General features: G+C 46.7%; 1 protein-coding gene across 1 annotated transcript; it reads right to left on the bottom strand.

Annotated features, from left to right (window-relative positions):
• Positions 1-38,360: 38,360 nt before the first annotated feature.
• Positions 38,361-61,701, bottom strand: INCENP (inner centromere protein). Its single transcript, XM_032879220.1, is given in 20 exon segments — positions 38,361-38,885; positions 40,386-40,488; positions 40,490-40,537; positions 41,323-41,454; positions 41,599-41,683; positions 41,895-42,070; positions 43,094-43,216; positions 43,458-43,578; positions 43,659-43,768; positions 47,493-47,504; positions 48,020-48,154; positions 48,244-48,382; positions 48,825-48,876; positions 49,776-49,878; positions 49,962-50,016; positions 50,563-50,614; positions 55,947-56,746; positions 57,648-57,761; positions 58,149-58,299; positions 61,433-61,701. Coding segments are annotated over 19 exon segments (2,715 nt in total). The 5' UTR covers positions 58,289-58,299; positions 61,433-61,701; the 3' UTR covers positions 38,361-38,670.
• Between the last annotated feature and the right edge of the window lie 10,388 nt (positions 61,702-72,089).

The following is a 72,089-nucleotide window of genomic DNA, read 5'->3' as shown; positions in this document are numbered from 1 at the left end:
ATGACCCAAGCCGAAGGCAGAGGCTTTAACCCACTAAGCCACTCAGGTGCCCCCAGTTTTTAATCCTTTATAAAGCTCATCCCCTTTTTAACAAGACTTTCCTGGTTTGCTAAAATTATTTTTTTTGTATTTCAAACAATTAAGCTTTGCCTGAACACAGTGACACCATGGTTTTGTCTTGGATATCAGAGAAAGAGAGATTTGAGTAATCAATTTTTAAGTGAATAGCAGAGTGAGATCTTTCCAGAGCGCAGAGAAGTGGGAGGCCAAACTGGAGAAGAGAAGTCGCACTCTATGTGTTGGAAGATGACAGTTTGAGACTAAAGAATAAGGTTGTGTCACTGGAGGCAGATATGGTTAAAAAGCTAAACACACACACACAAACATGATCCCCCAGGTAATCAGTGCAACCATTTGAAGTTACAAACACACAAAGTTACGACTGGCTCTTTTATTCCTGCAGAATCCCCTGGAGAGGGTGAGAGGCAGGGGCTGGGCTGTCTGGACCCACTGGAACTGTGTGGAGACCTGAAGAGACCAGTTTTCCTAGCGCAGATTCTTGAACACTTCAAGTCTTTGTAATCATGCTGTAGTCTTGAGGTACCCTACCAGTCTTCATCTGACCCCTGATCATATGTCAGACTGTGAAAGGGACATGAGAGATTCAAACCAGAGGTAAATGGGGGAAAGATGAGGACATTTAGAAAGTCAGATGAGATAGAACAACTGTAGATAACTAGGGTCAGTAACATGGATAAGAAGACATGCAAAAATATTGTTGAATGAATAACAATTTATCTAGACAAACAAAAATCCTACGCTTATGAATATACTAATTCTATTACAATTACTCATAGCAATTACAATTACTCACAGATAGATACAGCGAGATACACTCACTAGCAGATGGAGTGAGTGCTGCTTATTCCCAGGGCCACCTTGAAGATTTATTATTAAAAGACTCAGACAAGGGGTGCCTGGGTGGCTCAGTGGGTTAAAGCCTCTGCCTTCGGCTCAGGTCATGGTCCCAGGGTCCTGGGATCGAGCCCCGCATCGGGCTCTCTGCTCAGCGGGGTGCCTGCTTCCCTTCCTCTCTCTCTGCCTGCCTCTCTGCCTAATTATGATCTCTGTCTATCAAATAAATAAATAAAATCTTTTTAAGAAAAGACTCAGACAACATTGGATCTTCTGGAAGTTAGAACTCTCCCCCAAACTTTCCAGCTGTAACATTTTTCAGACTGAATCCAAGAACTAAAAGCTGTGAACTCCACTGCCACCTGAAAAACTCTGAGAAGAAGAATATCTGGGAACTGCTAGAAGTTGGCTTGATAGCCAAAGCTGGCCTCTTGGCACAGCTAATCTCACTCCTTGCTACAGGTACTCTTGTGGTATCTGTCAAACCCAAGGATGAGAAAAGACTTGGAGTGATTAAGAATTTTGTTCAAGGTCAAAGCACTGGAGAGTGACAGAGATGATTCACACCTAAATCTTATGTCCTCTCGCTTCTGAAGCACAGATCACAGATAAGGAGAGAGGCTTCAGTGGAAAAACTCTTAAAATTTGCCTGCAATAATTTGTTGTACAACTTCCAGGGTGTTGGGAACTCACAAAATTAGCCCTGGGGTTGGGAGTTGAGGGTGGGAGGCTAGCTCACAAGGAGAGGAAAAAGAAGAAAGCCACTTCAGTTCACCTACTTCAGAGAAGGGCTGGTCCCATCTGATGAGAAATGCTACTCACTCTCATAGGAGTAAAGAGCCAGAGTGACCAGCAGGACACTCAGAGACAGCCTCATGGTTTATTTTGCTTTGAGTTTTCAGCTTTAGTGAAAGGTGAGCTACTAGGAGCTGAACTCAAGATCCTCCCTTTATACCTAGAGATCCTCCCTTTATACCTAGAGAGCCTCCCTTGTACTGCCCAAATAAACATGGGGTCAGGTCACGGGCCTGGCTTCCAGCCCTCCATTCCTCTCTCAGGGCTCATGCCATCCATTGGTGTCATAGTCCCCAATAGCATGGTCAAAGTTCCTGTTCATAGGCATTGCTGGCACTTTTAGCTCTCCTTTGTAGCAAACACTGAGGTTGTAGTTTTACAATTGTACAGTCAATTAATTTATTGAAGCTCCCCAGCCCCGGACATTAGCTCCTGAACTACAGGGGTAACCTCTGGTTTTGCTCTTCTTTACTTATCATAGTGCCTGGAACAAAGGAGAGGAAAAGCATATATTCTTGGAATAAATGAATGAATATGAAGCAACAAACCACTAAACTTGGCTGGAGTGTATCTTCAGTATGAAATGATAACCTGCTATGCCAAGTTTCCCTTTGGGCAGGTGAGGGAGAAATATTAATAGCATGGTGACCCCAGTGAGAGAAATGAGTGGTTTGGGGCATCCCAAGAAAAGAAAATGCCAAGGGGAAGGCTACCTACCCAACCACTAATTTCTTATTCTAAGCTAGTATTGTAAAAAAAACTATCTGAAGATATTTCAAATTGAATCAGGTTCTACATGGAGAAAAGAAACTCCTCACTAGTTTTGCTTGTCCACTGGCAGAGTCACACCTTCATAGTCAGCAAGGTCCAGGCAATAGAGTTCCCCAAAGGGGCTTTTCCTCTACCTCTCCTCAAGTATGACTAGCATGCTCTTGGAAGCAGAGGGGAGGCATGGAAAATTCTTACTAAAGGCATTAGGATGTCAGTCTGGTTATCCAGAGGAGCATATAGGAGAGCCATTGAAGGGTATACAGAATTCTGACAGAAATGGCTAGTGAGCACTGGGTATTATACGCAACTAATGAATCATTGAACACTACATCAAAAACTAATGATGTATTATATGTTGGCTAACTGAACATAATTTAGAAAAAAAGAAAGAGAAAAGAAGCGGCTGAGGAGGGATCCTGAAGAAATAGTGTAGGGGAGAAGAGATGGCATAAACCGTAACTTGGGAGTATCAGGCACGTAGCTTATCCTGAAACATATACTACCTACAACAGTGCCTGGTGGCAGAGGGAAGGCTTTGTGACTGGAGAGACAGGATGGGCCAAATCAAGGAGCACTTCCATTGTACTCCGCGGGATATGGGGACAGAATGATGCATGGAGAAAGACACACCCAGGTTTATTTGCACTAGTGCTGTTGTGCTGGGTTTCAGATCTCGTGTCAAAATCACACAGATTTTTCATACCCATTTTGACAGCTACTGGGAAAAAAAAAAAGAAATAACAAGTGTTGGCAGGGATGTGGAGCAATAGGAACCCTTGTGCATTTGGTGGGAGTCTAAAATGGTGCAGCTTCTGAGGAAAAAAGCCTGGAGGTCGCTCCAAAAATTAAAAAGAAAGTTAATACAATCAATCGAGTTCACCTCTTGGTACCTGTGCAAAAGAATTGACAGCAGAGTCTCAAACAGATATTTGCATTCCCATGTTTACAGCAGCATTATCCACACTAGCCAAGAGCTGGAAAGAGCTGTGCAATCCAGCAGTTGCTTTTCTTGGTCTTTATGCAAAGGAGCTGAAGGCATGTCTACAGGAAATCTGCACATGATGTTCATGGCAATTTCACTCATAGTTGCCCAAATTTGGAAGCAATCAAGATGTCCTTCAGCACGTCTGTGGATAAAGAAACTGTGGTACCTCCAGACAGTGTAATAGAGTTCTATAATTCTATGGAATTGATCCCTTAATGATAAGCTGTAAGGTATGATAAGGCATGGAAGAATCTTACATAAATATTACTAAGTAAGAGAAGCCAAACTGAAGAGTGCTAATGTATGATTACAACCCTAAGACATCCTGGAAAGGCAAAATTATGGATACAGTAAAATAGCCATGCTTTCTGTGAGCTGGGGAAGAAAGGATAAGGAGTATACAGAGTGCAGAGGATTTTCAGGCATGGACACTATACTGTATGAGACTATGATGCTGGATACCTGTCATTATATATCTGTTATAACCCATCAAATGTACAACCTGAGTGAAATCTAATACAAATTATTGACCTTGAGTGATAAGGGTATGTCAGTGTAAGTTCACCAATTGCAACAAATGTACCATCAGGAGTGGCCTCTTGATGGTGGGGGATGCTGTGCCCCTGTGGAGGCGAGGAGCCCACCAGGACTGTATGCTCTGCTCGATTTTTCTGTGAAACTAACACTTCTCTAAAACCATAAATGCTATTTAAAAAAGAGAAACATCTTGTTAAAAATATTGCCTTCCAGCAAGAAAGCAATCAGAAAAATATGAAGCAACGGAATTATTACTGTATATAGATAGTTGATCAACTGTCAGGAAAATTTAAGATAATCTACTAAAAAAAAGTATGAGAGGTGATAAAAGTTCACTATGTAGCAGAATATAAGATCAACACATAAACATCAATTACTTTCCTATAAACCTCCTGTGACCATTCATGACATCATGGAAAAAAAAAAGATGTCATTGGCAATGGAACAATACCAGCAACAAAACTATGTTGGAATATATATAAATGGAGATAGGCAAAACTTTTAGGATGAAATCATGAGTTTTACTTACAGATATAAAAAGGAATCTGAAAAAATAGAGGCACACACTTTGGTCCTGAAGGAAATCTTAGAACAGTAAGAAGGTCCACTCTTCCCAAATTATTTTACAAGTCCAGTCCAACCCACATCAGAGTCCTCATCAGGCAGTATTACACTGTGTGTTGAATTCTGAAGTGCTGGGTCTTTCAAGGTAGAATGTGTTCACTCATTGAGCAGTGTGAGCAGTGTGTAAGGACCCAACTTTAGGGTCCGACTACTGGGTTCAAGCTCAGCTCTTACACTTTCTACTTGAGGGCACATCTATTTATCAATAATGTTTTATATCATAGATTTAAGAAGTATCAAAAATTGAAATATATATGTCTTTATCCAAAGCTGCAAGCATCTTTGATGGCACCCAAGTCACCCCTGTGGCTTATCTTGTGCTCTCCTCAAAGCCATTTTATTATTACCTCTCTTGTCATTGTGCACTGTTGAGCCTCTGAGACTTTTGTCCTGAGGCCCCTCAGGGGAAATGTGAGAGCTGACCAAGCCATCCACTACTCCCACACATTACCTGCCACAACCTTCATACCCCTAAATCATGCTCAAACTTCATTACTATAAGCTGTGAACTACAAAAAGAAGCCCATGACTTGGAAAAGGCCATTGCATATCGGATTGTTTCCTTCACCTATGCACCAACTATTGTCACAACTTAATGGTGCAATGGTGTCTAAATCTCTTCCTGTGTCATACATAGGGAAGAGAATGAAAAAAAAAATTCAGGAGGGCTTGGTTTGCTCCAGAATTTTCCATAACCGTTTCTCATTGTGTGCACTGCCCTACTTGTGCATTTCATAATGCTGGGAACCCTGTCCAGGTACCATTTCAGACACAACCTGGTGTTTGAGGACCCTTCGTCCAACTGCACATTGACTTCATATACCATCATCCATCACTGGGGTCCTCCCACGGCCCGGCTGTATCAGGTACTCTCCCAGGATGATCTGACCTTTCCTTCCCGGGAAGGCAGAAGTTTGTTCAGCCCATTTTGCCTCAGCAATACAAGTTTTAACTTTGTCTTTAAAAATAACTAGACATTTATAGGAATTATGCAACGTTATAGGAATTATGCAATGTTATAGGAATTATGCAAGGTACCCTACGGGAACACAGGTTCACATTTACCCAGATTCACCTATTATGGATGAGTTCCTCCATTTGCCCCATATACAGCCTCTTTGTGGGAATTCTGTTCAAAAATAGAATAAGAAAGAGTCTCAATTTATGATACAAATTTTCCCACAGATTTGCAAAAGCTTAAACATCAAACTATAACCACATATCATATCCTAATCCCAGAGCTCTGGCAAGGTCATTCCCAAATCCAGGCACATTACAGACTAAGTAAATCATAAGTAACAAGCTTACTGAAGAGCCAAGTCTTCTCAATGATGCAGGAAACATACAGTCTGCGTTTAAATGACCTGCAAAGCACTGCATATATGATATTGTCACGGGCCCAGGAGATTTCCAAGTAGGACTCCAGCAATTCTCTTCTGCCATGAGAAGAAGACACTTGAAAGTCAAGGACTCTCTTTTCATTTCAAGCTCCTTTTAAGCTGGAATCAAGGCTACCAGACCAAGGGGAGACTCTGTCACAATACATGTGTTTTGTCTGAGTAACTGATGTTACCAAGAGCAGTTCCAGAGGGGCTGCCTTGTGGAATCCAAGCCAGATGCTAACAGGTCCTCTTGACTGTCCCCACAGTCAGGTAGGTGTGCTGGTCCATCCCTGAGGTACGTGCTCCTCATTGGAGGTTGGCCTCACATGTGAATGAGAACCTCGAAGACAGCAAGTCACAACCTCATCAGAGGTACCTCCCAAACAGGGGGAAGTTAGAATCCTCTCCAAACACTTAAGTAAATGACACTCAGATGACACTTAGATTTTCTCCATCTTTAGCCTAGGGAGGAAAGCAGTTAACCCATGGCCATCAACAACAGGTTGAGTAAAGTTGTTTCTAAATTTTGGAAGCACTGCATGAAGAAGGAAGCCAAATAACCTCGGGACTCATGAGGTCTTGGGAAACTGATGAAGCAATACCCACTGTAGGATTCTTAAGAGTATTTGCTTTGCTGACTTTTATACATTGTTTACTACAAAGACCTTTCTTCTTGAATTGTCTTTTGTAGTGAAATGGACAATAAAAGTAATTTGTGCCTTATGGGCATTGATCCTCTTTAATCTCCATTATGCTCTAATATATGTACATGTAGCTTTAAATCTTCTCCCAAATCTCTGATTGTACATCTGCTACTCTGGGTGTGAAACAGAAGACCCTAAGTGACCTTTCTTATCTCAGTGTTACCTAGTACACAGGTATTGACCAATAAAGCTAAGGGGTGGGTTAGTTATTTATTATGCAAATAAGTCACATTTATTATGTTGTAGGCAACAAATTTACCAGCCATTAACTTTTCTATGAGTCAGACAATCTGTCTCCATCAGGCTGAAAAATAAAACCCAGTCTCTGTAGATTAAATCGCTGTGTGCCAGACAGGCTCTATGCTTTCTTAGTTCTAGAGCTGCTTTGTCCTACTTATGTCTCTATCATTAGAAAGGAAGGCCCATGAGTTACATGTCCCAGACACTCTTGCCAGTGCTGCCATGTGTGGTTCTCCAGTGGAAGGCACTGTTGGGAGTTTAAAGGTGGGAAGAAGGCAGAAGTCATGTTTTTTCAGCTTTTGACATCACTTCTTGTAGTGGTCATAGAAGTATGGTCTCCATGACCCGCAGAAACCCCAGCAAGGACAGTGGTTTATGAACTATGGGAGCATGGAAAATGACCCCCTAACCAGAAGACATTCAGGGAGGCTTCTTGGGGTGGAGGGGTATGACATGAAGATAAAGAAAGTACCCATGCTAGAGAAACAGTCAACTTTCACAACTTTGCACAGGGTGAGAACAGAGGAAGACCTGGTCTCATTGCCTGCTGGGAACTGAACAACATAACAACATGGACCTCTAGGGCAAGCGGTAAACTGAGACCATTCACAGGGCCTCCGGACCAGTTCCTTCCACTGCAATGCCTGGGTTCCTTCAACCCATGAACAGGAATCCTCTCTGCAAGTGACTTCAAATTGTCTTTGGGGATTTTTTTATTCTATTCCTCTTTTGTCTCATTCCCTGGGTAGGCGATGCAGAGATCAGAGTTTATTAAATGTCTAGGAACAATGAGTAGTCAGTGAGAGATGAAACCATCCCCAGTTAGAGAATGCAACTTCCCAATTTCTACCAGCAAAACTGATCCTGCAGACTGATTCTATCAATTTATCATGATTGAGTGCATGATCTGTGCTTACTTGGGGGCAGTTAAAATGGCGATGGAGATATCAAGCACCCTCCACTCAAGATGTGCGGAGCGGGGTGATTTAAAGAGACAGAGAGGAGCTTGTAAAAATTACATCCATTCTAGTAACATAAATGAGATTTAAAACAAGACTAAGTCATTTGTTTGGAAGGGAAGTGTAACAGGGCCTTTAATAAAAGATTTTCACTCTCATCTGGGAAAACATACTTGGAATAGGAGAGAATGTTTATGACTGCTTTGCTGAGGTTCAAATATGGTAAAGATTTAGGTGGTCTGTTGGGTCCATTCAATTTTCCAAGCACAGCCTTGGAGCATCTCCCATGGACCCAGAGGGCTTAGAGTAAAGACTGTGAAAGCAATCACAACTCTCACCATCTAACCTCCTATTGCTTCATTTCTTAAGCGCTTTGATACCAAAATTGTGTCTGCCTCCTTCCTCACCTGTCAAATTCTCTAGTAAACACTACGATTCATCAAGGAGAGGGACTTGGAGGCAAGAGACGGTGACTGTATTGATGTTTGCAGGAAGGTCAGTCCTGGGTTTCTAAACAAGGTATTAGGTGATCAACTGAGACTTGAAGGATCAATACTTGTCCTGGTGATCAAGGTGGGTGCAGTTATCCAGAAGGATCCAGAGCCTAAGCCCTTCCCACTGGAAGAGAGACATCTCGTGGTTCTCCCTGGGAATTACACCTATTCCATGAAAGCTGAGCATCCACATTTGCCCTACCCCTTTCGGTCCATAACCCTAAACCTCAGAAAACACTTGTTTGTCTGTGCTCATTTATATGCCAACTGACGAACAGGATTCATAAGCATCTGTTTCATCTCTTTGGCGTTCTCCACATCTATTGCTTCTCCACCCATGTTGGCTTTTAAATGAAATTTCATAATTCCTTCCTTTATCATAAGCCACAGAGAATCTCCATCCCCAGGGGGACACAAATTTTTTAGAGTGATATTGCCTAGAGCTTCAGGTGCAGTGGGATTGCTAGGTCCCCACATAGAGAAGGCTCACTGCCCCATTGAAGGGAATCATTTACATGCTGTCATTCTCAGTGTTTCTGGTTGCCACCCTGACCCCCACATGTCACCGTAATCTCCAGTACCCAAGAGAGTAAATACATGACGCACTGCAAGTCAAATCATGCTGGAGCTCCTTTTTTTTTTTTTTTTTTTTTTGCGCTGGTTCTTTTTGTACTGTCATCTATAATGATCTTTTCTTCAATTCTATTGCCACTTCCTCATCATCTCTCATCTGGACTTGCCTAGGAACCTGTGTCTCTCTTTGATCATCCCTTGACTGGGTGCTCCCTCTGACCGATTCTTATATGAGGGTCTTTCACTCACAAACCTCTTGTTGAAATTGCATTTTGTAGGGGTCAAGGGCAAGATGCCCCCAAATGTGACACTTTGGCATATTGATTATTTTCTCTTTTTTTTTCTGTAAAGAAAATTCTTTTCAGCTTTATTAAAGTTTAACAAAATTGTCATATACATAAAGTGTACAACATGATGATTTGATAGATTATTATTTTTTAAAGATTTTATTTATATAGTTCATAGAGACACAGCAAGAAAGGGAACACAAGCAGAGGGACTGGGATAGGGAGAAGCAGGCTCCCCAATGAGCAGGGAGCCCAATGCGGGGCTCGATTCCAGGACCCTGGGATCATAACCTGAGACGAAGGCAGACGCTTAACCAATTGAGCCACCAGGTACCCAATAGATTATTTTCAATAAAAGTTACTTGAGAGGCAATCAGTGCATAAGGGCACTCAGACCACATTCTGTTGCCCTGAAAGCAGGAAAAAAATCTTCCCATGTAGGGTAAGATCTCTGTGTCAGGAGAAGACATCCTTATCACCGAAGATAAAAAATGTGGACGTAGAAGGCTATAGAATCCTTGTTACTTTTTACTGCTTTACTACCCCAGTGGAATTCTGTTTAGAATTTTTACATTTTGTAGCTCCCAAAGTTGTCTTCTTTGTCCTGTAAATTCCTCAATGATTTATTGTCTCTTTGTTTAAAATTTATAAAAACTGTCAGCCGTGGTTATTCCTTTAGGTCTCAATTTTATTACTGGGTGTTATTTATTCCACATATATAATAAAAGTTTGTTGTTTTTTCCCCTGGTAATCTGACTTAAGTAAATTCTATTGTCAGCCCAGCTAAAAGACCTTAAAGGGAAACCATATGATAATTGACTCTCTCTGCTTGACTTATTTCACTTAGCATAATCTCTTCCAGATATGTTAAGTGAAATAAGTCAAGCAGAGAGAGTCAATTATCACATGGTTTCCGCTTACTTGTAGAGCATTAAGGAATAACATGGAGGACATGGGGAGATGGAGAGGAGAAGGGAGTTGGGGGAAATCAGAGGAGGAGACGAAGCATGAGAGACTGTGGACTCTGAGAAACAAACTGAGGGTTTTGGAGGGCAGGGGGTCGGGGGGTTGGGTGAGCCTGGTGGTGTGTATTAAGATGGACACATATTGCATGGAGCACTGGGTGTGGTGCATAAACAATGAATTCTGGAACACTGAAAAGAAATTTTAAAAAATAAATAAAAAATAAAAAACATATTCATGGAAAAAAAAAAAAAAGACCTAAAGGGTAGAGGAAAAATTTTCCTTCCCTTCAGTTTCATGTCAGCACTGTTTCTGGTATTGTGGTTACCTCAGTAAAGGAAACAGGAAAAATCTGTGCCCTCATGAAGCTTTTATTTTATTGAGGGGAGAGAAAAAATATACCAAATAAGGAGATAAAATAGATGGTATATTAGAAGGGAGTAAGTGTCGTGGGGAAAAATTTAAGTAGTGGTAGGGGTCGTGATTTTAATTGGGGTGGACAGGAAAGGACTCACTGAGGAGATTACCTTTCATCCCAGATCTGCAGGAAGTGAGAGAGAGAAGGTGAGGTGTCTAGGAGGTGAGGATTCCTAGTTGAATGACTCCACGGGGTCTGGCCAGACAGTTCTCTTAGCTCTTATATAAACACATATTGTCCTTAATTATTCTAGGGAACAATATTCCTAGTTACAACAGAACCATTCTGCTCTGTTGACCAACATATGGAACAACTATTACAAGACCCTGGAGAGTGTTGACTTTTCACCTTCCATTCACTCCTCATCCAGAAGCAATCTGACTTCCATTCTAACTATTTAATTGAAACTTCTAATTTCTTACATTTTAATCTTAAACCAGTTCCATTTTTTTTTACATCATAAGAAGTAGAAGTCATGTTTTCTTTCTCACAGATAGATATTAGCAGTGTCTGCCCCAAAGATCATTTTTTAACTATTTAATACAACTGCTTATGTTATATATTCAGTTCCCTGTACATGTGGGTCTATTTTGTTTGCATATTGATCAAACTATAAATTCAGTGGATTGACATTTTATCTACATTTCTGTTTGTATTTGACAAAATGACACAAAGTTCACCAAAAAAAAAAAAAGAAAAATACCATGACATTTTGCAAAAAGAAGAATGAATGAGGTAGAAGCAGCCTTATCTAATTAAAAAACCATGAATCAAGGTGCTGTCATTGAACAGCTTAAAAATAGAGAACCAACAGGTTATGAGAGAGTGTCCCCAAATTCTCCAGATCAGAGATAACAGTGGTATTCAAATCATAGGGAAGAGAAACCTTATTCACTAAGTGATGTTGGGAAAATGTGGATCCAATTTTGAGCTCTCCATTATGTTCCACTTTATGTTTGTCTATTTCTCTGCCAACAATAACCTGGATCAAGGTGAGTTCTTTTTCAGTAGGTTTCAGTATCCAATACAGCAAATCACCACTCAGTGTTCTTCTTAGTCTTCTTGGCCATTTTCAGACACATATTCTTCCACATGAATGTTAAAATAATTTTATAAAATTCCAGTGGAATCCAGATTTAAATTACATTACTTTTATATATCAGTTTTGGAAAGATTGACATTTTTATAACCTTGTCCAAAGACATGGTATATTTACTTATTAGATTTGTTCTTAGGTATCTTATGATTTTGTTACTTTTGCAAATGGGGTATCTTCTTCCATGTAAAATTCTCACGCATTCTCTCATACAACATATAAGCTGTTGTATTTTTATACATTGAGTAAGTATCCAGCCACTTACAAAGTATCTCATCGTATTATTTTAATAATAATTTAATAAATTAATTATTTTAATAAAATTTATTTAAAATAAAATTTAATAAAATAATAAAAATAAATAATTTTAATAATTATTTTAATACATTTTCCAGTGGTACTTTGTGAGCATGTCTCACGTCTTCTGGTGAAAGAATTGCACTGTCTGCAAATGAGAGTGTTTTATCTCAACTTTGGAAATATTTATGATCATTTTGACTTCTTATTTTAATTTACACTTAGGACTTAGAAATCAATGTTGACTAACAATGAACATATCAGGCATTTCTGTTTTCCTGACTTTGATGGAAGTATCTTTAGATCTCATTATTTTGGAATGATGTTTGCTGCTGACTTTGAAAATGGATTTTTTTGGTTCTAAATAGTTTTCTTCTATTCTTTCTTTACTTAGAAATTTTACTAAGAGCTCACCAGATTTTATCAAATAACTTTATTGATATATCTATGAGGTTTTCTTTATTCATTTGCTGAGTAATAATAATAAGGTTAAGTAACACTTTTGTGTTCTTTCTGGAATCCTCTACATGGGCTTAACATTTGAAGTTAAGAGTCCTCTCTGGCTTTCACTTTTTGATAGGCAGAGGAGAAATTTTACCATATATACGCACACATTTATATATTGCAGTGCTTCCAGGAACTGCTAAGGGGACCCCAGCAGTCTTTCAGGGATCCTGGTAGGAAAACCTATTTTAATAATAATATTAAGATTTCTTTTCCCAGGTTACTCTCACTCTTTCACAAATGTACAGTGGAATTTTTCAAAGGTCCCATGACATGTGATGTTGTAACATTTAAGCCTGAAACAAATATGTAAAACCAGCTGTCTCCTATTGAGCCAGACACAGAGACTTGTAAAAGTCTAAAAACCCTGCTCTTCTCAGTGAGAAAAAGGCATTTGAATAGAGACCAAAGAAGTGAGAAAAACTGAAGGAAGAGAAAAAGACGATTTAAGAATCACGATACACTGCATAGTCCTATGTGTTAAAAATGCAATAAAAGTAATTCTTAAAAACCATTATTCAGTTGTTGGACTGGGTATTTTTGGAATATACATTGCTCGGAATTAGGGCCAAATGGCAATCTATTCCATTTGGTTGCAGAAGTAATTTCTGAGTCTCTGATCTTCCTTTACCTCCAAAATACAAATATACCTCCATTTCCTGTTTTTTTTAATCTCAGTGGATTAAAAAATAATGGGTTATTATTAATATATCTCAGTGCAATGTAGTTGGCCAGGACATGGGTGATGCTCCGTGATGCGCTGGAGGTGGAGGATGGTATGGGGACACGGGTGGGGGAGTGTTCCCATGAGGTATGGGCAATAAATGTGTACAATTTTTGTGGAGAGTTTTAAAATGACAATGAAATTGATAAAAGTCAACTGCTTTGAATGATCACTATGAGCTAGTTTTTCTACATGACATCACGGATAACATGCCCCTCCTTGCTGGGAATCCTAAATAATTGTTACACTGACCCTGAGTAGGGTGTTCCCAGTGGCCAGTCCATGACATATCCTGACCACATCCGGTCATTCAGGAGCCCCGGCTTCTCCCATTGAATGGCTCTGTCATCTCTAAGGGACTTAGAGTTATGCTGGAACTCTGCATTCAGTGGCAGAAATTCTGGAAGAGTCAAAACAATGGGGACATAAAAAGAATTGTCCTTGGGACAACTGGGTGGCTCAGTCACAGAGTCTGCTTGTCCTTCTCTGCCCCTCCCCCTGCTCTCTCTTTCTCTCACATAATAAATAAGTAAAATACTTTTTTTAAAAAGGGCAGCAGTTGTCAGAGGCCTGGGAGAGAAAGGGAATGTATAGGCAGATCTCAGATGATTTTAAGTATAATGAAACTCTTTGGTACTATAAGGGAGGTGTTCATCACATACATTTCACAAAAGGCATAGACTGTTCATAGACTGTTCAACACCATGAATGAACCCTAATATAAACTGTGGAATTTGGGTGATAAGGATGTATCCATAGATGCTCATCCAGTGTAACTAACGTACCATCTGCTGGGGACTGTTGATAGTGGGGGAGGCCGGGCATATGTGTGAGTAGGGGATATGTGGGAATTTTCTGCACTTTCTGCTCATTTTTGCTGTGAATCTAAAATCACTCTAAAAATAAACTCCAGTCCCAGGGTTTTGGGATCGAGCCCCACATCGGGCTCTCTGCTAGGCAGGGAGCCTCCTTCCCCTCCTCTCCCTCTGCCTGCCTCTCTGCTTACTTGTGATCTCTGTCAAATAAATAAACAAAATATTTTTTAAAATTAAATAAAAAAATAAAAATAAAAATAAACTCCATTAAAGACAGAAAATGAGGAAAACATCCATATAAGAAAAGCAAAATAATGAATAGGTCACTATTTATAGATAGTCGATCAACTGTCAGGGAAATCTAAGAGAATCTACAAAATAAAACTGGTAAAACTGGTAAGAATTCATAACATTAACTGAATATATGGTCAACTATAAGAATCTACTCCTTTCCTACAACCTAGCATTTACCATTCTGTGATGTTATGGAAAAAATGATGCCACTGCCAGTAGGAACTACAGTAGCAACATAATATGGACATGTACCTATCAGAAATATGCAAGCTCTTTTAAGGGTAAAATCAGACTTAATGCACAGGTATCTGAAAGGAAATATTTAAAAATGTATATGACCGTGGAATTGCACTACTGGGTATTTACCCCAAAGATACAGATGTAGTGAAAAGAAGGGCCATCTGTACCCCAATGTTCATAGCAGCAATGGCCACAGTTGCCAAACTGTGGAAAGAACCACGATGCCCTTCAACGGACAAGTGGATAAGGAAGATGTGGTCCATATATACAATGGAATATTATGCCTCCATCAGAAAGGATGAATACCCAACTTTGTATCAGCATGGACGGGACTGGAAGAGATTATGCTGAGTGAAATAAGTTAAGCAGAGAAAGACAATTATCATATAGTTTCACTTACTTGTGGAGCATAAGGAATAACATGGAGGACATTAGGAGAAGGAAAGGAAAAGTGAATTGGAGGAAATCAGAGAGGGAAACGAAGCATGAGAGACTGTGGACTCTGAGAAACAAACTGAGGGTTTTGGAAGGGAGGGGTGTTGGGGGGTTGGGTGAGCCTGGTGGTGGGTATTATGGAGGGCACGTATTGCATGGAGCACTGGGTGTGGTGCATAAACGATGAATCTTAGAACACTGAAAAAATAAAATTAAATTTAAAAAAATTTAAAGATGTCAATTATTTTTTAATTATTTTAAAAATTCAATGCTGTCCCAACCAGAATCATAATATGATAGTTTTATGTTCTGTTTTGAATCTAAAGTACTATTTGGATCATTCTAAATTAGAATGTTGTCATTTATTGAGTCATGGGGAAGAGGTCAACTTTCAGCCCAGACTACCTGGGTTCAAGCTCAGCTTTGGCATTTTCTACTTGTGGGGGACCTCAGCAAGGTGGTCTGTGTGAGGATAAACAAATTATTACAGGAAAAATGCTCAGCACAGTGTTTGGCAGTAAATGTCAGCTATTACACTTGTGTAAAGAAAGGGGGAAATAAAAGTAGAATGTCAAACAAAGTAGATCACCTCATTCCCAAAATCAAATATGAAACTGATTCTAACTGCTTCTGCCAACAAGGAATGTTTATTTATTCCAAATGGTAACAGAGTGTGCTTCAGTTTCAGACTCCAGGTCAACCAGACACCTCTCACTTAGGATCATTACTTTTCTTTTTTTTTTTTTTTAATTTGAATTTAATCAGCCAATGTATAGTACATCATTGGTTTTTGGTATAGCCTTCAATGATACATTACTTGCGTATAACACCTGGTGCTCATCCCATCATGTGGCCTCCTTAACGCCCATCACCCTTGTTACCCCATCTCCCTACCCACCTTCCTTTCCACAACCCCGAGTTTGTTTCCTGGAGTTAAGAGTCTCATATGGTTTGTCTCCTCTCTTACTTCTTCCCTTTAGCTTTCCCTCCCTTCCCCTATTGTCCTTTGGGCTCTTCCTCATGTTCCACATGTGAGTGAAACCATATAATAACTGTCTTTCTCTGATGGACTTATTTCACTACTTTTCAGTCACTTAATTCACTGTTTTATGGTTATGTCTAAGTGGCTGTTATTGTGATTTTTAAATCCTAAATGATGACTATTGGAACTAAGGATACAGGAAGGTGGTGGGTGGGATTAGATATTAGTTATCCACAAACCCCACAGAGTCCCTGATCTCCTGTCCTCAGCAGGAAATGCTGGTCACACATGTCCCTTCTGGCCCAGGTTGAAATCCCAGCGATTCTCTAGGACTTCAGTCTTCAACTGTCAAGCACATACCAGCAGGATAAGACTTGTAATGGTCATGTCTAGATCATAACGTCCATATATACTGTAACCATACACATACATGGGATCACCCAGACCCTCTTTCCCACATCCACTTACATGATCCCTCCTGTTTCAATTACCAAAGACAGAAGACATATCTTTATCCAACAAAATCTTCATATAAAACCTGGATTGTGTTTGTGCAAATCTGCAGACCTAAAAAAAACCCAACAATTTAAACTATTTTGTGGACACAAACATTTTTATATATGAAATTGCTTCTAATTCTCTGTTTTTATAAAATCAAACCTAATTTAGCTGGGACTGAAAAAATCATTAAAAATAATTTTAAGTGCTATATTACAGTGGCATAAGAATTCAAAGGCGAGAGTGCCATCATTACCACAAACTCGTTCTTTTCACATCTGCGAGAAGTGGTGAGTATTTTCAGAATTTACATTTATAAAGATAAAAACTGTGAATAAAACTACCTCGTTTTAACAATAAATGATATTCTGCATAGACACATAATATCAAAGTAGGGCTTTTTCTGCTCAATAAGGGAAGAATTTATCAATAATGTTTATATCATATATTTAAGAAAAAAAATTTACCTTGGATCTTTATCCAAAGGTATAAGCATCTCTACTGGCACACATCATACTCTATGTTATAAACTCCTCAAAGCCATTTTGTTACTTCTTCCCTTGCCATTGTGCATGGTGGAGCCTACATGTGCGATTAATCACATTAAATCTGCGATTTTATGTACCACCACTTACTACTTACTGAAGACCACGTACCCATAATGCATACTCAGACTTCCTGCTGCAAGCTGTGACCTGCAAAGGGAGGTCCACGACATGGGAAAGGCCATTGGGCATCAGAGACTGTGGGTTTTTTTCACCTTATGCACCAACACTTGACATGAAGTGGTAGCCCCATGATGTCTCCATGTCTTTTCTGTGTCCTAACCTAGAAGGAAGGTAGGAAAATATCAGAAATACTTGGTTTGCTCCTGAATTTTCCATAACTATTTCTCATTGTGTGCACTCCCCTACTTGCACAGCTCATAATGCTAGGAATCCAGCCCAGGTACTATTTGGGACACAAGAGTTTGGGGAGGCTTTGTCTACCTGTAAACTGACTTCATATATCATCTCCCAACAGTAGGTACTTCCATGGCCCAGCTATGTCATGTACACGCTCTGGATGGCCTAAGGCCTCCATTCCTGAAAAGGCAGAAGCTGTGTTAGACACAACACATTTTGCCTTAGGAGCACAGTTTTCCTTTTGTATTTAGAAATAACTTCAAGGGGCACCTCGGTGGCTCAGTCGTTAAGTGCCTACCTTCAGCTCAGGTCATGATCTCAAGGTCCTGGGATCGAGCACCACATTAGGCTCTCTGCTCAGCAGGAAGCCTGCTTCTCCCTCTCCAACTCCCGCTGCTTGTGTTTCTCTCCCTGTCAAATAAATAAATTTAAAAAGAAATTTAAAAAAAAAGAAAGAACTTCAAACTTACAGAAACATTGCAATGACCTATCCACTGGAAGAAGACCTTTCACCTTTGCCCAGATCCTCTTATTTTTATATGTTGGTCCATTTATTTTAGTATACAGTCTTTTCTGGAGAATTCTACTCAACAATGACTCAGGCTGGCCTCAATTTATGGGACACATTTCCAAATAGATATGCAAAGTCAAACATCAATTTACATCCATATATTCCACCCCAGCTCCAGAGCTCTGACAAGGTCATACACAAACCAATGGCAAACAAAAACTAAGAAAATTGCAGTGACCAGGCCTAATGTGGCCTAAAGCCCTCTCAATGTCATGATGGCATGCAGGCTTCATTGAGGTGACCTCAGAGCTCTGTCCATAGGAAATTGTCATGGGTCCATGAGACTTCCCTCCGGCGATTTTCTTCCATGAGAACACATTTGTACGTCAAGGACTCTCCTTTCATCCCAAGTTCCTTTTAAGATGGAGTCAAGGCTACCAGACCAAGGTGAGACTCATGTCAATGCATCTGTTCTTCCTTGGGAACTGTTTTCACATAAAGCAATTCCAGTGGGGGCTGCCTTGTCTCCCTCAAGCCAGGTGCTAGCAACTCTTCTTGACCATCCCCAGAGTCAGGCAGGTGTGCTGGTCCATCCCTGAGGTACATGCTCTTCACTGGAAGTCAGGGCCACATGTGAACAGGAAATTTGAGGACAGCAAGTCACAAACCCACCAAAGGTACCTCTCAGTCAGGGGGTGTTTGAGTCCTCTGCAAACACTCAGGTACATGGCACTCAGATGCCACTTAGGATGATGTCAGCAGATTTAGTAAGCAGATTTTTTCCATCTCTAGCCTAGGGAGGAAAGTAGTTACCCTGTGGCATCAAGTTGTGTCTAAATTTTGGAAGCCTTGCATGAAGAAGGAGGCCAAGTTAACCTCAGGACTTCAGAGGTGCCAGGAAGCTAATGAGCAAATACTCACTATAATGTCCTCAAGACTCTTTATTTGTCAAGTTGATTAAGTTTGTTTATCATCTATGGGAACAAACTATTAATATTAACTCTTTGAAGGATTGGACAAATGGCTTCCAGCAGGCTGGAGATAATAACTCTGTAGATTAAATCACTGTGTGGCAGATAGTCTCTATGTCTTCTTCTCTTTTTTTTTATACTTTTTAAAATATTTAATTTTTAAAGTAATCTCTACACCCAACATGGGGCTTGAACTTACAACCCCAAGCTCAAGAATCCCATGCTCTACTGATTAAGCCAGCCAGGTACCCCAGAGATCATCTGTATTTTAAATATTTGTAACCGTCTTCCGAGCCTCTCCAAGGCATTATACCACTTCACAATTCTGACAGCAAAATTAGAGAGTGCCTGTTTGCTACTTGATTAAAAATACCAACCCCAACCAATGTGATAGCTCTTTTTTTTTACACATTTATTTTTTTACAATTTTTTATTATGTTCAGTTAGCTATGTTTTCTTCGTTCCACAGTTGCTTTGTACTACTCGTGTCTCTATCGCTAGAACCAAAGGCCTGTGAGTTACATATCCCAGTCTCTCTTGCCAGTGCTGCCTCATGTTGATTCGATCTCCAATGGAAGGCATTGATGGGAATCCGAAGGAGGGAAGAAGGCAGAAGGTAGTGTCTACAATGGTGGCTGTCATGTATGGGCTCCTGAGTTCTCACTAGGTAACAAAAAAAGCAGCCTATACTTCACCTGAAGTCATGAGGTCTGGGCAACACCGTTTTTCTTTTTCTCTTCCAATTCTAGGGGTGGAAACGTCTTCCTGCAATTTTCAATCAATGGATACTCTGTATTCCCTACTTTCTTTTTTTTGTAATTTTTAATTAAGTTTTTAACTTTAATTCCAATTAATTTAAATATAATTAATTTAATTTAATCCATTTAATTTAATTTAATTAAGTTTAATTAATTAAAACTTAATTGAGTAAGTTTTTAAAGTTAATATAGGGTGTTGTATTAGTTTCAGGTGTACGATATAATGATTTAACAACTCTATACAATACTCAGGGTTCATTGTGATAAGTACACACTCTTCATCTCCTTCACCTATTTCTCCCATCCCGCACCCACCTCCCCTCTAGCAACTGGCAGTTTGCTTTCTTTTTTTTTTTTTAAATTTTTTATTTCTTTTCAGCGTAACAGTATTCATTGTTTTTGCACCACACCCAGTGCTCCATGCAATACGTCCCCTCTCTAATACCCACTACCTGGTTCCCCCAACCTCCCACCCCCACCGCCCCTTCAAACCCCTCAGATTGTTTTTCAGAGTCCATAGTCTCTCATGGTTCGTCTCCCCCTCTAATTTCCCCCAACTCACTTTTCCTTTCTTCTCTTAATGTCCTCCATGTTATTCCTTATGCTCCACAAATAAGTGAAACCATATGATAATTGACTCTCTCTGCTTGACTTATTTCACTCAGCATAATCTCTTCCAGTCCCATCTATGTTGCTACAAAAGTTGGGTGTTCATCCTTTCTGATGGAGGCATAATACTCCATAGTGTATATGGACCACATCTTCCTTACCCATCCGTCCCTTGAAGGGCATCTTGGTTCTTTCCACAGTTTGTTTTCTATAGTTGAGTGTTTTTTGGTTTCACTCTCTCTCTCCCTCTCTTTAGTTTTGCTCATTTCTTTTGTTTCTTAAATTATACATAACAATGAAAATTAGCGAAATCACATGGAGTTTGTCTTTCTTTGACTGACTTATTTTGCTTAGCATTACACCCTCTAGTGTCAGTCATGTTGTTGCAAATGGCAAGATTTCATTCTTTTTATGGCTGAATCATATTCCATTGTATACATATATACCACATCTTCTTTACGCATTCATCTATTGATGGGCACTTGAGCTGCTTGTATAATTTGGCTAGGGTAAATAATGCTGCAGTAAGCATAGGGGTGCATGTCTCCCTTGGAATTAGTGTTTTTGTATTTTGCGGGTAATGTATTCTCTGCTTATTAGTCCTTCAAACACCTTTATTACCAATTCCTGGATGAAGTTCTCTTTGTCCAATATGCCTAGAATGCTTTCTATTTCCTTTATTGGATACTGGAAAACACTAGAAAAGTCTATTTATAGCTAAGTGATGTATGTGTGAAAATGTCTAACTTGCAGAATTACGACGGTAAGAGAGAAAGCCCATCAAGAACAGGACTATGGGTCATTTTGAGAAAAAAATTAAAGTGTCAACAAACTCTAAGGTCCCAGTATTCTACATTTTCTTCATGAATGCTCTCAACATCTTCAAAAGCATGTGACCAACACCATTACCATTGGCCAGAAATTCTGCTAATTCACAGGTCATTGGAAATTGATCTACACAATATTTTGTGATGTTGTATCACTTCAGCCTCCTCAGCTGCCCTGGTAATTAATGTACCTAAAGAAAATCTTTACCTAAAGAAAACTGTACAACTTTTACTTCTGTCTTCTCTGGTGAAACACCACATGCTGGACAAAGACAGAGAGAATGGATGTGAGGTAGTTGTCCCATTCTGGTCATGTGTCTCTACTTTCATCCTTTCCTATATTCTGCTTTAATAATTATTCAAATCCTACTGTAAGTCTTGATTCCTCTTTTGTACAAAAAGCACCTCACTCTACAGGGTTTTTCTCCAGCACGCGCTTGGACTTCAGGCTCCTCTGAATTCATTTCTCTGTAGACTTTATCCTATCTGCTTTCTGTTGACCAGGATGTCTTAAAAACTTGTAATCAAACATTGTCACTCCCTTCACCCACACTGTTGAGTTTACTGCTTTGTTATTTTAACATCATTTTTGTTATTTGGGGGGATTGTAAAGGATAGGCAGTGATTAAATTCACCCTCAGTCTGCGTTTTTGATCCAATTTCAGGTGATGTATTTGATTTCCATTATGGGCAGTGCTTTGACTGACAGATGAGCTTGGATGATCATAGGCTTGTGGTGACAGAGTTGCCTTTTTAAAGCCAATATAACTCCTTGACATCTGACATTTGTTTCTGTACTGAGAAATCCTAATTTCTTATGTTTGATGGTAGTGACAAAGATAAAGATAATTCCAGGGAAAGGAGTATAGCAACAACAGGGAAATAGTTCGGTATTATTTAAGAGAGAAAAGTGGTCCATCATTACAATTTTGAATCTGTCTACCTGTGAGACAGCCCGACCTGGGTGTCCTGATGCCTTCCCAACATCAAGAGGCAAGATGCAGTGAGACTTGTGAGTAAATCAAGGATTTGAAGCATGAATCTACTTCTCCCGCTCTAGGGTTTATGGACTATGTTACCTTCGGACAATCATTTAATCTTTTTAAATTTCAGTATGTGGAAAACACTCTTTCTTTAAAAGAAAATTATAGAAATTAAATAATAGTATCCATGTAAAACATGAAGTATGGTGTCTTATTCAGATCACCCCTTTAAAAGGAACCTTAGATCCAGACAGTGTCATTCCCCTCCAAAAAGGGCACTTTGAGTCATCTGCACCTCCTCCCTAGCTTTATTCCCTAAATCTCCCACCCTTTTCCTTCCACACACCACCAAGATGATCACTTATCTATTACTTCTACCTTCAATAGTCAACCCTCAACTTAAGATCTATTCTGGGGCTCATAATTTCATGTCCTGCAATTGGGTGTAAAATCTGAAGAGATGGCCATTAAATACACCTGGCATGATTGTGTAGAGCCTTCTTTTATAAAAAAAAGAGTTGCTTAGTTTTCATGAACTAGCACAAATCCAACTGAATCTCACTTTTAGTCACTTGGATCACTGCATCCGGGAATCACACACAAGGACTCATCCTGGTGGCCAACGGTATTCTGCAAATGTTCCGGGAGATCCCAGATTGGACACAAAATGGCACCACCTGAAGTTTCAAACCTTAGAGTTGTGTTTAGTTTAAGAAAATCTCACTGATCACTTCCTATAATATATGAGAGTCCCACCAGTTGACCTGACTGTACCACTCCTTGCTCTGTGGTCAACTTAAAAAGTTTAACACATGAATATTTATAACCCACAAGGAAATGAGTAAAAATAGTGGCATAATAAATATTTGAGATGATAATCCGTGAGAAATTTCCAACATGATGAAAGACATCAAGTTTCAGAAGAAAAGTCCTATGAACTTTCATTCCTACCTATGATGGTATAGCTTTTAGAGACCAACACTTCCTCCAAAAACAAGTAGGAAATCTAGATAATACAGAAATCAGATGTTTGAAGGGGTTGGTGAGCAACCAAAGCAGTATGACCTGAGGGTCAAGATTCTAGAAAAGAGGGAGCTACAGAGAAATGAGCATAACATTCTACATCATGTTTCCCCTTCAAACCCTTGACAGTTTCCAGAAAGACAAGGTATCAGATGTCGAAAAGTCAAGCAACACGATGCAGAGAAAGCCAGTTTCAAGGCAGAAGTGACATTGGCAATTCCCGCTGAGCACATTTACAGACTCAGACTTGTGTGGTGAATTAAAAATTTTAGGGAGATCTACACTGATGCCTTATTAGTAAAATCGTGTGGGCTTCTGCTTGAAGACTCATTGACTCTACGCCATTTTCGAGTGTGCTTTGACCACCTCTTCAACCAGACCTTTTGTTTCCTCTGCAGCAGGGTATAGTCAAGTTTTTTATTCCATACACTATTTTTCTATTGAAATACAATTTAGTTAATATATAGTGTTTTATTAGTTCCAGCAGTAGAATTTAGTGATTTGTCAGTTGCATATAACACCCAGTGTTCATTACATTAAGTGCCCTCCTTAATGCCCATCACCCAATTACCCACCCCCCAATCCTCCCTCCAGTAACCCTCAGTCTGTTCCCCAGAGTTCAGCATCTTTTATGGCTTGCTTCCCTCTCTATTTTCATCTTATTTTATTTTTCCTTTCCTTCCCCATGTTCATCTGTTTTGTTTCTTAAGTTCCACATATGAGTGAAATCATACGGTATTTATCTTTCTCTGATTGATTGACTTATTTTGCTGAGTGTAATATCTCTAGTTCCATCCATGTCATCGCAAATGGCAAGATTTCATTCTTTTTGATGGGGTCAGCAGCTCCTGGCGTGAAGCTCAGCTTAGGGACAGAGCCAAATCTCTCAGACTGTGTTTACATTGTTGTAACAACTGAATTGGAATTTGTGATAGAGAAATGTGCAGGCCACGGTGATAAAGAAAGAAGATGGTGCTCTGCCCTGGTTCCCAGGCCCAATGAGATGCAGCCCCAGGGAATTTTTCCAACTCTGCATGACTAATACTTAGTGCTTACCACATGTATTAGTTTCCTATTGCTGCTGAAACAGACTGCCACAAATTACGAAGTTTAACAACATGAAATTATTACCCTATGATTCTAAAATCAGTTCTGCTCAGCTAAAATCAAGGTAGCAGTAAGCCAGCATTCCCGCTGAAGTCTCTAGGGAAGAATTCATTTCCTTGCATTTTCCAGTATCTAGAGGCTGCCTGCATTCTTTGCCTCTTGGCCCCTTTCCTCACATTCAAGGTCAGCAACGCCACTGCTTACCTCCTTTCTGATCTCTGTTTCTGACCTTATGGCTCTTTGACTATGATGCTCCTGCTTCCCTCTTGCAAGGATCCTGTGATCTATTGGGTATCTGGATAATCCAGGATAATCCTTATCCCCAAACACTTAACTTAGTCACATTTGCAAAGTCCCTTCAGCCTATAAGGCAACATAATCACAGGTTCCAGGGATTGAGACATGGACATCTTTGGGGGACCATTATCCAACCTGCCATACCACATGACAAACTCCACTTGAATATGAAGATTTCAGTAAATTTCAATTCCTCAACTGGCTAAGTTCAGGTGCCCTGTTATATACCTTTGGTTCACATAGTGGAAAAAAACAAACTAGTGGGTGGGAGCCAAGCTATGGAAAAGAAATAGAGCACAGTGAATGTTTTCCCATCAGCCACTCAATATATCTCTTTTGAGGAACTGGTACAGTCTGGGAGGAGAAATCTGTGACTTTTCTGAGACACACAAGGATTGGGGGAGTTATAAGTTATAAGTGCATGCACACACACACACACACACTCACACACACACACACACACACACACAGAATCTGGTTGGATAGCATTCATTGAGTCCTTACCTGAGTCCAAGCTTGGTGGCTCCACTGGGAACAAGAAACATACTTGACCTGTCCTGAACCAGGGGAGGGACTCTGAGAACCCAGTTTTCCTTTTCCCCAAGCCCACCCTCAAGACTGACCCACACAGATTCACCTGATTCCCCCTCCCTCCTAACCTTCTCCCAATTAAAAAAGCAAGAAAATGGAACTCACCAGTTGGTCCCTAAATGTCTCTTTTGCATCATCTAAGAAGCCCTCAGGCAGATTAAGTCAGTCTTCATGGCCTGTTCAGGCACAGAACAGACGGACTGAAGAACCGCCATATCAGGTTGAATAAATTCAGAGCAAATGAGCCACTAAAGGGCAGTGGGTAGCCATATCTTATCGCTTCTGAAGAAAATCCCTGAGTACACTGGGCATATTAGCTAGAAGATTAGCAGGCGTGTATACACACACACACACACACACACACACACACACATAGTCACCTACATGCATTCAGTTGAGAGATGGAGGAATCAGATTTCTTCAGAACTTAGATTTGGAAAAGGCTCTACAGACATCTCATTTTACATCCTTGGTTAGGAAATAAGTATTCACAGAGAAAAGAAGTGACTTGCCAAGGCCACAATGCCACTTGGAGATAAAATTGGGACCAGGAGGCAGGATGCCTGGTTCCTGGTTCAATGCCCTTTCTACAGCTACCTCCCTTGGTGGGTATTGTTACAGAAGCCCTGGGGCCAGGACACACTCTCTGCCTGTGCCCTCTTCTCTCACCAGCCCCACGGCACACCACACCTCATGGTCCACCACAAACATAGTGCCAGGCCCTCTGCCCTGCAGCAGCACAGACCTGGCCCTGAGTTGGCTCCTGTGGTGGCCCGGGTGAGCCCAGCCCTCCCTTCCAAGGAGGCACGAGCAGCAGCGCTGACCAATAAGAGAGCTACCCGGGCGCCTGGGTGGCTCAGTGGGTTGGGCCGCTGCCTTCGGCTCAGGTCATGATCTCAGGGTCCTGGGATCGAGTCCCGAATCGGGCTCTCTGCTCAGCGGGGAGCCTGCTTCTCTCTCTCTCTGCCTGCCTGCCTCTCTGTCTACTTGTGATCTCTCTCTGTCAAATAAATAAATAAAATATTAAAAAAAAAATAAGAGAGCTACCAGAAGCCAGCCCCAGAGCCATTGTCAGCTTCATCACTGGGTGGGTGGCAGTTTCTTCAGGCATCACAGGGCAGCTGCAAGAGGACACTGAACTGGAAATGTAGACTCAGACTGAGTTAAACTCTTAGAGCTTCCCTGGGGCTCCTCACAGAGGAGCAGGGGAAGGGGCCTTCACTGAGTGAGGCTGGCAGCCAAGTCCTATTCCTGTTTCTATGAAGAACCTGAGTGTGTGTGTGTGTGTGTGTGTGTGTGTGTCTTGGTATGTCTGTGTGTGAACCTGTGTGTTTGTGTCTACATGTGTGTTTGCATGTATCTGCATGTCTGTGTCTGAGTGTGTGTGCGTGTGTGGGAAGGGGACGCTCACAGGTGCTCAGCAAGCAGATGGGGTCCAGGAAGATTGATGTGATGGGGCACACTGTAATTAGATGGTGAGCCTTGGGGGAGATTGGTCAAGGGTGGTAACCACAGCAATCCATGTGCTCATGGGCTGATTCAAGATTTCTGGGTTTTTCTCAGCCTCAGGCCCAAGATCTGAAGCTGAGACCCCCAGCAAATCAGACCCTCCAAGACAAGTCACTGTCCCATGTGGATGAGGAAAAAGGTACAGCTTGTCAGAAACTGAGGCCCCAAGGTACCAGAAAACAAAAAAATGGTGGGAAATAAATGCTAGGAACAACACACCTCCCTGGGTCTGACTGCCAAGAGCCCTGTGATTCTGTGGAAGAGGTCAGTCAGTGTGACCCTGCTGAGGGATCTCTGGGCCAGCGTTGATTTCTATGTGAGTCCAGTGCTCTTGAGCAAGATTTCATCATAGCGCCAAGCTCAAGGGGCCAGCCTGCTCCCCATGGCCCGTACTCAAGAGGGGTTGACACAGATGCTGCTCTCCTGCTTCTCTGAACAGCCCCCTCCTGGTTCCTGTGGTCCAGGATGCATGGCCAGCACAAAGGGACTTCATTGCCTCATGTTGGTTCAGAGTCCAGGGGCAGCAGGGCCCAGTTTTCTCTCCATCTCTCCATGTCTCTGCTCTGTTTTCTTGCCATTGCCTGGTTGTCCCACAGCGTCTCCTGTTCTCCCACAATAACCCCGCAGCTCCTTCACATCTGGCAGTGTTTTGTCCAAGGAGAAAGTCTTTCCCAGGAGCTGAAACAAAATGTTACAAGTGAGTCCCATAGACTTCATCATGCATAGTGCCAACTGACAATATGATGCTCGAATTGGCCAGGTCTGGGCCAGGTGCCTCTGCCCGCCTCCCCCTCCCCTCCTGGAAGCCAGTGCTGGGACTGAGAGTGTGGGTGGGGCAGAGGGTGCAGATCCCCGCAGGAAACAAAAATGGCGGGACCTATCTCAATGCAACAGCATCTCAGGATGTCCTCCTGCCTCGTGTCCTAACCCACTCTGATACTGTGCCTATATTCTTTGATTCACCCTACAGGATTAATAGAGAACTTTCCTTGGGCCGCCCCCAGGAGGGGGTCCTAAGGATACAGAGATGAATGAAGCAGACCTGATCTCTAGTTTGATACAACTTATGCTTCCGGGGATCACCTCTCATCTGGGTACCCCTTCCCTTTTTTCCAGAACCTATAAAAGTATTTGATGCCTTTATTCATCAAACCCGAATACCTCTCCCTGGCCTTCAGACCACCATAAGCCATGGATAATACAAGTGGCCACACTGCCCACTCTCTTCAGTCCCTCAGGTGATCTACTTTCCTCACTTCCTACCACTTGCTATGCCCATGCTTATCCCACACACCCACCCCAAATGCCCTCATCCTTGTTGCTGCCACCAACGCTCCTATTCCAGTAACTTGGCCAATATGGTACACCATGGTGAGTAGGAGCCTGGGTTTCAGAGTAGGCCAGCTGCTGTTCAAATCAGCCCATACACACTGTGTGACCTTGACGTGTTATCCAACTTTTCTGGGCCTCAGTTCCTTCACCTCTAAAATAGAGATGATTATACCAGAATCCCCCTTAGAGGAGCAAATGTGATGATGATAGGGTGTGTTATGGGCTGAATTGTGTCCCCTCAAAAATAGATGGAGTCTTGGGGTGCCTGGATGGCTCAGTCGGGTAAGCGTCCAACTCTTGATCTTGGCTCAGGCCTTGATCTCATGGTCATAAGTTCAAGTCCCACTTAAAAAAAAAAAAAGAGGGGCACCTGGGTGACTCAGTGGGTTAAAGCCTCTGCCTTCAGCTCAGGTCATGATCTCAGGGTCCTGGGATCGAGTCCTGCATCAGGCTCTCTGCTCAGCAGGTAGCTTGCTTCCTCCTCTCTTTCTCTCTGCCTGCCTCTCTGCCTACTTGTAAAATAAATAAAATATTAAAAAAAAAAAAAAGGCGGGACACCTGGGTGGCTCAATGGGTTAGGCCTCTGCCTCTGGCTCAGGTCATGATCTCAGGGTCCTGGGATCGAGTCCCACATCGGGCTCTCTGCTCAGCGAGGAGCCTGCTTCCCTTCTCTCTCTGCCCATCTCTCTGCCTACTTAAGATCTCTCTCTCTCTCTGTCAATTAAATAAATAAATAAAAATCTTTTAATTAAAAAAAAAAAAGGTGATGGAGTCCTAACCTCCTGGTACCTCAGAATGTGACCTTATGTTGGTAATAGGGTCTCTATAGAGGTAATCAATAATGACCTTTGTAGAGGTCATAGGACATTAGGATGGGTCCTAATCCATATAACTCGTGTCTTTCAAAGAAAATGTTGGACAGACACACATACACACACACAAGGCGAACCTCATGGGAACTGAAAGCAGATATTGCAATGAAGCAGCACAAACCTAGGATTCTCAGCAAGCTACCAGAAGTTGGGAAAGAGGCACAAAGCAGATTCCCTCTCACAACCTCCGAAGGAATCAGCTGTACTGACCCCTTGATTTCAGACTTCTGGCCTCTAGAATGAGGAGACAAGACATTTCTGTTGTTTAAGCCACCCAGGTAATAGTACTTTTTTATGGCAACCCTGAATCACCAGCCTCGGCAATGATTTCTTGGATCTGACTCCAAAATCAAAGGAAACAAAAGCAAAAATAAACAGGTGGGACCATACCAAACTAAAAACTTCTCCATAGCACAGGAAATCATTAACAAAATGGAAGGCAACCTACTGAATGGGAGAAAATATTTACAAATCACATATCTGTTAAGAGATTTCCTATCTAAGGGGCGCCTGGGTGGCTCAGTGGGTTAAGCCGCTGCCTTCGGCTCAGGTCATGATCTCAGGGTCCTGGGATCGAGTCCCGCATCGGGCTATCTGCTCAGCAGGGAGCCTGCTTCCCCCTCTCTCTCTGCCTGCCTCTCTGTCTACTTGTAATCTCTCTGTCAAATAAATAAATAAATAAAATCTTAAAAAAAAAAAAAAAAGAGATTTCCTATCTAAGATATACAATAAACTCCTATAGCTCAATGGCAAAAAAAAAATAATAATAATAATAAAGTAATTCCTTTAGAAATGGGCAGAAAACCTGAACAGATATTTTTTTTTTCCTTGAAGAAGACATACAGGTGACCAAAAAGATGAAAAGATACTCAACATCACTGGTCACCGGGGAAATGCTCATCAAAACCACAATAATTTATCACCTCACACCTATTAAGATGGTTATTATCAAAAAGGTAAGAAACAACAAGTGTTGGCGAGAATGTAGAGAGAAGGGGACTCTTGTGCTCTGTTGGTAGGAATGTATATTGGTGCTGTGGAAAACAGTATGGAATTCCTCAGAATGTTACAGGTATAGCCACCATGTGATACAGTGATCCCACTTATGGTTATTTATCCAAAGCAAATGAAAGCACTAACTTGAAAAGATTATCTATATCCTTGTGTTCATTGCAGGATTATTTACAGTTGTCAGGATATAGAACCACCTATGAGTCCATTGATGGATGAATGGATAAAGAAATTGTGAGAGGTCTCTCTCTCTCTCTTTCTCTCTATCTGTTCCAGATAAATATATAAATTGGAATATTACTCAGCCATAAAAAAGAGTGAAATCTTGCCATCTGCAACAACACGGATGGATCTTAAGGGCATTATGCTAAGTGAAATAAGTCATAAGTCAGAAAAAGACAAATACTGTATGATTGCACTTACCTGTGAATCGGAAGGAAAAAAACCACTCATAAGATACAGAGAACAGATTGGTAGAGGCAAAGGTGGGGGGTTTGGAGGAAAAGGTGAAGGGGATCTAAAGGTACAAATGTTCAGTTATAAAATAAATAAGTCATGGGGAAGTAGCGTACAGCATGGTAAATCTAGCTAGTAGTACTGTATTGCATATTTGAAAAATTGTTAAGAAAATAGACCTTAAAAGTTCTCACCACAAGAAAAGAAGTTTTCTGTGTATGGTGACGTGTTAACCGGATTGTGGTGGTCATTTTGCAACACGTACACATATGGAATCATTAGGTTGTCCACCTGAAACTAATATCATGTGAAATGTCAATTATACCTCAACAAAAAGATGAAATACTAACACATGCTATGCTATGACATGGATGAGCCCGGAAAACATGCTAAGTGAAAGAAGTTGGATACAAGAGACCATATGGGGCCGGATTCCACTTATATGAAATATCCAGAATAGGAGACTTCATAGAGACAGAAAGCAAGGTAGTGGTTGCTAGAGCTTGAGGGGAGATGTATTCAAGTATGAGGTTTCTTTTTGGGGCAACGAAAATATTCTGAAACCAGAGAGAGGTGATGGTTGCACAGCATTATTTTTTCTTATTTAAAAATTTTTTTTATTTTTTATTAACATATAATGTATTAGTAGCCCTAGGGGTGCACAGCATTTTGAATTCACTAAATGTCACTGAATTTTACAGTTTAAGTGGCTGAATGGTGGGCCACCTGGCTGGCTCAGTAAGTAGAGCATGGGACGCTTGATCTCAGGATTGTGAGCTCAAGGCCCACACTGGGCATAGAGCTTACTTTTTAAAAAATGGGTGAATTGTGTGGTACATGATTTGTATTCCCCAAAAGCTGTTTAGAAAGAAAGAGGGGAATCCTAAAGAAGGGGAAGGATTAGATTTACTACATACCAGAACAAGTGAGGCTGGGTTAGGGTTAGGCATGCCCCTGATGATGGCATCATCAAATGTTCCTGGTCATCCCACGGGATTTCATGGGTTCTGGATTCTCATGCTCATGGCTGTGATGAATAATCATGATTGCTCGGGAATGTTCTTGTCATTCCCTCAAAATTGAAAGTCTTGGATGAGAGCATGCCCTTGGCAATTCTAGGCCACCTGCCTTGTGTCTAACTAAGCACTCTATGCCAGAGAGCAGGAAACATGACCCTGTCACTTCTCAGCTTCCAAAAGGGGAGGGCGAGTGGGTCTTGTCACCCACCTGTGTTCAGATTCCTATCAAATAGGAAGGGTCCAGATGCTGAGCAGCCAAAAAGTGACAATTGCTGACTGCATATGGATGGCCCTCCTGAGACCCTGGAAGTACCCCCAAACCAGAAAGCAGGAGCCCCCACTCCTCAGATTCCAGATCCATAAACACTGAATGAGCAAAGTCCTTGATGCTGAGCTCTACAGGAAGCATGGTGATGGGATTTCACTTAATTCTCTCTGTGAGAGCGCTATTCTTACATTCATCTGACAGATAAAGCTCACAGAGGTTGCTTGGAGGGTAAGGAACCACTCCTATATCCCTCACCCAATCTGCTGTGCAGGTCAGAACCCCTGTACACCTGCATGCTGCTCCCCACCTCACCTACCTGACCCACTCCGATGCATTCTTCAAGCTTCCGCTCAAGGAACCTCCCCAAAGCATGCCTTGATTTACCCAGGTAGTTTGGGGGCGGGGAATAGGACACAGGGGGTAGGACTGGCCAACCTCACCTTTGTGTCCCCACTGAAACCTATAACTTGCCCAAGGCGTTGCACACACTTTATGACCTTGAACGAGTGACGAACATTTTCAGTCTCACTTTCCGTGAGCTTAAGAGGAAGATGAAAATAATACCCGCCCCCAACTTGGGGAGCAGATGTGTTTGAAGAACATAGCCAAGTCCAAGCACCTTGTACTTTGCCTCACACACAGTAGGGGCTTTATTATCCATACTCCTACACTATTCCCCAGGAGGAGTTAGGTGAGACTGGTTGAAAACCCCATGTCCTTGGCCCTGACAGAGTGAGTTTACTGGATGAGTTACTGCCATGTTGTGTTCTCCACCCGAGTCTCTCTTCTTGGTCTATTGCAGCAAAATGCGACACAGCTGGTGAAGGGGCAGTGGCACCCAGTCCTAAGGACAGCAGCTCCGCAGAAAATGCACCTCCCACTGGAGCTCCTAAGGCTGGTCCTGAGTGGGGACACAGTCCTGCTCCCTCAAGGGTCACCATCTTCTCCTGGACACACTTCACTGCCACTTTTTCTCGGCTCCTCTCAATAAAAACATTGCAATTGCTTTCTTGGCAAGGCTCTTCCCCGCTGGGTTCTCCTACAGAGGTGGACCCAGTGAGGGTTGGGTGCTTCGGGTGGAAGAGGGTGGCATGGTGGCTGAAATAATCAAGGGATCCGGGGTAAGAGGGAGAGGATTGGGAACCACACAAGTTGTCCATCCAGGGAAGTTGGTAGGCACCTAGATCAAGCTGGGGCTGCCCACGTGGCTATTAAACTGGGTCCTTTTTAGCCCTGAGGGGATCTCTGATGAAATGCTGACCGAATGAAGCTACCGTCACTGCCCAGGCTTGTAACTCCCTGCATCTCCTCAAACCTCGCTCTCTCGGCCACAGCATCTGCGGTCCACTTTAGTCCAGTGGCATCATAAACATGCAAATAACATCATGACAAGGTCCCCGGGGCGACAGCCTTCCAAGCTGACGTCTGTTTTCCTGCATTCCTTCAGAACTGACTGAACCTTCAGCCCTTGCTGCTACCCCAGCACCTCACGGGCTTTTGAGTTTGAGCAGCTAGAGGAGCCGTCAGAGGTGATCCTATGCTTGTTTTGTTAGAGTCCCAGGGATCCCAGGTGCACGTGTGGTAAGAGCCCCTCAGAGGGCCGCTGCCTCTGCTACTCTCAAGTTGCAATTCAGAGACAAGTACACTCCTCAAGTTCAGATCAGTGGAACTATATGGAGTCCGGAAGGAGAACTACACACAGCTGTGGGGAGTCGTACATTTAGGCTTATGATGTATCATGAATTAAATCTGATATATGGTGTGAGGAAGGGTTGCAGATTCTTTTAACATATCCAAATGCTCCAACACAATTTGTGAAAAGATTTTCCTTCCCACACGGAATTGCCTTTCCACTTTTGTCAAAAACCAAGTGATCATATGTGTGTAGTTCTATTTCTGGACTCCGTATTGTTCCACTGATTTGTCTATCCTTACACCAACACCAATACCGTTCTTACCTCTGTAACTGTATAGTGAGTCTCGAAGGTATGTATGTAATACCTCCAAATTTGTTCTTCCTTTTCAAAGATGTTTTGGCTATTGTAGGTCCTTTGCAATTAAATACACATTTTGAAACTGAATTTTTCATAAACTTCTGCCCCTCCAAAAAATCCAATTTGGGCTTTGAGATTGCATTGCATTAAATTTATAGGTCAAATTGGAGGAAATTGACATCTTAAGAAAATTGCTTCCAATCCACGAACATTATGTATGTCCCATTTAGGTCTCCGTTAACTGCTCTCAGGAAAGTTTAATGTTTTAATGTATAGGTCTTTCACATCTCTTGTCATATTTGTTCCTAAGATTTTGATAATTTCTGGCATTGTCATAAATTGCAATGTTTCTTAATATTGATTTCTGATTTTGCAAGGTAAGTATATAGAAATGCATGTGATTGATTTAGTAAATGTTGTGAACATTATCAACAATTTTGTTTTATATTACAAAACAATATTTGCAAAAATACTATTACATAGGGGCGCCTGGGTGGCTCAGTGGGTTAAGCCTCTGTCTTTGGCTTAGGTCATGGTCTCAGGGTCCTGGGATCCAGCCCCCCCATAGGGCTCTCTGCTCAGCAGGGAGCCTGCTTCCCCCTCTCTCTCTGCCTGCCTCTCTGCCTACTTGTGATCTTTCTCTTTCTGTCAAATAAATAAAATCTTAAAAAAAATACTACCACATACTTTAGGGAAAAAAGTTTCACAATGGACTCACTGTACTTATTTTATAATTTTTTTTTTCTTTTCAGATATCTAGGGTAAATTTTCATGGTATTTCATTATTACACTTGGCTTATCTGACCTTACACTGAATGGGCCATATGAACTATTTCCAATTAAAATGTTGAACTTAAAAGAAATACATGCAGGGTGCCTGAGTGGCTCAGTGGGTTAAAGCCTCTGCCTTCTGCTCAGGTCATGATCCCAGGGTCCTGGGATCGAGTCCAGCATTGGGCTCTCTGCTCAGGAGGGAGCCTGCTTCCTCCTCTCTCTCTGCCTGCTTCTCTGCCTACTTGTGATCTCTGTCTGTCAAATAAATAAATAAAATCTTAAAAAAAAAAAAGAAATACATGTAATTTTTCATATTAATATTGTATCCTACAACCATGCTAACTAAATTCACTTATTAATCCTGGTAGACACTACCAGATTTTCCACAAATCATCTCTGGATATAGTTGTAACCCTTCCTCTCTCCTGCCTCTTTTTCTGTCCTATTGCACTGGCTAGAACCTCCAGTAAAATGTTCAGAAGTAATGACAGTGGACATCTTTGCACTGGACCTGTTAGGAAAACATTGACCATGATGCTTGCTGGATTTTTTTTTTTTTTTTGTAGATGTGGTTTATCAAACTGAGGAAGTTCCTTTTAGATTCCAATTTGCTGTTTTAATTCATTCACTCATTTATTTTTTGAAATACTTTAAGTCACATTATTGACCATACCTTCAGCTTGGGCTCAGAATTGAACAGGATACCCCAAAAATTTGTAATTTGCTTAGAGCTTTTATCACAAATTAGCACTGAATTGTCAGATGCACTCTCTGCATCTATTAATCACACAATTTTCCTCCTGTATTAATATGGCAAATTACATTAGTTGGCTTTCAAATGGTAAAACTACTTTGCATTCTTGGGAAAAACCCTATTTGTTTAATATGTATTATTGTCTTTATAGAACTTGTATTTAAATTTGCTACAATTTTGTTGAGAATCTTTGTGTTGAGGTTTATGAGGGATAGGTGTCTAATTTTCCCTTCTTGCAGTGTCTGGTTTTGGGCTCAGGGCAATGTTGGCCTCATTGATGGAGGGAGAAAGTATTCTTTCCTCTTTAATTTCCTAAAAGAGGTTATGTAGAATTGGTATTATGTCTTTCTTGAATATGTGGTTGCATATACCACTAAAGTGACCTAGGCTAGAGTATTCTTTGTGAGATTTTATTTTTTAAGATTTTATTTATTAGAGAGAGAGAACATGAGCTAGGGTGGGGTGATAAAGGGGAAGTAGACTCCCCACTGAGAAGGGAGCCCAACATGGGGCTGGAGCCCAGGACCCCAGACTCATGACAAAGGCAGACACTCAACCAACTGAGCCACCCAGGCAACCCCCTTTGTGAGATTTTAAATTCAAATTCTTGAATTTTAAATTGATATTTTAAATTCAAATTCTTTAAATTCAATTTCTTCTTATAAATTCAATTTCTTTCATAAGTAGGGCTATTTATGTTTCTATTTCTTCTTGAATGAACTAAAATAATTTGGATCTTCCAAGGAATTTGTGTTTATCTAAATTGTCCAATTTATTATAAATTGCTTGTAATATTCTGTTGTTTTACTTTCTATAGACTATACTGGTTTGTACCTCTTTCATTCCTGACAATGGCCATTTGTTTCTTCTTTTTCTCCTGATCAATCTAGTTAAGAGGTTTATGGTTTTTTTTTGAGCTTCTCAAAGACTCAGCTTTTGGTCTAGTTAAATTTTCTCCATTATCTTTCTTTCTCCAGTGTCATAGATTTCTGTTCCACCCTTGTTCTATCCCTTCTTTTGCTTATACTTTTATTTGGTCTTCTTCCTCTAATTTTTTTTTTTTTTAAGATTTTATTTATTTATTTGGCAGACAGCGAGAGGGAATACAAGCAGGGGGAGTGGGAGAGGGAGAAGCAGCCTTCCCGCCTAGCAGGGACCCTGATGCAGGGCTTGATCGCAGGACCCTGGGATCATGACCTGAGCAAAAGGCAGACGCCTAATCACTGAGCCACCCAGGTGCCCTTCTTTCTCTAATTTCTTAAAGTGGAAGCTGAAGTTATTGATTCAACACCTTTTATCTAACAGACATTTAGTACTATAAATGTCCCCCCACATACTGCTTTGGTTGCATCACAAAATACAAGATCAATGCACAAAAATCATTTGTATTTCTATATACAGGAATGAACAACTGGTAACCAAAATTAGAAAAACAGTACCATTTACTATAGCTCCAAGAAAATAAAATACTTAGCTGTAAGTTCGACAAAACTTGTACAGGATCTGTATGAGACCACGAACCACTGACGGAAGCCCCAGATGCAAATAAATGGGGAGACAAGACACATGACGGCTTAGAAGACTCAGTATCGTATGTGAATTCTCCCCAAATGTATCTATAGATTTAAGGTAATTCCAATCAAAGTCCCAGCAGTGCTTTTGTTTAAATAGGCTCATCCTAAAATTTAGATGGAGAGGCAAAATTGATGGACAAGTCAAAATAATTTTGAAAAGGCAGAATAAAGTTAGAGGAGTCACACTAACAGATTTTTAAGATGGATACAAGCTACCGTAACTTTGATGATGTCGTACTGGTAATAGGAGAGACTCACAGATCAGTGGAAGAGAATACAAAGTCCAGACATAGACCCATACAAAAACGGCTAACGGACTCTTAACAAAAATGCAAAAGAAATTCAGAGGAAAACAAAGTCTTTTCAACAAATGGTCCTGGAACAACTGAACATATAACCATATGCCCCCAAAACCAAATACACCAAAAACATAATCCTCACGCTTCAAAAAAAAAATTAACTCAAAGTAGATCATAAACCTAAATGTAATATTAGTAAAACTATAAAACATGTAGAAGAAAATATAAGGGAAATCTTTGACAACTGGGGCTAGACAAAGATGTAGAAGATGGGACACCAAAAAGTTCAGTCCATAAAAGAAAAAAGTTGATCAGTCCTAGGTAAAGACACACTCACCAACAGACTCCACACAAGTTTCTAGTCCAAGAGCATATGGAACCAATTTGGGCTGTGCGCCATATTTGAATGAACCATCAAATGTTATCTTTTTGTTTTTTTAAATGGGTGGAGTCCTTTTGAACTTCAGTCTATTGTGTCTGCTCACTATTCCCTCATTTTCAAGTACTCTTGAATTTAGCCTTTATTCAAGGGGGTCAGCAAAGCAGGGGTCCTAGAGCAGGGGTCACCAAACTTCCTGTAAAGGGCCATAGTATTTTCAGCGTGGGGGGCCGTAAGGCCTCTGTTACAATTATTTACCTCTGCCCTCAGCAGAGCAGCCGGAGAAAACAGATATTTGTTTCTAGTAGGTGGGTTCCAGTGAAACTTTACAAAAACTGCCTGAGGTTTCATTTGGCCCATGAGGCCATAGTTCACCAACCCCTGTCCTAGAGGCTGGAGCAGACGAGGAGCTAAGCAGGCAGCTCTGGGGCACAACCACAGCTGCTAAGTGTCAAGCACTAAGCAATGAAGAGTAGCTGCCTGGACTGTTGGAGAAACCTCAACAGCGTGAGAAACCTCAACAGCTTGCAAGCACTGGTCCCAAGGTGGTTTCCCGAGACATCTTTCTAATCAGAACTCCTGCTTTAGCAGTGTGCACACCTTGTCAAGTCCTTTGACTATCCACGCAGCAAGGGTGGAGCCTGTGGGGCTAGGTGGCAGAGCTGTGTCAAGAGCCCAGTCCTCCCGACCTCAACCTCCACGTCTTTCCCACTGAACAAGCCTCCCTTTGCAAGGAAGGAGCTCCCCAGAAAATTAGAAAGTAGCTTCACCTGCCCCATTGTGCCGGTAACTGACTTGAGTCTCTGCATTGCTCAAGGACAGGATCAGAATCACCCACTGCTTCAGCATCTTGACATGGGAGACCCGGCTGACCTGGAAGCACAGCCCAGGGAAGAAACAGTGCCTTGGCCCCCAGCCCACCGGTGGCCTGAGACACAGGGCGGCAGGGCCAGGGTCCAGGACATTCTGCCAAGGCCCCCCATCCCCACAATACCCACAGCAGGCTTGAAGGAACAGACTTTATTATTCTAGCTCTCGAACACTAGAGGCTAAAATTCCGCTGAATTCTACCAACCTATTTACAGAGTGCTGTGTGCAGGCCAGGCAGGGCTGGGCTGGTTCTCCCCCAAATTCCCACCCGTGCAGCCTCCCAACAGGCCTGGGCCCCGTTCTGCCTGCAGCACACAGAGGACATTTATATACACACGGCAAACCCCCCGAGACAGAACACCAGGCAGGATGGCACCGAGCGAGAGAGGGGCGGACAGGCAGACACACACACAGGGGCTGAGACCACTGAGAAAGCCCGGGGGCCTCAGTATTTCTTCAGGCTGTAGGCCAGGCTGCTGGGGACCCTGGCACCCAGCAGGGGCGGCGAGTTCCAGACGGCAGAGCTGGTGCGCTTGTGGTAGCGGGGTTTGCTCTTTTTGAAGATGTCCTCCAAGTCCAGTGGGAGGATGGTTCCAAAGAGCTCGAGCAGGTTTGGGGGGTGGTAGTACTGGTGGATGATGGCCTGGCTTAGCTGAGTGCCTGCGGGGGGACACGGAGGGTCAGGTCACTGCCTTGGGGCTCCTCGTGAGTCTCTCCAACCCCCGGCCCCTTGTCGCCTTCTCCGCCCCAGCATGACCCCATGTCTGCCACACTGGCTCCTCTCTCAGGGCCCTTGTTCCCTGAAAATGCTCTTCCTGCCTGTTCCCACCGCCATCCTCTGGAAGCTTCACCTGAACACGGGTCCCCAGGTGCTCACGTGGGCCAGGCCCTGGGTCACACTGCATGACCTCATTATCCCCACAGCCACCAAGGAGGCCGCTCCTTCATCCTCCCCGTTTGATAATGGTGAGACTTGCCCAAGGGCCCACAGCTAGCGACTGGGGGGAGCTGGGATCTGGAGACCAAGTCTAGCTCCAGAACGTAAGCACATACTACATTCCCCGACCGCTGTGCTCGGGTGCTTCTCCCCCTGCACTGCCACGTCCCCTGGCACAGGGAGCTTACCAATGGAGCCCCTGGGCCAAGGCTATGGGTGGCACACAGCCCAGTTAGGGGGTCCCTGGCGGGGGTGGTCAGGAAGTGGAACATGCGCCTGGCACTTATAAACACTAACTCACTTCATCCTAAATAACCCTTCTCAGCAGGCATCACCCCCACTTCACAGATGAGAAAACTGAGCCAGGTTAAGCTGGTGAAGGTCAAGCACCATTAGGGGGCCCCTCGGGCATGCTGACCCCCATGCCTGCTTCCACCTCCCAAATGACCTGATATCAGACATTAAGGAGACTAAATCAGATTCTGGCCAACATGGAGTTCAAGCAAGGTGACACCAAAGCAAGCTGTCTTCTGGAGAGAGCTGACCCCCTATGAGGCTCTGGGCCCTTCTCTCCGGGCAGTGAGACTGCATCCCACCCTCAGCCCAGCTCAGCTCACTCGATAAAGTGCCCATGGTACACACGGGCCCCACCCCTTTCCCAGTAGGCCTTGCATCCTGGTCTTTGGTGGCCTGGTCACCCCCACCCACGCTCCTGTTTAAACATCGAAGCTTGTCTACTCCGGGATCAAATCCTGCTCAAGCGTCCTTGCCTCAGGCGTTCCCCAGCTGCCCGGAACTGCCAGCTCCAGTTCTTAGGGTGCTGCCTAAAACCTGTTAGCTCATCTTGGTGTTACTCCTACCCGAAGCTGCTTCTTTGGGTCTACCTCCAGCTGGCCCATTGGGTAGGGCTCCAAGGGCGGGGCACAGAGCCAAGCGGGAACAGCCAGCACCATGCCTGTGGGCGCCAGCCATAATTTAACTCATTTCTTAAGAAGAGAGGCGCCCCCCACCATCCAACTGGTCCTCAGATAAGCCCACTGGCCATACAGTGCCCATCCTCCCCTGGCACATCCCAAGGTCCATCACAGGCTTGTTGGGCCGAGTAGCCAGCCCGTGAGTACAAGAGCCTCCTGGCACCCACAGCTGGCAAGCCACTATGTCCAGGATCCAAGATGTCACAAGAGAGGACCCAGGTATCCTGGGGAACTCTGAGCCCTGCTTACCTCTAGCCCAGGTGGGGATAGGCTTCCGGGGATGGGCCTCATCATCGGTGGAGTCGTCACTATTCAGGTCCATCCCATAGTTATCTGGGTTGATCTTGGGGGGGGGCCCTGTGGCCCTGTGGCGTCATCTGATAGGAGGTACAAGCTGGAGACTGGAGAAGACGAACATGGCTGTCAGTTCCCCTGGCCCACCTTCTTGCCTCTCTCACCGCCGAGGGCCGCTAGGGCTCTAGTCAGCACCCCTCATCTCATGGGGAGTAAGAAAGGTTCAGGGGCTCACTTTTTAATTTTAAAAAAGTCATACCATAATAACTGTATCTTTCCTTTCTTTTTTTAAATTTTCATTTTATTTTATTTCTTTTCAGTGTTCCAGAACTCATTGTTTGTATCTTCCTTTTTCAAGTTAAAGTGCTTTGCAAACATTCTTCCTAGTCAATGTGTCTCCAACAGCCAGGGATATCCTCCTGGGAGCCCCATGACTGGTGCTTACTTTAACCATCTGTTATAGATGAACATTTGGCTCCATGCATCCTCATAAGCTATACTGCAATGAAAACCCTCCCATGTGCGTCGTTTGTAAGAGCATTATGCTGTTACAAGGGCTTGTTACAGAAATTCTGGTACAAGGGGCGCCTGGCTGCCTCAGTCGGTTGAGTGTCCAACTCTTGATTTTGGCTCAAGTCATGAGCTCTCTCCTGTAAGGGTACCTTTCTTTCACTTTATACTCTCTAAAAGAATTTAGTTTCTTCTTCTTTCCCTTTTTTTTTTTTTTTTTAAATAACAAATTCTACTTTTAAGAGTAAGAAAATGGTAAAAACAACTGGGCCACCTGTATCCTTCCTCTTTCTTCCGGTCCTAGTACATAGTCTGTGCCTTCAGCTACTGGGAAGGGAAGGACCAGAGACCAGAGCCTCTCCACTCGGGTGCCCGGCCTCACCTGCACATCCACAGTCACATTCAGGCCTTTGCTGGCCGCCGCCACCACCACCGCCGCCGCCGCCGCCGCCGCCCTGGCTTTCCTCTGCTGCTCCTCCTGCAGCCGCTCCTCGGCCAGGCGCTGCTCCTCTTCCTGAGGCCGGTGGCGGAGACTGAGCGTGTCCTCGCCCCCTCCCCACGCCAATCCCAGGCAGTCAGGCAGGCGAGGCACCTGCTGGGCCAGCGACCCCCAGGTCGGCACACACCCCACGGGAGCCCCAGGCCCACTCCCCTTTACCTTCTTTTTCTTCTCCTCGAGCTCCCTCTGCAGCCGCTCCTTCTGCAGCCGCAGCGCCTTCTCCCGCTCCCTCTCCTGCAGCTCCCTGAGGACCAAGCGAGAGCCTGTCAGGGCAGGAAGCTGAGTCCTGGCCCAGTTCCCAGTATGAGAAGAGTCTGCCCTTTCGCAGACCCCAAGTGAAGGGGGCAGCCGCCTCCTGGTGACGGCTATGCGTGTCTCCCTTCCACACGCTCACAGAAAGCAGGTGGCACGATGCCAGGACGCCGCCTGGGCCAGCGGGGGAGTGGGCCCCTCACCTCTCGGCCTGGAGCCGCTCCTGCTCCCTCCGGCGCTCTTGCTCCCGGTGCTCGGCCAGCTGCCGCTCCTGCTCCCGGTGCTCCGCCAGCCTCTTGGCCTCCGCGGCCCTGCGTAGCCGCTCCTGCTCCTCCTCCTTCTTCTTCTGCAGCTCTTGGTGCCGCCGCTCTTCCTCGTCCTGTGAAGGGAGAGCAAGGTCGGTCGGGGGCCTCGGGCCAGCCTCAGGCAGGCAAGGGGAGGGCCTGCAGAAGGGGCTGGAGAAGGAGCGAGGACAGTGTGGGCAGAGAGCTGCTCCCTCCCAGCGGCGAGAGCCCGGGCAGAGCTCCACCAAGAATCACCAGGAAAAGTGCCTGTCGTGCAGCAGCAGAGCCGGCAGTCAAGGGCAGAGACTGGAGACAGACTCCTCTGCTGTGTGACCCCAGCCAAGTGGCTTAAGCTCTCTGGCCTCGGTTTCCTCATGGATAAATGGGAACAACAGTAATACCCACAACCGCAGGAAGTTGCTGAGTTCATACACCGAACGTACTTCGGTGTCTGGCACGTAGCAGATACTAACTAAATTGTAGTTATTTGGGGCGCCTGGGTGGCTCAGTGGGTTAAAGCCTCTGCCTTCGGCTCAGGTCATGATCCCAGGGTCCCGGGATCGAGCCCCGCATCGGGCTCTCTGCTCCGCAGGGAACCTGCTTCCCTTCCTCTCTCTGCCTGCCTCTCTGCCTACTTGTGATCTCTGTCAAATAAATAAATGGAATCTTAAAAAAAATAATAAAATAAAAAATAAATTATAGTTATTTGTACTTAACCCCCTAGTGACAGATTCGTGCTCCCTGTCGTTCATCCGCACACCAACCCTATCAAGTAGACACCACTGTTACCGGAAGGACCTGAAGCCCAGCAAGGTCGAGCGACCTGCCCAGGGTCACACAGCTGCCAAAGTGGCAGAGCCGAGACTGGAAGTCGGGCTCTGGGGTCTGTACGCTTAACTCTCGAACTGTCTCCTCCACAGCAAATGGGAGGGAAGTTCCTGTCACCATCCACGTCTCCCAGGCATTTGCTGAACCTCCTCCGGGGCTGAAGCCACGGGAGCCCCCAAGACCAGCCCAGCCAAGTGGGGTGCGCCCAGCCGTGCTGGGGGACTGAGGCACGCGCCAGCCTTCCCCACCCTTCCTGAAGCCCGAGCCCATCGGCCCACCTGCCCTCATACCTGCTGGAGCCTCCGGAGCCGCCGCGCCTCCTCCTCCTGCTTCCGGCGCGCCTCCACCTCCTCCATCTTCTTGGCTGCTGCCTTCTTCCTGGCTTTCTCCTCAGCCAGCCGCTCCTCCTTGGCCTGCAGAGCCCACCCAGATGTGTCCATGAGCACACCCCTCCTCACTCAGCCCTGCAGAACGGGCGCAGAACTCTGCACCCCCTGCCCCTGCAAGACCTGCTTGCTCCCCACGGCCCAAGGGAGGGGCACCCGGAAGGGAGGGGCACCCGGAAGCCACGGCCCCCCGAGTCTGACCTGCTTGCGGCCCACCGGGGTGCAGCCCAGCCCAGAGCGCGGCCGCCCACCAGCCCGAGGCTCGCACCTTCTCAGTCTTCTCGTCGATCTGAGCAAACTTCTGCTCGATCTGCTTCTTCTTCTCCTCCTTCATCTGCTCCACCCGTTCCCGGGCCTGCAGCACCTTGCGCAGGCGCTCCTCACGCTTCCTGCGGGCACAGGGCAGTGGTGGGGAGCCCAGCCGAGTGGAGCCGAGGCCGGGGCCGGGGCCGGGAGGCAGAGCACTTACAGCTTCACCTCCTCCAGCCGCCGTCGCTTGTCTTCCTCCACCTTCTGCCTGCGGAGCAGCTCGGCCTCCTCCTTCCGCCGCAGGTTCTCAAGGCGCTGCCGCTCCTTCTCCTGGGGCGAGGTGGGGTGGGGTGGGGTGGGATGAGGCGGGGTGGGGGGTAAGTGAGGCCCTGGTGCAGCGGGGGTGCCCCCTGGGCCCCTGCCAGAGTGCTAGAGAGGCAGAGCCACCCCCAAACGTGCCTCCCTCTCCAATCAGATTGAGGTCTGGGGCTACAGTCCTTCTGGGGGGGCCCTAAGGCCTCCCGAGTGCCCTTGACTAAACCCTGCCACATCGCAGCAGCACAAAAATCGGGCTCAAAATTGGATCTATGTTTTTTTTTTTTTAAGATTTTATTTATTTATTTGACAGACAGAAATCACAAGTAGGCAGGGAGGCAGGTAGAGAGAGAGGGGGAAGCAGGCTCCCTGCTGAGCAGAGCCGGATGCGGGGCTCGATCCCAGGACCCTGGGATCATGACCTGAGACGAAAGCAGAGGCTTAAGCCACTGAGCCACCCAGGCGCCCACGGATCTATGTTCTGGTTACAACTATGTTAAAGTGCATTTGCGAAGCGAAGGAAGGATAAGACTGGGAAGGGACAGACAGCTGTAGAAGTTGCGGTTAACGTTCTACCCAGGGCATGGTGGGTACATAATGTTCATCTATTAGTACTAGGCTGTCACTTTCATGCTATGTGTACACATACACGCGCGCTCTTTTGTGTTTCTCAATATTTGAAAAAAATGGAATACAGCCAAATGCTAACAAAGATGACTATAGGCTGGGGAGATAAAATTAAAGATGGCGGATTCTCTGTGATACAGGAACATTATGATTTTTACCACTTTTTAAAAGTACTAGTTGGTTGTTCAGCAGATCAGTGCTGAGACCCTCCTCCTCCGAGTGCCCAGAAATCCCCAAAGGCACAGCAGGGGGCAAGCAGAGGGCACAGGTGGGGACATGGAGCACTCCCTGGCCAAGGACAAGAGCAGTACTTGCCCCCTGTTGGCCGGGGCAAGAGGGTGGAGGCTGGGACCTGGACCCCTCTCCTGCCTCCCATCAGACTCTCGCCTCTGGGCCCGGCCACCCGGAGGCCCCTCTCCCCGCATGAGTGACTGTCCATTTCCCCTTGGCCTCTGACTGCAGATTTCCCACCTAGAAATCTGGGCCCAAGGTAATACGGCCCTAAAGATGGAGAGCAGGGCTCCTCCTGGTTGAGAGCAGACCTCCGCGAAGCCTCTCCCACTGAACATGGCCATAAACGCCTGCATGGAGCAGCTGTGTGAGGGCTATGCGGGCAGACAGAAGGGGAAGAGCAGGCTTTGGAGCATCACTGAATCCACAGTAAGTTTATTATTTTTCCTCTCATCTAAACTCAATGAGGTCTGAAACCCCAAAGGGCCCTGTGCAGTGCAGACAGACAGAATGTGGGAAAGGCCCTCTCATTCTGACTCAGGGAGTGGAAAGGGGACGTCTAATGCTCAGAGTATGCAGAAAGCCCGATCTTCGTTTGTCCTTTTCTTCCTTCTCTCATGCCCCAGGCCACAAAAAACCCTGTGACAGTGGGGACAGCAGCAGTTAGAAGAACCTGCAGTGTCAAAACCCTGAGGGAGGAGAGGCTTCCCCTCCCTACTGCGGGGCTGTGATCCCAGAAGCTTGGGACAAGGCTGCTGCTCCTTCCTCTCCCGCCCAGCAGCTGACTCCAGATGTGGCCGTGGAAGCACGAGGCAGAGCAGGGTAATAAAGCCTCAGCTTCCTGGCTGGGGGACGGAGAGGGAGAACCGCAGAGACAGGAAGCGTACAGTATGGATGGAGAAAACAAAACTGTCAGGTTGTGTGCGAATGCCGAGGCTCAGCTGCGAGGGGCAGACGCATACACAGGACCCTGACTATCACACCGCTATTCTAAAAATGTTTTGACAGTAGTCACGTTCTTGAGACAACTGGCAAAACAGAAAATCTCAGCAGACAGAAGATCCAGAAAAAAAGTAAATTGGAAATTTGAGAGCTCAAAATACAGTAACGGAGATAAAAAACAAAAACAAAAACAAAAACAAAAACTCAGTGCCTAGGTTCAAGAGCAGAATGATAAAGACAGGCAGTTATCAATAAACGTGAAAGTAAGTCAATGAAACGCCATCTGATCCAGAGAGAAAAAGCTACTGAAGAGAAACGAACGGAGCCCGAAAGACTGCGGGACACACAGGAAGGCCCGCCGCCAGCATGGGTGTCGTCGCCACCCACGATGGAGAGAAAGAACTTAATACTAAAAATTTCTTAGCAACAGTGGCTGCGGACACTCCACATTTGGTCAAAGATGTAACTCTGCAGGTTCAAGGTCACCCAGGCAGAAGTCAACTCCCACCCCCTGCTGTCTGGTGAGGAACACACCTGGGAGGCAAAGTTCACGTGGTACCTGGAGCCCCACCACCCTCGGTTCCTGCCCCAAGGGCTGAGCGGACTCCTGCTTCCCACAGGGCTCAGCAAAACTGGTTTTGTTCTGAAAGTCTGAGTGCTAACCTTTCCCAACACAGGCCAGGGAAACTGTCCTGGGCATTGTGAACTTTACAGGAGAAAGCAAGAATTGTCCGTGTCATAGAATCCATGTGTGCCCTTTGTCCCAAGCCTCCAAGGTGGGCTGGATTGTCGCTGCTTCCCAAAGGCCACACTGAGGCCAAGGCAGCAGGTGAGAAAGCCAAGCCTGTTGAGCCCCTTCTGCCTCCAGGAGCCTCAACCAAGCAGTCTCTCTGCCTTTTACTCAAAATCACTTCGTACCAAGGCCTGCGCTGGGTGCTTGGAACACAGGACTTTGGCTCATCCATTTCTATGAAATGACCTTGATCTCATTCTGTAGCCAAAGGAAACTCAGCCAAAGGTTAGGAAAGGAGTCCAAGGCCCCGAGGTCCCTGTGACCCATTTACGCCCCCTGTCTCCGAATGGAGAAACGGCCCACCAGCCCCAGATGCTCAGCTGAAGGGGACCAGCTTCCTTGCAGGAGAGGCAAGTTCAGGGCCTACCTGTCTAACTGCTGGGAAGCCCCCTGACCTGTCTAGCCCGAGGCCCTCCGCTAAGAGGTAGAAGCCCTCCTAGCAGCAGGCCCTTCAAAGCACCAGTGGGAACCAAGGAGACCCCAGGAAGCCAAGACTCCAGGCTGAGCCGATCCTGGCTATCTGGGGCTCCTTCCTCAGGGCCCATGACCCGGCTCAGCTCTGAGGTATCTGGGAAGAGAACAGCTTCCGTGGCCTTCTCTCCAGAGGCTGCTATTGGCAGTTCCACTGCTACACCCACAAAACTCAGCCTTGAACCCTGGCTTCCCCCACAGTTCCGCCCCTCAGGGCAGTAGCGAAGGTCTGTGACCCAATCCATCTTGGTGGCTCTGGGGATCAGAGACAACTTATCTGTTCTCTTCACAGCCCCAAACCCTGAGGGGGAGCCCAGAGCTGGGGAGTAGGGAGGGAGGTGCTGTGGGGAAATCCAAGCTGTGGCCCCCTCCAACGGCCGCAGGCCGCACCCCTTCTGCCTCCCCTGGCTTCAGGGAGGTTCTGAGCTCAACATACGTCCTCCCGGGAGCAGAGACAAGGCAGAGAGGATAGGGCCCGCATGGGGAGGGCACCCGGAAGGGCTGGGCGTCTCCAGGCAGCCACCCAGCGCCTCCGGTTCCCCCACTCCCTCGGCCGCACCCCTCCATTTCCCATGTTAGTGCTTCTACACACGCTGGTGGGTTTGCAGGAGTGGGGCTAACCAGGTAAGTGCTAGGGGGAGCTAGGTTACCAGGACAGAAAAAGGCTTTACTTACAACGAAGCTGCACTGTGGGAAAGAGGAGACAAGGAAAAAGCCAGGAGTTAATGGCAGGCTGGAGGACGCCCTGAAAGCCGGCCACCCTCTTGGCCATGCCAGCATCGGTGTGTGGCCCGCAGCCTCTCATTAGCAGCCCCCCGCTGCCTGCCAACTCAGCAGCCCCCATCCCCAGCGAGCACAGCGTCCACGTGTGTCCCTCACCTTAACTACTCAAGCCCCCAGAGTGGGCGTGGGGATGGATGGTCATGGCCTTGGCCAGCTAGCCATTTCTACTACTTCTCAGCCCAGCGGCCAAGGCCCAGGTGTCACGGACAGCCAGCCAAGCCTGTTAGCTGTGGTGCAGAGCCCAAGGAGCAGGGATAGTCCTCCAGTGGCCATAGAGGAGGGAGCTGGCCTTTGGCCAGGGCCAGGTCACGGCTGCCTTGGTCTAGACCCATGCTCCTCCTGGCAGCCGAGGGGACTGGAGCCTCCGGCCGCACCAGCTGGCTGGAGCAAAGCTCGGCCAGGGCCATGGGCTCCCTCACCTTAGGGTCCACGCGCACGGGAGTGTTGCGCTTGATGAAAGACTTCATGACACCGCTGCGGGGCGCCGAGGTTGGGGTCATGAGCATCTGGTTCCTCTGCACGGTGTGCAGGAAGGTCCGGAGGGGCCGCACCACCTGCGGGAGGGGACCAGGGTAAGGACAAGGCCATAGGGGGCGGGGCACCGAGGGAGGGAGGGAGGGCGGGCAGGCGGGCGCCCGCTCACCTTGCTGGCAGGGCAGGGCGGGGAGGGGGTCTTGCTCCTGGGGGCCTGCAGCTCCTCGTCCTCCAGCTGCGGCTCCCCGTCCTCCAGCTGTGGCTCCTCGTCCAGCTCACTGACCGCCTGCTTGTAGCTGCGCTTCCTCCTGCCGCAGCGGGGCGAGAGGCACGGCGCAGGGCTGAGCCCAGGACCCTCCCCAGAGCCCCAACCTCATCCTGTAAGAGGTCCCCCATGAACAGAAGTGGGCCCAGCAGAGGGCTCCCGACTAAAAAGCTCTGCTGAGATGGGGTCTTCCTGACTGACTCTCTGCTGCCCAGAGGAAGGGAAGTGGCCTGTCCCAGGTCACACAGCCGAGAAGGTGCAGAGGACAGGGTCTGGGATTGGGTTATCCACTCCCAGACCTCGTCTGTGTCATCGCAGTGAGCCAGCTCCTTCATTCAGCCAGAGTACTAGGCCCCCTCACCTCCCCGCTGAGAGGAAACAGAGGCCCCCAACCCCATGCCCACCCTCCCGAACAAGGACTCCAGGTTCATGCCCCTCTGGGCCCCTCAGAATTGCTGCCTGCAAGGCCCTGCCTGGATGCAAACCTGACACTCTGGGGGCGCTCCTTGGGGCCATCTGCTTGGTCAGCCTTGGGCTCTGTGAAGAGAGCAATTTTGATGAGGCTGCAGGAACAGCTTGGAGGGGCCAGGGCCCCACCGCCCCCCCCCCCCCCCCCCGCCCCGAGCAGCAGCCACGGCAGGGTCAAGGCTCTCTTCCTGGCAGACACCATCAGCCTCAGCCCTGAATGGCCTCAAGACATCTGGGGACATCCGGAGCCCAGCATGCTATGCCCTGCCCGTGGACTCCCTCACCCCCCAGCCTGGCCCCGTGACAAGAACGGCAGGACAGTCCTATCGAGGTGACCCCAACCATGTCTCTCCACCAACACTGAGAGTTGGTGGGGGTGGGTACCCTTCAGGAGCAGAAGCCTCTAACAGACCCCTCACCCGGCTTGGAAACCGCACTCCTATAGGGCCTATGGGCTGGGGCCGGCATGACGGGAGGAGGGAAGGGCTCCTCACACGTGGTGTGGGGGTAGTACCTTCTGTTTCACTGCCCAAGGAGAGCACGCATCTCCCACTCCTGCTTAATACTCTCTCCCAAAGGGACCTTACAGCTCACCCATGGGCTACAGGGCTGGTATGGCCCTTGTCCCTGACCCCCGCACAAAGCTGAGAAGCCATGTTCAAAGACCTCATAGTTCTCGTGCTCTTCCCACTAAGGAGACATAAGCCAGGCCTTGGCCGCCTGTGGCAGCTAGTCGGGGGGTGCCAGAGCCCAGAGCTCTCCTATCCTCTTCACGCAGGGGACCCACAAAGGTGAGAAGTGAGCCAGCGGCCGAGACATAACAAGGCCAGGTATTCACGCCCCAGCACAGGGTTCCTCCCACTGCCTCCAGGAGGGGGGACACAAGCCTCTGACAGACAGACAGAGTCAGGCCAAGGCCACCAAGGCCAGCACGGCCCTGGTCTCGGTACACGGCAGGTCAGACTCACCTTGCTGCCCTTCAGAGGGCGTTTCCTGGCCACCAGCCACAGGCCGTGAGCCAGGTGTGCTAATGGTGATCTTGGTGGCACTGCGGGGCGCATTCTTGGGGACCTGGGGGAGAAACCAAGGCTTTGGGGTCTCACCTGGGACTCCCAGGCCCTTGAGCGCTCCTCTCCCTGGCCTGCTTGCCTTACCTCCGGATCAGCTGCCTCCACGGGCTCAGCCTCCTTGCTGGGCTTCTGCTCAGGGCTGAAAGCAGAGCAAGAGGCATGTGGGACATGCCCAGCCGGCCTGGGTCCTCCTCACAGGAGCCCTTCCCCACCCCATCAGATGCACTGGCCTGGGTCACAAACCCACAGTGCCAGGCAGGCCAGGAGGACAGTAGCCAGAGGCAGCAGCTCCCCAGAGTGGCTGCCGCCTGGGCAGATGAGGATGGTCAGCTTCCAAATTCAGCTGCATTTGGGATGTCAGCCCCTTCCCGGCTCTACCCCAATCCTGCATGCCCCCATAAGCCACTGTCTCTCATGTCTTGTGAGGCCACCTCTTGATTCACAGAAGGGCCAGAAGACCCTTTGGATTTGCCAACCCATGAAACCTACGCCCCCAGGGTAAGGCTTGGAAGAGTCAAGGCCAGGACAGGGCTGACAACTGTGTGCGGCTATAGTTGTGGGCAGTCCCCACCAGGAGGGAAAGCTCAGGCACAGGAAATGCTTCTAGCCTGGAGCTCCCGTACACAGGAATCCATGTGCCCTGCCCAGCCCTGGAAAGCTCCCCAAGCCCTAGAACTGAACTCACCCAACTTTCTGGGGCACCTCAACATTCAGGAGCCTCTCCAGGTAACTGTGACCTGAGGGGAAAACAAATGAATGAATGATGCCTCAGACACTGGCCAGGTGCCACTCCAATAGGCCCAGAGAGCCAGGTGCTGGTTGGGGCTTGGCCCCCCTTCACCAGACCCAGACCCGCTCCACCCCAGAGACCCCTCCCTTCACCAGACCCAGACCTTCCCCACTGCAGAAACCTTTCTCTTCACCAGGCCCAGACCCTCTCCACCCAGAGACCTCTTCCTTCACCAGACCCAGGCCCTCTCTACCTCAGAGACCTTTCTCACTAAACACAGACCCTCTCCATCCCAGAGATCCCACCCTCCACTGGGCACAGAGGTCCTGAGCACATTCTCCCTGCTCCTAGTGCCCTCAGTAGAGCTGTTGGCTTATGTCTCCTACTACTCCCTAGCTGGCAACCTGCCCATCTGAGGGTAGGTCTTAGGTCCTTCACAGGGCTATGAGTATCTAGTGAATATCTGATTCCAGGCCCCCAACATCCAGCATGGGGCCCAACAAAAAGCAGCTCTTTCATTCAGCAATTATTCTTTGAGGGCCTACTATGTACCAGGCCCTGAGCCAGGCCCTGGGGACCTAATGGTGAGCAAAACAAACAGAGCCACTCTCCGGTCTATATAACCATCAAACAATGTAGTGAAAGACAGGTGGTATGTGTGATTACAGGAAAGAGCAGAGGATTTTGAAAGACTATAAGGGGGCCAGGATCTGAGCTGGTCTAGGGGCTGGGTCATGAAGGAAAACAAGGACACAAAGGGGCAGGGTTGGCAGGGAGAAGGATGTCCAGGTCAGTGGTTCCCAAAGCGTACTCTCAGATTCCTGGAAGTCAAGTCCCCAACCCTTTCAGCCAGGATCCGTGAAGTCCTGTTTCCACTGCAACACAGAAACAATTTTCCCTTCTCACTGTGCTGGGATTTGCCCTGAAAGAGCAAAAGCAATGCTAGGTGAGACTGCTGGAGCGTGAGCGCTCGACAGAAGTCACGAAACCAGCTGTACGCCACACTCAGCACAGAAATGTCGTTTCCCTTAATAATGTCCTCAATGAAGGAGTAAAAACTATGAATTTTATCAAATCTAAACTTAAGTGTGTGTTTTCTGAACCCTCTGTGTAGAGGGTGGAAAGTTTGCGTAGTGCCCTCTGGTGCCCAGCCATGTCCCTCGGAAAGTGGCCATGTTTGAGTACCCAGCTCAACTAGCCACTTTTTCACGGAACTATTTTTCATTGAAAAGGCAACTGGAAAACCATGGCTATTCAGTCTTGGATAGATGGCAGTACCCAAGCATCTTAAAAAATGAAGTGAGCCCGTCACTTAATATGAAACAATAAATATTTGTTGCCAATAATTCAAAAAAGGAGGCCCCCCAAAAAGGCCAAAAATAGAATTTTGAAAAATATGTATGCACTACCATGAGCTTCATAGCTTCCCAATATCTAAAGACTTTTCCGGTAAGATCAGAAAGCAAATGTGCTCCTTTTAAAGAAACAGATGATGAAGGGTGTCGACATTTAGAAGATGCACGTAACTCAGTAAAACATCCAAATGATCGATGCACGACGCTACAAAATCAAACATGGCTAAAAGTTCCGTTGAAAGTGAAAGACAGACCAGGGTGGAATCAAGGATAGTTTCTGATTCTACACTGCAATGAGCTTCTAAGAAGACACCACTTGTATTAAGAATGCACAAAATTATCTGGAAAAAAAAATGAATGTGCACAATTATCTTTAAAGACTTTTAAAGTACTCCTCTCTTTTCCAACTACGTATCTGCGTGGGGCCAACTTTTCTTCATATGCTTTAACCCAAACAACACAAGCCAGCAGATGGGAGTACAGAACCCAGATGCGTCTTTTCGAGCCACACATGCAAAAGATCTGCAAGATGTAGAGCGTGCCTAGTCTCCTCCTTACAGTTGTTTTAGAAAAGAGTTACTTATTCTATTCATTAAAAAAAAACTAACGTTAATCGACAATGGTTTTTTTTTAATATCAAAGTATTGAATAATATTCTTAATCTTTACTGTCGAAATAAGTAATAGGACTACAGAGAATATTCAATAGTACTGAAACATTTTACATCCCTCAGATTTAGTTTCTAATATGGTAGCTATCAATGGAAAGAACCCTCATCATCAGAAGCTCTTTGGGGTCCTCCATAATTTTTAAGACTGGAAGCAGCTATTTAGACCGAAAGTTGAGAGCTGTTGGTCTAGGTGGAAGGAACAGCACCTGCGAAGGCCGTGAGGCAGGAAAGGGCGGACTTTCCTGAGGTGAGGCTGAGAGGCAGCCGAGGTGAGGCCATGCAGTGTCCATGGGCATAAGGGAAGGCAGGAAGAAGAACAAAGGGCTGGAGCAGCAAACTTGAGGCGCAGAGAGAAGAGCAGCAGGACCCTGCTTCCGGGAGTGTAGCGAGGCCTGGGGCAGAGCCCGCCCGCAGTCACAAGTGGGGCCTGCTCCCACCTGCGGGGGCCAGCAGCCTTACAGCTCCCCTCCTCGTCTCCCATCCCAGCTCAGCGCTCGCTGAGGGAGCCGAGGGATGAGGAGACACCATGTGACCGCACCTTCCGCCTGCGCAAGGACTCCTCCGGAATGTTAAGTGCCATCTCCATGCCATTCGGGCCCCGGGCCAGGTGTGGTGGCAGGGAGATGGCGTCAGTCCCGGCAAAGGGACGGATGGGCTGTTTCCCAACACAGTGGTGGTTGGGGGGACCCCAAAGAGGAGCCTGGCCCAAGGAGCAGGACCCTTCAAACACGCTGAAGCAGGCTCTGCCTAACCATGTCCCAACCCACCCCCCTACCCCGCCGCCAGCCCACTGGCTCCCTCTGGCCAGCGCACACCAGGCCAAGAGCCCAGGGAATGAATGCCCCCGCCCGGCAGCCCCTTGCCTCAGTGCCCCACCTGACTTCCAGGGGTGCCCCCCACCCCGCCCCCCGCAGCACCAGGCCCCTTCACGGGCAGGCCTTCCTGTCTCACTTCCCCACGACCCCGCTGCAGGCGTTTCCCGCACCTCCAAAATTAACAAGCTACACTCAAATGCTGACATCAAGGCTGCTTCTGGGGGAACACAAACTAAGACACCCCCCACCCCCAAGTTGCCTGTCAGCCAAGTCCCGGAGCCTAGGCATCAGGAAGGCCTCCAGGAAGCCTCGCTCCCTCACTGTTCCACATCCTTGCAGCCCAATTCAGGTCAGGGTCAGCCTGGCCACGACCAGATGGAGCTTCAGGAACACAGGCCTTTTGCAGTCTTATGGTTTAAGACTGACCGAGCCAGTACCCTCCCCTCGCACTAAGATGAGGTCCAACACTCCAGGCAAGTGTTCTCACCATTCAACAGATGGGAAAACTGAGGTCCTGAGAAGGGTGTGCCCAGGTCACCGAGGCTCTGTGTGACTCCAGGGCGTAACTGCCAGGTTTTACCATCTCCCTCCTTTCCCTCCTCCTTCCACCTCAAGGTGGACGAGCCCCGCACTCAGAGTGAGGAAGACTTGTCTAGAGTCTCTCCCCCGCCCCCGCCCCGGCTCTAGAGCTCCAGGCTCAACCGCTTCATCAGACCCCTTCCAAGGATCAGATTCAGGCGTGAGCTAACCGCCGGGGCAAGTCAGACACCTCAGTCACTCTGAGAATCCAAACATGGACAGTGGGCCAGGTGCCTGGACTGCGGTCCTCAGGCCCCATGACCCGGAGCAAGTCCTTCCCCAGGTAGGGAAAAGACCTGGCAAGGGGAGACGGCCTTACCAGCCGGACCGAACCCCACTCCAGGGCTCTCCACAAGGCCTCCTCAGCCAACAGCCTGCCATTCCAGAAAGGTTGAAAAGAGCTCAAGCCCGTTTCCCAATCTTATAGATTAGGTGCCTGCCATAAGCTTCGGGTTCCTTCTCTGTAAAGTGCAGGAATTCTAACAGGCTAACAGTGCTGCTGCAAGGGCCAAATGACAACCTAGCGTTTCACACATCAGGAAGCGCCAGGCTGACGCTGATCCCAATTGTGAGACACATTCACTTAAAACCTGGCCCTTCTTCTCCATCAATCCCACTGCCTCACTGTTCTCTGGCTAGACCCTGGCGGCAGCCTCTTCCCTAGTCTCCCTGCCTCCTTCACTCCCTTCCTTTTGGCCATTTTTCACACAGTGCCAGGGGCCGTTCAACAACCATCAAGGGATGACATCCTCTGCATCAGTGGGGTCAAGCCCAAGCCCCTTGTGTGGCACATGAACCCAGGATACCCCATTACCTGCCATGTTATTCCTCTGGGTGTTTGCACAGGCTGTTCCCTCTGCCAGGGATACCTTTCCCCATATTTTTTCCCACCTGCCAAAGCCCGGGCACCCTTCAAAATCCTCCCAGGTGAGACCCCACCTCCTCCAGGCAGCCAGCCCAGACTCCTCCCAGCTGCCCGTCCTCCTGTGTGGCTCATAATAGCTGCTCCCACCAGAACAATATCCCCTGAGCTGGGACCAGATGAGGATAAAAATGACTAACACTAAAGATGCCTGAGTGGCACAGTCGGTTAAGGTTAAGCATCTGACTCTTGGTCTCAGCTCAGGTCGTGATCTCAGGATCGTGGGATGAGACCCATGTCGGGCTCCACACTCAGCACGGAGTCTGCTTAAGACTCCCTCTCCCCCTCTCTCAGGCCCTACCCCTTGCGCACACACTCTCTCTCAAATAATTAAATAAATCTTAAAAAAAAAAAAAGTGGTTAACGTTAACCGTGGAGGCCCACGAAGAAGTTTCTGTAATCTGTTTAAGGTCACAGGGCAGGTAAATGGCTGAGTTCTCTGTCCCGCCAGAATGAGCCTGCTGTGGCGAACAGCCCAGTCTCTTCCCCTCAGGATCCCCAGACCAACAGTTGTGCTATCAGGAGGCAGCCTACAAATGCGGTCAGTCTACGTGAGCCTCTGTGGGAAGAAAGTGGAACACACTGGCCCTGGATAAAAGACCTAGGTTTGAACCTCAACATTGGCCATTAATCACAGGGACACTGTGGCCAACCTCCCTGGACCTCAGTTTCCTCGTCTGTAAAATAAGAGTGCCGGACTAGATTTGCGCTTTCCGGTACAGTCGCCACTAGTTTAAATCTAAATTAAGTAAAATGTAATAAAACTAAAAATTCAGTTCCTCAATCACACTAGCCACCTTTTGGGGAGCTCAACAGCCACATAGGGCTAGCAGCGGCTACGGTAGGGGACAGCAGACAGGGCACATTTACTCGGCTGAGGAAAGCTCTAGGGACAGCGCCTTGCTAGATGGTTCCCCGGAGCTCCTCTGGCTGAGCCAGGCATCAAGAACCCTCCACGGCGCCCCGACCCGCTGCGGATCCCCGCGCCCCTGACTCACAGATGATGCGGGCCGAGGGGGCCGGCTCTTCCGCAGCTTTCTTGCCAATCCTTCTGCTAGACCTGCGGACGGGTTTGTCCTTTCGGTCCACCAGCGAGTACTTCTCGGCCAGCGACACCTGGCGGCCAGGGGAGGATGGTGCGATCAGGCTGCGCCGTACTGACTGCGCGTCCACGCGGGTGCCCGTGGGCGTGGAGCAGTTGTCCGGCAGGATGGGAGCCAGCACCCGCTCCTGCCACGGGGACGCCGGAGAGCCCGACAGGTCCTGCGGGCCCGGGGAAGCCTGCGCGATCCTGAGCTTGGAGGCTGACCGGCTTGCTCCGACCCCTCGGCCCTTGGAGTCCTGGGGTGTGGCCATTAGGGAGGTCACGGTGACAGATTCCAGTCTCCTGACCTCTGGCTTCTTGGGGGTTGATTCCCCTTCCGACATCGAGGTGCTAGGGGAGGCAGGAACTGCGGCTGGAGGGGACGGAGCCCCGGAAGGCGACTGGGAGGACTTGATCCCGCAGAGGTGCTGCTCGGCGCTCCGGCGCTCGCTGACGCTAATCTCCACCACCGGCACCAGCTGGCCCTCGGCCAGGCTGTTCGGGGGCTTCTTGGTCAGCGCTGTGGGAGACTCGGGGCTGGACGAGGGGGCAGCGGACGCCGCGGTGGCCGCCACAGCTGCTGCCGCAGCGCGGGTCATCCGCCGCAGGACAGAGCCGTTCTCCCCCACCACCGTGGCCAGCTTCTCCACCTTGTCCTTGCTGCGGAGGTGCCGGGAGCTCAGCTGGCTGCTCCGGGTTTTTCTGCGGGACAACCTGCCGGAGGCAGCCGGAGCAGAAGCTGAGACAACCCAACACGGCAAGGGGCATCCCACAATCGAGCAGGGGCACACCCATCTCCCCAGGAGCCACTAGCTTGCATGGAGTATGACTCAGAGGGCTGGCAGGGGGAAGACCAAGGCCAAACGCCAGCCGAGACCACCGGCTGCTACTCTCTGAGCCTCAGCCACCTTACCTATAAAGCTGGGACAATGCCAGACCGGACAGAACCGCTGGGAAGATTAAACTCACAAAAAGCTCCCGCTGACTGAGATCGCACTGTGCCACGCATCTAGTCATGCTGAGGAGGCTCTAGTCATGCTGTCGCTTAAGTCCACAAGAAGACCCTGAGAGGCGGGGACCACCCTCCTCACCTTAGAGACAAGCACACTGAGGCTCAAAGGTGGAAAATTAACCCAGCCGAGAAGGGGCAGAGCTAGGGTGTGTGCGTTAGGGACTGCCTGACCCCAAGACCCAGCCTCTCTCCCCCAGTACTCTGCAACCTACAGTCATTTCCATGGACATCGTCAAACCCAGCAACAGGAGGAACCCTGGTGCACACCTCTGGTTCCTTGCAGCCAAGCAGAAGTTTGGATTCTCTTTTTTCTCCCACCTCTGGAAATCCTTCCCATCCCCCAAGACCCAGAACACAAACACACACACACACACACACACACACACACACACGCGCGCGCGCACGCGCGCTCTGGACTCCACCGTCTAGGGGTCTTCGGTCACGCTTTATTTCCCTGGGACATTCTACCCCTCAGCATGGCCCACATGGTATCCACAACTACCCCTGCCGGCCTCTGCTCCCCATGAACGCCTGCGAACCAATGCCTCCTGGCGGGCGCCAATCCTCCGCAGACCCCACCTGCCCAGCTGACCCTCCTCGAACCTTTTCCGGATGGGGTCTCTGTTTTCATCCTGAACATAGGAAACCCGTCTCTTCTTCCGTCGGTTCTTCTGAGAAGGTGTTTTGGGCATCAGCTCAGGCTCCTTGCTGAATTCTCTGTTTGGTACGAGGAAGTGATGTTCGAAGCCGCCCCAGAACCGCAAGCCCGCTCCCTGACCCAGCCTGGCCCCACGCCTTTCCTGGCAGTGACAGTCGAGCCCGGATGACCCGCACCAAGCTTTGTAGGCCACATGCAAGCCCCCTGCCAGGCATTCGGGGCTTCGTCCCAGAGACACAGAGCGGAGCAAGGCTCCCAGGTGAGCCTCTGCAGCCCCATCCTGAGGCCCGGCCCAGGACCACCTCCCCTTCTTCCCATTATCCTAGGGGAGGTGCCAGCACACCTCGCACTCTGGGGAAACCCTGGCAGCCTGTCTTGCGGGTCAGGTAGGGATGAAGGCTGCTGTGCTCCCAAGGAAACTCCTGCCAGCACACGCCTGCCTTTACCTGGTGAACATGCGCTCGGCCTCCTCCTCGATCTCTTCCAGCCACACCAAGTCCTTATTGTCCACATTGCAGATGAACTCCATGAGCTTCTGGTCACATAGCTCCAGCAGGTGAATGGGCCCTGGGGCTGTCGACCCCATGGTGACTCTGGCTGGTGAAAGCGAACAAGAAGCCCAAGGGCTCAGGGTTGGGGGCTAGGACCTCCCCCAGGGGAAGAGCCTGCCAGGGCCCAGCTCCTGTCCTCAGCCACAATCACCCAGTAACTGAATCAGATCCCCTTTCTGCTCACAGCCACCCCCAAAGGGGCAAAATCCCAAATGCCAATCCACTAACCACATTGTGGCAAAAAGGAGGGCCCCCCCTTCTTGCTGTTCAAATGCCTTCCCAACTGACCCCCCAACCCCCAACCCACTGTCCCCTTAAGTCCACACTTTCCAGCCAATTCCGGTAGCAACAGTCCTTACAAATGGCCTTTTCTGGGGCTTAAAATGACAAGACATGTCCAACTGCTTTCCTGGATCAGGGAGAAACTGCAGGCAGCACAGGACCCCTCTCTACCTGCACAATCTCAGGCCTGTGGGCTGTCCTCTTACTACCCAGGGGTGAGCAACGGCTAGACACAGCCACCCTGAGCTACACACAAGCTGACCCTTGGCATCAGGCCAAAGAACATCACTCCAACAGCTTCTTCAAAAGGTCAGTGAACAGAAGGTTCTGCATTCCAAGGGAGGTGGTAAGTAAGTAGGGGTTCAGAGACATGCTCCTCTCCAAAGAGCCCCCTACCACCTTCTCCCTTAAACTGAAATGCCCTAGAAATGAATGAGAGAGCATGAGGGGAGTGGATAAACAATGTCTTAATTTTCAGAAAATACAAAAAACACAAAATCAATGTCTCTTCATTTCTAAAACAAACCAGCAACTCAGGTATCCTCTTTAAGGCTGTTATAAAATCATCATCAAAGCCCCAGGTCAGGAAGAAGTGTTCATTACAGTCACAGCAGGAGCTTAATAAATATCCTTACAGGGGAATGAATGAGGGATGGACATCAGCCATCATAACAGACGGCATGTCTCATACCACAACAATGACCCACCACCCTGATCTACACCCCTAAAATCAAGAAACTGCAGAGCTCAGCCTCCCACTGAAGACGGAAGCTCCTGGTTGGGACGCCTGGGTGCCACAGTCGGTTAAGTGGCTTGATTTTGGCTTGGGTCATGACCCCAGGGTCACTCTGCTCTCAGCTGGGAGTCCAGAGTTTCTCTCTCCCTCTGCCCCTCCCCCACTCTGCGCAAGTTCTCTAATAAAAAATTAAAAAAAAAAAAAAAAAAAAAAAAAAAGATCGAAGCTCCCGGAAGGAGGTTCTAAATCACTGATCCCTTGACACCTTATAGAGCTTAACACCAGGCCCTGTTGCAGCTTCACAAGACTTCATGGGGCCTGATTTCCAGGGCACACTAGCCTTTGTTCCTCAAGCAAGATCTGCCCTCCATCTGGAAACTTCTGTCTCCGATTTGCACCTGGATCTCAGCAACTCAGGAAGGACCTGACCACCACCACTATACCATCTATAGATTTCAGTTCTCTGCATGGCACTTGGGTAACTGTGTATCTATCTGTTCACTTACTGCCTGTCTCTGCCCACTAAACACTTGTTCCCCCAGGGCAAGCCTTTGTCTGTCTTGCTTGCAGATGAAAGCCCAGAGCCTGGCACAGTGCCTGGCATAAAGGGACTACTTATTGAATGAATTAATTCATCTGTCAGTTCTACACCTAGAAATAAACATCCTATAGGTACCTCTCCCCCCAGGCAACACACAGGGACACCATTCTACACAGGTTAGGGCACGCCATACACAGGTTAGGCTCCTGCTCTTAGATGCCAGAAGCAGCCCTAATCAGGGTAGGGGCAGTTACAAAGGACGGCAGAAGCTTTGGGCAGAGACAGCTCTGAAGCCAGTCAATCACAGGCATGGCCTCTGTGCTGCCATCCCTCCCCTCAGACCCTCTGTTCCAGAGCTCAGCCCTGGCAAAAGGCAGGACCCCAGTTCCAGGCCAGAAAAGAGAAAATTGTTTAAAGAAGCCAAAACCAAAACAAAGGTTCGCTGAAGAGCTACAGCAAGCAACACTATACTATCTTTTTTCTTTAATTGTTCAAAATAGCAGAGTTGGTGAGAGCTTCTTTCACAATGTGCAAAAAAAAGTGTTTATTTAGGCTTCTTCCATGATAAAGGTTTTGTTTTGTTTTGTTTTGAGACCTCAGCTTGGCCCTTTAAAAAGGGTCACTATAAGTTAGAACAGAAGATGACTCTAAGAAAGGATCAGTGTACCACAGAGGCTCCTGGAAAGAACAGGAAAAAATCTCTTCTGCCCGTGAAGAACCTGTGTGCACAAATCAGGACAGCCAACATCCCACCAAGGGAGAAGGGAGCCCACCTTCCTCTCCCAGTACTTCCCTCACACCACCCACGAGACCGGGGGCCCGTTTATTGAGGTGCAGGAAGTGGAGCACTTAACCGTCTACCACACCTCAGCGAAGGTCTGGTCGCGATCATAAATAGCTGCTCCCACTTACTGAGCCCTGCCTCAGTGCTCAGGTAGAGCATCGTCCCATTTACCGCCCACCATGATCTCAAGGACACCCGTGTGCAGATGAGGAAACTGAGGCAAAGAGAAGTCGAAGTCCCCCAGTAAATCAGGGGCGGGGCCTGGATTTAAACCGTGCTCCTGACCACAATCTATGCCGCCGGCTCGATTTCAGTCTCTGAAGGGTGGGCGCCCGGTTTGGGCCTGGGCACCCGCGGGGAAGACCACGGCGGCGGGATGGAATCGAACCGCTCGCTAACTGCGAAAGTCCTTGCGGAGGGACAAATGAGGGGCGGCCCTGGCCTCCGGAAATGGTCAATTTAAAACGTTGCTCAGCTGGTGGGGGAGGTGTTGAGCGAGGGTTAACTGTACAGAAATGCCATCTGGCATAATCCCGGGTTGCTGTGCGTTTCATGTGCGTCCAGGTCAACAAAGGGTCTCCCAGCACAAAACAAGGCACCCGACCGGAAAGGGAGAGGAATATTATTCTTTCGGAATCTGGTGACCTAGGCGGAGGATAAGGGGTCATCTCAGGCCCCAGGACCAAGGCAGGTCACCTCGCCACCTGGAAGAAGTGGCCCGTGCATTTCCAGGCCGCGGGGCGAAGCGGGGGGTGTCACGCCCCCGGTCCGGAGTTGGCGGGAGGGTAGAGAACCGCCAACCACCCCCAGCCCCGCCAGCCGCCCCGCGCACTCACTCGACTGCACCGCGTCTGCTAAGTGCTGCTCCGATCCAAGTCCGGCGGCCTCCCTAGCAGAGCCCCCGGCCGGCCCAAAACTCTCGCTTCTGGGTCTCCAGGGCTCACCGCTTCGGAGACGCAGTGAGGCCGCGCAGCGCGGCGAAACCTCCGAAATTTCAAAACTGAAGATTCGACCAATCCCCGGCGAGTTTGTCTAGAGCCTACAAGACTCTAAACCAATCAGATAAGAGAAAGCGCGAGCCCGGCCACCTATTAGCTACGTGGGTTGGCCGTCTGCGCGACTAAGGGGCGGGGAAAGGAAGGGCTGAAACTTTAACCTGCTCAGCTTCCGGGAGCGACGGCAGGCGGCCGAGGGAGGAAGTCGCGCCCGGCGGTGGATGCGCGCGCACGGCCCCTCACGCCGGAACTGCAAGCCCCAACATGCACTGCGAGGCCCCGCGGGAGGCGGGGGAAGTCGTTGAGGAGGGGCGGGGCAAGTCGTTGAGGAGGGGCGGGGCATCGGTGGGGCCGGACCACAGAACCCTGCTTACCGCGGGAAGTTTACGCTTTGCAGTTTCTTAGTCTAGCTCTCTTCTTCATACTGGATGGCATCTATCTGACCTCTGCCATTTTTGAGAATTAAAAAGGATATTATTTATAGAGCGCGCCAGACTTTGTGTTTCTCCAGAGCCCAGCAGCCTGGGTCCCACCTATACTGGCCCTTGAGTGTTTCTTTGGAACAGTGTACTCAACCCCAAACTCTGAGTCAGGGTTGTCAAAGCAATTAAATCTGGAAGAGGTACTCATCACCAGTGTTCATTGCTGCAGCATTATGAATAATAGGCAAGAGGTGGAGTCAGTCTAAATGTTTATCAGTTGATGACTGGATAAAGAAAATGGGGCATAGGCATACACTGGACTATTACTCAGCCTTGCAGGGAAAAAAAATGCTGTCATCTGCTACGACACGGGTGAACCTTAAGGACACGATGCCAAGTGAAATGAGTCAGTCACAGAAAGACCAACACTTCATGATTTTGCTTATAAGAGGTATCTAAAGCAGTCAAACTCTTAGACACAGAAAGTAGAGTGGTGTGTTTGCCAGGTGCTGGGGGAGAGGAGGGGAGAGGGGAATTATTCAACATAGTTTCTGTTTTGCGAGATGGAAAATTCCGAAAGTTTTAGGAATCTGTTGCACAATAATGTGCTTGTAGTTAATATACTGTAATGTCCATTTAAAAATGGTTACGATGGTAAATTTTTATGTTTTGACCAAGATTGGGGGAAAAAAAAGTTAAGCTGGATCATCTTTCCAGTTCCTATGTTTCTGTGGCATAGCTTTTTTTTTTTTTTTAGATTTTATTTATTTATTTGACAGAGAGAGAGATAGCAAGAGAGGGAACACAAGCAGGGGGGAGTTGGAAAGGGAGAACCAGACTCTCCACAGAGCAAGGAGCCCAGCCTGGGGCTGTGATCCCAGGACTCTGGGATCACAACCCCAGCAGGCAGGTGCCCCTGAACCTCCTACCCAGTCTAGTTCCACTGCCACCTTTCACAGGGGAATAACAATGGCCTTCACCCCCGGATGCCTTTTTGGCCTCCCACGTTTGTCTTACTTAGCCTCCTTCACAGATGTCCTGCACTGCCCATTTCAACCCCCCAAATCAGGTTCAGCAAACTGAGAGGTGGGAACATGGGAGGAAAGTGTGTGTAAAAGAAGTCTTGTTCTCCTCCACCCAGCCCTAGAGGCCTGTGTCTACCTTGGAACACTGCCCTGTGGAACACAGGGAAAAACAACCAGGCCAGTAACAGCGGAAACTTACCTCCAAGCTACCATTTTCTGAACGCCCACTCTGCAACTGTATTCCTGAATGTATTCGTTCTTGCAACTGTATTCGTTCCCGCGCTTTTCCATGCATTATCTCCTCACAACAGGCTGTAGAGTTTTATCCCCCTTATAACTGGTGAAAAAAGAGGGTAAGTAACCTGTGGAGATACAGTAGCTAAAGAACTGGAACCAAGCCTCAAGTCTTAGGGCACCTGGGTGGCTCAGTCGTTAAGCGTCTGCCTTTGGCTCAGGTCATGATCCCAGGGTCCTGAGCTCAAGCCCTGCATCAAGTTCCCTGCTTGGCGGGAAGCCTGCTTCTCCCTGTCCCACTCCCCTGCTTGTGTTCCCTCTCTCGCTGTGTCTCTATCAAATAAAAATAAGTAAAATCTTAAAAAAAAAAACAACCCTCAAGTCTCTGGAAGAGCTTGCCTCCTCTCTAGGAAGAATTATTTTGGGCAGATGTGAAAAAAGAGATGTATTTAGATGCCTTCAAATCACAGGAAGACCACCCTGCCCACCCCCCACCAAAAAGAAGAATTAGTTAGAGTTCCTCTTTTTTTAAAAGTTTTTATTTAAAAAAAATAATAAAGATTTTATTTATTTATTTATTTATTTGAGAGAAAGAGAGAGAGAGAGAGGGTGCTACACGAGTTGGAGGGAGAATCTGAAGTAGACTCCAAGCTGAGCGCAAAACCCGACCAGGAGCTTGACCTGATCATGACCCGAACCAAAATCACAAGCCAGACACCTAACCTACTGAGCCATCCAGGCACCCCAAATGAGTTAGACTTACTCCTGAGTTTTACCTGAATTATCAGCCCAAATCTCCAAGTCTGTTCATCCAAAATAACAAGTTCCGGGGCACCTGGCTGGCTCAGTCAGTGGAGCGTGCAACTCTTGATCTTGGGGTCCTGAGTTGGAGCCCCAGTAGAGATTACTTAAATAAGCAAATTAAAAAAAAAAAAAACTTCCCTACAAAATCAACTGCCCCTCTTAATTCAATTTAATAACTTATTGCACATCCACCATGTTCCAGACCTTGTGCTGAGGACATGGCAGGGAGCCTAGCAGATGTGGCTCTGGTCTCCTGCAGTTTACATCATGGTGGACTATAGTTTTATTGTTACAAAGTTGGGATTTAGAGTTGGATTTCTGATAGTGAAATAGAGTAGCAGCCATAGGTAGAGATTAGCATAAAGAAGCCTGTAATGGAATGTTCTGGAAAGCAATGAGGAAGCCTCCTCCCAGATGAGCACAGCAGCCCTCCATTGCCAGAAAAGGCGGTGGAGACAAAGGCGGTGCCTGAAATGTGGATTCCCTGTGATATTAGGAAACCCTCCTAACATCTGCCCAGAGGGGAAGCTGGTAGCTCCAAGTCTCCAGAGCAGAGGCAGAAAGCAACAATAGTTTTGTTCTAGCATCCACTAAGATGATTTTAAAACCACATACACAATTTTTAAATTGACCTAATGACAGCAAAATGTCATAGGTATTTAATATCCACCATGATCCGTTTTTCTGTGTGTCTTTTCTCTGTATTGAGGTTAATTGAGAAATAAAAATTATATATATATATTTGAGGTGTATGGCGTGACATTTTGATGCATTTATATGTTGTGAAATAGTCATCACGACCAAGCTAATTAACATATGCCTCACCTCACATAGTTTGTCTTTCTTTCTTTCTTTCTTTCTTTCTTGATGGTGAGGTCACTTAAGATCTACCCTCTTAGCAAATTTCAAGTACACTATACAGTATTGCTATCTATATTCACATAGCTGTACATTATTAGATCCCCAGAACTTAATCATCTGGCATAACTGAAACTTTGTGCTCCTTGAACAACCTCACCCTTTCCCCCTCCACAACCCTTAGAAACCACCATCCTACTCTCTGCTTCTGAGTTTGCCTATTTTAGATTCCTTATAAGTGAGATCGTGTGTCTTTCTTACTTCATTTAGTGTAATGTCCTCCAGGTTCATCCATGTTGTTAGAAATGCTTGAACTTCCTTCTTTTATAAGGCTAAATAATATTCCATTCTCTCTATATAAGACATTTTCCTTTTTTTTTTTAAGTGTTTATTTATTTGAGAGACAGAGAGAACAAGTGGAGGGAGGAGCAGAGAGTGAGGGACAAGCAGACTCCCAGCTGAGCACAGAACAGGACCATGACCTTGAGACCATGACCCAAGCCAACGTCAAGAGTCAGACACTTAACTGACTGAGGCACCCAGATGTCCTGCCACATTTTTTTTTCAAAGAAAAATTGTGCATATGTTTTTATTTACTTTTTTAAGTAGGTTCTACACCCCAAGTGAGACATGAACTCACGACCCCAAGATAAGAGTTGCATGCTCTACCAACTGAGCCCACCAGGCACCCCTATTTATACCACATTTTCCTTAGTCATTCAATCACAATAGACGTGGGACTGCAGATACTTCTGAAACGATAACATTTCCTTTGGCTATAGACCCACAGGTGGGATTGCTGGATCATAAGGTAGAACTATTTTTAATTCTTCGAGGAAGTTCCATATTATTTTCCACAGTGGCTGCACCACTGTGCATTCCCACCAACAGTGCACAAGCGCTTCCTTTTCTCCTTATCTTTGTCAACACTTGTTATTGTCTGTGTTTCTTATGATAGCCATTTTAACAGGCGTGAGGTGATAACTCGTGAACTGGATTTGTGTTTTTCCGATAATTAGTGATGTTGAGCATCTTGTTGTGTGCTCAGTGGTTGTTTGTGTATCTTCTTTGGAGAAATGTCTATTCAAGTCCTTTGTCCAGTTTTTTTTTTTTTTAAGATTTTATTTATTTATTTATTTATTTGAGAGCGAGTGAGAGAGGGCATGAGAGGGGAGAAGGTCAGGGGTAGAAGAAAACTCCCGTGGAGCTGGGTGCCTGATGCGGGACTTGATCACGGGACTCCAGGATCATTACCTGAGCTGAAGGTAGGTGTTTAACCAACTGAGCCACCCAGGCACCCTCCTTTGCCCATTTTAATTTATTTTTTATTTTTATTTTTTTAAAGATTTTATTTATTTGTTCGATAGAGATCACAAGTAGGCAGAGAGGCAGGCAGAGAGAGGGAGAAGCAGACTTCCTGCTGAGCAGAGAGCCTGATGTGGGGCTCGATCCCAGAACCCTGGGATCATGACCCGAGCTGAAGGCAGAGGCTTTAACCCACTGAGCCACCCAGGTGCCCCCTTTGCCCGTTTTAAAACTGGACTGTTTGTTTCATTCTTGTTGAGTTGTAGGAATTTTCTTATATATTTTGGATATGAATCCCTCATCGGATATGTGGTTTGCAAATATTTCCTTCCATTCTGTAGGTTGCCTTTTCATTCTATTGATTATTTGCTTCACTGTGCAGAAATTTTAAAGTTTGAGGAAGTCCCATTTGTCTATTTTTGTTCTTGTTACCCGTGCTTTTAGTGTCACATTCAAGAAATCATCGCCAGGCCACTGCCAAGGAGTTTTTCCTCATGCTTTCTTCTAGGAGTTTACAATTTCAGGTTTTATATTTAAGTCTTTACTCCATTTTGAGTTAATATTTAGGAGTTAATTTCTTTTTAAGATTTTATTTATTTATTTATTTTACAGAGAGAGAGAGAGAGAGAGAGAGAGAGAATGTGCCCGCGCATGGGGGTGGGGGGAGGAGCAGAGGGAGAGAAACAAGCAGACACCTTGCTGAACACAGAGTTCAATGCAGAGTTTGACCCTCACGACCTTGAGACCATGGCTTGACCTGAAATCAAGAGTCAGATGCTTAACCCACTGAGCCACCCAGGCACTAAGTTAATTTCTGAGTTAATGAGTTAATTTTTAAGATAGGGGCCCAGTTTCAGGGCACATGGGTGGCTCAATCGGTTAAGCATCTGCCTTCAGCTCAGGTCATGATTGGGGTGTGGTGTCCCTGCTCAGGGGGAGCCTGCATCTCCCTCTCTCTATGCTCCTCCCCCCCCACTCATGCTCACACGCGTGTGCGCTCTCTCTTTCTCTCTCTCAAATAAATAAGTAAAATCTTAAAGAAAAAAAAAGATAGGGGCCCATTCTTTTGCTTGTGAATATCCAGTTTTCCCAATACCTTTTATTGAGGAAACTATTTTGTCCCCACTGTGCATTCCTGGTGCCTTCATCAAAGATTAGTTGATCATATATGTGCAGGCTTATTCCTTGTTTCCCTATTCTGTTCCATTGGTCTGTGTGTCTTTTTTCGTGCCAGTACCACATTCTCTATTACTACGGCTCCGTGATATATTTTGGAATCAGGAAGGGCGATGTCTCCAACTTTCTTTTGCTTAAGATTGATTTGAGCGATTTGGTCTTTTGTGGTTCCATGTGAACTTCGGGATTATTTTTCCTATTTCTACCAAGAATGTCGTTGAAACTTGGTAGAAATTGCACTGAACCTGTAAATTACCTCGGATAGGACAGACATTTAACAATATCAAGTATTCCCGGTCATGGTCACAGGATGTTTTTCCATTTCTTTACGTCTCTTTATTTCCTGTCATCAAAGTTTAATCATTTCCAGTGTACCGGTCATTTACCTCTTTGGTTAAGTGTACTCCTAAGCATTTAATTCTCTCTGTTGCTATTATGAATTGTATTGTTTTCTTTCTTTTAAAAGATTTATTTATTTATTTGAGATTGAGAGAGAGAGAGAGAGAAGGGGGAGGAGTAAAGAGAGAGAGAGAGAGAGAGGATCCCAAGCTGACTCCCCGCTGAACACTGAGCCTGACCCAGGTCTCAATCTCAGGTCTGTGAGATCACAAAAGGAGAGGAAACCAAGAGTCAGGTGTGACTTGACCATCTGGGCTCAAGAATTTTCTGGAGAGGGTCGCCTGGGTGGCTTAGTCGTTAAGTGTCTGCTTTCAGCTCAGGTCATGATCTCAGGGTCCTGGGATGGAGCCCCGCATCAGGCTTTTTGCTCAGTAGGGAGTCTGCTTCTCCCTCTCCCACTCCTCTGCTGTGTTCCCTCCCTTGCTGTCTCTCTCTCTGTCAAATAAATAAATAAATAAATAAATAAATAAATAAATAAAATCTTTAAAAATATATTTTAAGAAAAGCACATACAGGACAAATCTAGGAGAATATAAAATGGGCTTCCTTAAAACTCTCAGAAAGTCTTTTTTCTTTCTTTCTTTCTTTTCTGTTTTCTTTTCTTTCTTTCTTTTTTTTTTTTCACCCTCACTGTGGGAAGTGTTTCCCAATTTATGCACAAAGACCGCCAGGCTGCATGTAGCCTCCTCCCTACACTGAAAGCCTCTGGGGTAGAAGCTATAGTTAAAGATACAACGTGGGCTCTGAATGACTACTGAAATCAAAAAAACTTTGTTCTGTTTGCTGGGCAAGGAGTATCCTGAGCTAGCATGTAAGGCCAAGCAAGGTGGTAACATTAGAGTGATGTCCACCTCTGCCTGGGCTTGGTTTTTAACTGTGGTGACTGGCTAAAGGATTTCTGACTTCTGGGACCAGAAATAATAATTGAGTAGTGTGCAACCGCAATTACAAGGATGAGAGCTACATGGCCAGCCCCTTCTCTAAGTTAGGGAGTCCTTGGTGCACCCTAAGAATAAATAATAAATACATAAATTTAAAAAATATTTTAAAAATATTTAAAATTTACTAGCTTTATACATGTAAAATGAACTTTAAGACGAATCAGGGTTTTAACATCTAGCTTGAATAAACTGAATATTTTAACAAAATCCAGTCACTCTCGATTTACCTTTTGACGTACAAAGGCCACTCTCAATGGCACCACCAGATTCTTCAAAGTTATTGTACAGGAATTACCAACAATCTTGTCATCCAACTGGTATACCCGGGCTGAGCGCTGTTCTGTCCCAAAGATTCCAACCACCTCAGCTGCCCGTGGGTCAAACCTCTGCATCTGCAGCTCGACGGGGCTTTAGCTCACGGCACTACCTCAGGAGAGAGAGACCAAGCAGTCCAGGGGCTCAATCCCAGATGTTTCCTTACCTCAGTGATTACGCTCTGGCTCTTCCTTTGGTCCAAGGCCTAAAAAGAAGGGCCTCATCCGTGGAGGTCCATTTCTACTGTTGTTTAAGACAGTTCCTTCATCGCAGCTGTAGAGGAAGTCCTCTGTGATGTGTGTTTTATTTGGGGATCCTCTGTATTGAGGTTGTAAAAAAAAGAACCCACTCTTTTTTGTTGCTGCCTTATGATAATGGCTGAAGGAAAGTTAATAAGAGAGTGTCTGTCTATTCATTTGCAGTGAAAGATAAACCTCACCGGACTAAAATCCTTGTGTATTATCTGTGCAGTCTCCCTGAGAAGCAAGGCACAGAGAAACTCTTTCACGGAGGATTTATTAATGAGGAACCATTGTCTCGAGCAGCCAGAATGAGCCTGGATGTAATCATATGTGTTCTTTCCCTGAAGCACAATGGAAGCCAGATGTAATCTGAAAGTTGTCCTGCTACTGGAATCGGGGTGGGAAGGCGTGGGAGATGAATGAATCACAGCCTAATGGCATCAAGCTCAGAGCTTGATGGGGAGAGTCTTATTGATGGGATTGGAAATGCATGAGGTCGTGGGGTGCCTGGCTGGCTCAGTCATTGCAGCAAGTGACTCTTGATCTTGGGGTTGTAAGTTTGAACCCCACTTTGGGAGTAGAGATTACTTAAACTCTTTAAGAAAAAAAAATAAGAGGAGATGCACGAGGTCAGCCATACTCCTTATATCCATCTCCGCCTAAGAGAAATCCTTTCCTCCGGAACAGGAAATACTCAAAATGTGGTGACTATCATTCAGTCTCTCCTGGGAGAGCCCCAGGAAAGGAAATGCTAGCATCTGCTGCTCAGACCTTCCTCCTGCGTTGTTTGGGTGACTTTGCATTTCTCTGCTCCAAAAAGTATCTTCGAGTTGACCTCACAATCCTGTTTCCTTCGTTTCAAGATCCATAAGGAGCACCTCACCGTAGCTCCAACGATTGAAGGTCTCGTGTGCATTAATTCTTGGCTCCATTCCAAGTCTTCATCTCTTTTTTTTTTTTTAAAGATTTTATTTATTTATTTGACAGACAGAGACCACAAGTAGGCAGGGAGGCAGGCAGAGAGAGAGAGGAGGAAGCAGGCTCCCTGCTGAGCAGAGAGCCCTATGAGGGGCTTGATCCCAGGACTCTGGGATCATGACCTGAGCTGAAGACAGAGGCTTTAACCCACTGAGCCACCCAGGCGCCCCCAAGTCTTCATCTCTTTTACAGACTCTCTTGTGTGGCTCTGGGCTGCCCTACCTCCTTTCTGGCGTTGGCCAAAGGAGATAGTGTATAAGGTGTTCCTACTCGCAATGACTAGTTGGACCACATTCCTCCCAGCTAATGATTCTGAAATGCTAAGTTCTGAAATGCTTAGAACATAGGTCCTGTTCACATTTTGAAATGTCACCATTCGTGGGCTACTTGGGAGAAAAGGCAAGTTAACTTGGTTCTGCAGCATCAAAGTGTATTTGACCAACTGGAAGGGGCTAGGCAAGGAATGGTCTTCGAACCTCGTGTGAGTTTCCTGGGGCTTCCGTAACAAAGTCCCACAAACTGAGTGGCTTCTGTGACCGAAATGTATTGTCTCACCTTTCTAGGGTCAGAGTGCAAGATCAAGGGGTTGGCAGGGCTGGTCCTTCCTGAGAGGGCTTGCAAAGGAGAATCCGAGATGCTCTCCTGAAGCTTCTGGTGGTTGGCCCGTGGTCTTTGGGATACCCTAATCTCTGACTTCATGTTCCATGGCATTCTCCCATGCTCTTGCCTTCTTAGGTCACACGACAGTGTCTGAGACATCCTCCCGCAACCGAAGTTTCAGGGGGAGGCAAACCGACATGGGGGGCTGCTATCTTTCTTTCGCTGCCACTGGTAATGGCAGTTCTCAGCATGCATGAGGTCTACAGGGAGAGGTGGAGCCCAGGCAGCCGAATGGAGATGGAGTGTGATGCAATGGGACAAAAAACTCTGGGCCCCGCTGAGTGACTTCAAGCCTCAACATTCCCATCAAAGTGAAGGAAGTGAAACAGGTGGCTTCTTCAGGTCCCTGCGGCTTGTAAGGCAAATTCTTGGAGCACGTGGGGAATCGAGTTGCAATCTCTGAATTTAGAGATGAATGCTGTGCCGGTGTCCACTAGGAGGCAGTAGCTGTCTGCGTGTGGATTCAGGGCTCTTTGAACAGATGTCTCGCCTTAACTTGATGTCCGTTTGTGAAAAAAGAAAAAAGAAGGGGTCAGATAAGGAATCTCTTTTTAGTTTTCCCCTCAATACCAAACTACTCTAGAAGAATGACTTGTAAGTCACAGCCATGGCAATAAGAAAAACTATGTGTTCTCTTGCTTTCTGCATCAAACTGAATTTCCCCAGAACTGAACCCCTCACCTGGTGCCCCGGGTGGCTCAGTCGGTTACGCATCTGACTCTTGATTTCTGCTCAGGTCATGATCTCAGGGTCCTGGGATCAAGCCCCACATCGGGCTCCTTACTTGGCAGGGAGTCTGATTCTCCCCCTCCCTCTGCCTTGGGCTCTCTCACTCTCTTTCTCAAATAAATAAAATCTTAAAAAGAAGAAGAGGAAGAAGAAGAAGAAGAAGAACTGGCCCGTCACCCATAAAGAACCATCTCTTTCTCCTCATATGTTGAACTTGGAGATCACAGACTTGTTAAGAATTTCAGACCTGAAAAGGAAGGGCTCTTTGCAGTTGAGGAAACAGACCAGAGTGGTGAGTGGCTAGTTCAGGGTCACAGAGTGGCAGGGCCAGAACCAGAAACCATCAACATCAACTTCCTCTACTGTGTAAGGAGAATCAATCTCTGAGGTTCCTTCAGGCCTGACTGGAT

Source organism: Lontra canadensis, unplaced genomic scaffold (genome assembly GCF_010015895.1).
Source record: "Lontra canadensis isolate GAN:19392208 unplaced genomic scaffold, GSC_riverotter_1.0 scaffold66, whole genome shotgun sequence".
Taxonomy (NCBI): domain Eukaryota; kingdom Metazoa; phylum Chordata; class Mammalia; order Carnivora; family Mustelidae; genus Lontra; species Lontra canadensis.
This window is presented reverse-complemented; position numbering and strand designations above follow the sequence as displayed.